This window comes from Polyodon spathula, chromosome 44, assembly GCF_017654505.1.
Source record: "Polyodon spathula isolate WHYD16114869_AA chromosome 44, ASM1765450v1, whole genome shotgun sequence".
Taxonomy (NCBI): Eukaryota; Metazoa; Chordata; class Actinopteri; order Acipenseriformes; family Polyodontidae; genus Polyodon; species Polyodon spathula.
The window spans coordinates 2,419,441-2,480,388 of record NC_054577.1 but is presented as its reverse complement, the minus strand read 5'-3'; the positions used below and the strand labels follow the sequence as shown (position 1 = coordinate 2,480,388).

Below are 60,948 nucleotides of genomic sequence, written 5' to 3'. Positions count from 1 at the left end.
ACGGATGAATCTTGTAACAGGTGTTCTCTTTCATAACGCACAATCTGCAACCCTGAAGACAGTTGACCCCTGCACCAGTGTTTTCCACGGATTACAGTTTTTGTTTTTGTCCTTTTTCTGTTCTATATCAGGTAGAACCGCCTGCGGATAGCACAATAGTTCTAAATTTATTACATTAGCTGCAAAACGCGCTGTGGCGGTGTATAGCCGAGCTCAGTGGGAGAGTGAGCACATTGCAATCAACTCTGAGCTTCTCTTAGGGGGGAGGGAGGGAGCTGTTCAGTCTCCATTGTCTCAAGCCTGCCCTGGACTAGAGGGAGTGTCCTTTCTCTTAGGTGGGTGAGGGGCATTCAGTTTGAGGATGCTGTGTGGTCCAGTAATTAAATAAACAGCCTTGAAACCAGGAGGTCCCTGGTTCACATCCCAGCTCAGTCACTGTGCGTGACCCTGAGCGAGTCACTTAACCTCCTTGTGCTGTGTCTTTTGGGTGAGACGTTGTTGTAAATGACCCTGCAGCTGACGCACAGTTCACACACCCTAGTCTCATATCTTGTAAAGCGCTTTGTGATGGTGCTCCACTATGAAAGGCGCTATATAAAAACTGTTCTTGTCTCCAAAATATGAGTGCTTAAAATAATACCTTTTACAATTGAGAATTTTTATTAAAGATCGAAAAAGTTAGACAGGAGACATGGAATATAATTTTTCAGAACGCATTTATGTCCAACAGCGCTGCAGTATTTCAATAAACAGAAAGTTGGCGAAAAAAAGCAAAACAGTTTACCATAGCTTAAAAAAAAATTAACATCTACATACTTTAATGAAAAAAATGAAATTAATTGTTACCCAGTAAAACGTACAATACGTTATAGGAAACGTGCTTTAATAATACCAAAAAATACCACACAGTTACGAATATTATCTAAAAAGAGAATTTTTTTTTTTTTTTTTTTTTTTTTCTGAGGTCGACTGGAGTGATTTTTCTTTTTTCTTTTTTTTTCATAAGCCTCCATCATCCTAAAACAATAATTAAAAAAAAAAAAAAAAAGTTAATGGATACCTAGTAACTCATTTTGCTTTACAAAGTCGAGTGAAACCTGTTGAATGATGTCACGTTAACATATTGAATTGTAGTTTTCCCCATAACTTAATGGAAATTGAAAAATGTGACATTTCGAAAATTGAAATTTTGAAAATTGAAATTTTGACGACAGCTCTGGAAATAGACCTCGCCGTTGTCTTACGTCATTTCGTTTTTTGCGGCAGTCTCCGCACACGCAGCCCAGGCATGCGTTCAACACCTGGATCCCACACAGGATCACTTCCACACCCCCGAGTCCAAGGAGGATTGAGAAGAGGACGATGTTCCACAGGACAATGTTATCGGGCTCCAAGCACAGCTTCCATATGTCCTCGTTCACCAGGTAACTCGCACTGGAGGTGGGTAGAGCCAGAGAGAGAGAGAGAAGGGGGAAGTAAGGCTTGTGCAAGGGCAGTGCATCAGAATGAAATCACACATTAGAAACTATGGAAAGCCTCAAGAAAATAATGGGATTCGAAACGTGATTTAAGATCATTGTCCCAAAGCTGGTGGTTAAGGTTTCTTCCGAGTCCTGTGCGAGCTTGCCATAGCTGCTTTAACCATTGCAAAAGCACATTTATCTATTTTGTATTTCATTGCATGCCATGTTAGGGGGCAGAATAAAAATATCGGTACATTGTTTCAATGAGCGTTAGCCGATTAATCATGTGCTATCGTCATTCAAGCCCCGTTGGAAGGAACTGAAAGAAACATTTATGCTGTATGTCCACTAGAGGGCGACCTCTGATTGAGAAAGATGGTTTAGATGCGCTTTATAAAAATGATATAGTTATTCCAGTAAACACACAAATGCATATTTATGAGCATATAGTTGCTTTTTTTTTGTTTTGTTTTTAAAGTGTTTTAAAAAAAAGTGCGTTTGCCCAGCACAGTAAGTGAATACAATGTGCACTGTATGCTTGCAGAATTAGAGTTGTCTAAAATGTGCAAAATGTTTTTGCTAAGCTCCGACATTATGAAGACATGGGAAAAGAAATTCGGATCAATCCATTCAGAGCTTATGAGAGTCGAGAACCTTCACCGAAGCAAACATCCAGACAAGGAAAACCAGTGTGCATGGGAGCCAGGATAACGAAATGTGAAAACAACTGGAAGTAAGAATGTGGGTGCTTGAAATGTTTTAAGAGGGGAAATTGTGTGTGTGTTTTTTTTTTTAAGTACAGCTCTGGCCAAAAGTTTAGCATCACCTAAAATTTTAGGATTGAGACCCAATTTATATATGATAGCGTGCATATACACGTGCAATATAAGCTGCTTGCAAGGGAGCCGGCTCTTTCGTACAGCGGAACGGACACTATGCTTCAGTGCGGGAGGTCCCGGGTTCACACCTGCCCTCCGCCTGGGTGTGGATTGCCTCCCCCTGTGTGATGCGCCTGCTTGCAAGGGAACCGGGATCTTTACAGTATAATCGTAAATCTCGAAAAACTACTCACTTCTAAATCTGTTGTAGTCATTTTTGTATTACTTTACATGTTAATTTGGATTCATATGTTGTTTTTTTCTGACTTTATGTGAACGAAAAGACACACATTTGCCCGTTTTCCCATTGGACATAGTGATATTTTGAAGTATCACTGTCCTGGTCACAAAAGCAAAGTTTGTGGGGAATAATAGCCATTTTCTATACTTTTGAGGCCTAAGCAATTAGGAAATAACACTTACTACCCAGGAACAAAAATGGTGTTACACAGTGTAATTCAACAGGTTTAATTCGACTCTATGAAGCAAAATGAGTTAATTCCACAGGGCGATGGAATTTTTTTTTTTTTTTTTTTTTTTTTTTTTTTTTTTTTTGGTCAGAGCTGTACAGAGTGTTTCGTGGTGATGGGTGGATGATCAGTCCCGTCTTACTTTCCTTTCATGTCCTGAAAGGGGTACTCCCACTTTTCACTCGCGGTGAGGCACTTGGGTCCTTTGGCAAGCCCAGCAGAAGACACACCGACGCAGTAGAGACCTCCAAGCACCCCGAACGCAGACGAGAAGACAGAATTCAGCATCTGATGAAACAAAGCAGGGCACAGCGGCGGGAGGGCGGGGTGCAGAATGAATTAAGCAGGGAATGTGCAAGTCTCTGGTTTATCAGGTCCTGATGATGTAACGATTTAGGGTTTTCAGACCTGTGATATTAATTCAAGGAGCGGAGCTGTGGCTGCTGCTGTTTTTAGTCTGCCCTTTGAATTTAGATCACAAGTCCTTGGAACAGAAGAAGGTCAATTCTCTAGGTTGTTGCGTCATGTGTTGGGCGTCTCTGATTGTATCCCGTGCAGTTTTGGGCAAGAGGATTCCAAACACAGAGCTGTCAACTCTCCCGTATTCACCGGGAGTCTCCCGCATTTTGCTTAAAACACTACTGTTAACCCCTTATGTTGACAGTGATGCGAATTCTTCTTTATTTTTTATGACACACCCTTCACGCAACGTATGCACTTACTGTCTAACTATAAATCACAAACGTATATAAAATTTAATAGTGGTTTTAATAGTAAACAGAAATGAGAATTGTGTTCTAGCATCGATGACATCACTGTCCACAGGGTGATAAGAGGTGCTGCAATTTTCACACTGAGCCGTGATTGGTTGTTTCCTCACATGAGATTTATAATTAGTGGCATGACTGATCTACACGTGATTGACATTTTGCCCACAGCATTACCTTGACCCCTGAGGGCAGCACAGACTAAGGGGAGAATTGATTCTGTCTGCAAAGCAGTTCTTTCTAGAAACCATTTTTTTTTTTGCCTTTGCCATTGAATAGATTCACAACTCCAACCCTCAGTCCAGCCAAGCTCTATAACCCCCAACCGAACTGATAATTTGCTTAATTAGACCTTTTTTTTTTAATTGTTCTCAGATTTCAAGTTTTTAGAGTTAACTAGAAATGTCCGACTCATTAAGAGCTGAAAACAATTAAGAAGGCTTAATTAAACTCATTGTTAGTTGGATTAAGGGCATAGTTAAGCAACTGACCTCACCTGGAAAACCACTCGAATAAACCATATCTGTATCTCAATATAATTTAAATACTGCTACCGTACCCGGCAACGGTTGCCACAGCAACCAGCTCCACAGCAACCCTTCCCTCCAGCTCTTACTGCTGAGGTTGCAGGACATAACATCTACAGTGGAAAGACAATAGACAAAGCAAAAATGAATAAGCAAGCAGCAGGACCTGCTTCATTTACTATTATGTTACCTTATGACATATTTCCACCTGCCCCATGAAACCGGTGGGTAAGGTGGAAACACGTTTTCCATGGAAACATCAGTGTTATTAGTGATTTGTAGAGTGTGTAGACCTTTGGACCGGGTTAATAATACATTCCAAAAACGGAATAACGATTCTTAATTATTCAGTAACCCTTTGGCAGATTCTTTCTGTATGATCAAATAGCCTTTTTTAGGGGGACCTGCCTTTGGGATCTTAACAGGATCTAAATGCACAGGAGCTGGGTTTTTTTTGTTGTTGTTGTTTCTTTCTTATATAAATGTGTGCTATCGTCTCTCCAATGAAATACAAAATCCTAGACGTTTTCTCTGGCAAATTGAATGACTGTATATGAATTCAATCTTCAACGTATACATCTCCTTTCTTACAGTTCAGCATATATATTTAAACCAGAATTGGATTTTTGATTGAAAGTAATTTCCTTAATAAAGATCTCTTCGTGTGTTATTTTGGATAGATATTTGGGTCCCCTGAAGCATACTGTGGCCAAATGTTTAACACATTTTGAAACCTGTTGAATATTGCTAGGTTAACATATTGAATTACACACCGCTTTGTAGTTTTCCCATATACTTCATGAAAAAAAAACTGACAAAAATTGAAAAATGTGACATTTTGAAATCTAACATGAAATACCAGTGTACTACTATTATGTCTTCCGGTATAGAATTTTTTTTTTTTTTGAGATATAATTTTGTAGTTTACTTGATTGCATGACGTTATATAAAATAGCTAAGTTACGTTCATATAGTTTAAAAAAAAATAAAAAAAATCATTCCTAAAATTCTAGGTAATGTAAAACATTTGGCCAAACTGCAGGGAAAATCTGAAAATTAAAAATGAAACAATACTTACAAACAAACCTCCTCCAACTAGCCCTCCCATGAGCCAGGCTTGCAGAGTGATCTTGTCGGTGTCGAGCAACCTTGCATTTGGAAACAGCAGAAGGAGGTTTGCTATAATGCAAGCAAAGGCTGCAGAGATCAACATCAGCCCAATGAGCCGGGAACACTTTCCAGTGCACATACTCAGAGACCCTTTTAGCTTCAACCCTTAAAAATCAAATGCAGGAGAAATAAGAAAAAAACTTTTTTTCTTCTCTGTGACTGACTAAACTGTGGCAAGCCGCCCCTTTCTGCTTATCAAAATATTTGCGCAGTTTCTGTGTAATTACACAGCCTTTGTGTAAATATTATGTCAGCATCCTGGTTGCATATATTATGTATAATTCCCTTATCTTTATCTTATCAGTGCCAGCGTGTTACGGTTTTGCAAGTGGTGTTGCACAATAAAGGCGTTCCCTGTTTAACGTAACGAAGCCCTAAAGCAGCTCACTGCACGGGGACAGGAGTAAGAGTTAGCATTTGGTTCAAATAAATAGTCATTCACGCTGGCGTTAGCAGTCATTAGGAAATGTTAATCTTTTCGTATGTCTCTTAACAACACTTGAGTCTAAAGGTAGAGACAGCAACCAATTTGCCAGTCAAATTTCAGACAGCCAACGGTCGACAATAATCGATGCATTGAGAACACTGTATTTATTATTCGAAAGCAAAAAATAAATAAACCTATTAAACTAACGCCAGCGGGCAGGAGAAGTGGCACGCTGCAAGGAGGAGGCAGGGAAGGAGGGGGACCAAGAAAACGGACTATAAGGGGAGTAGATGAAAGAGGGTATATGTATATGGTTTGATAATTATGTATTTGAAATACAACCACGTTTTCAATAACATAAAACCATAATTCAATGAGCAAACCTTCTTATTAAAAAGCAATAAGGCTTGGTACCTACCCTCCATAGGACGATATCCTGAGCCTTATCTGAAGAAATGTATAACAAGACTCAGAACTAGATAACAGGAAGTCTGGTCCCAGGCCAAGAGAGCAAGAGTCCGTAGAATGAATTAATTTTGCTTCATCATTTCCAATAAAACCTGTTGAATAGGGTTACGTTCGCATATCGAATTGCACGCCACTGCTTCCTAGTTTTCCACATACTGACAAAAAAATAAAGGGATAAATGTGACATTTCGAAACGTCATTTATAAATAGCGGACCTTATAAAGCGTTAATAAAGGTGCATTTTTTAGCAAAACATAAGTGGAGATTAGTTTACTTAAAGAGGTGCTGTGTAGTATATTTTTAATTTTTTATGTTCCGTTAGTGACCTCTAAGTGTATTAATATAAACATGGAAGTGCTGCTGTCTGGGACAACGAAACTTTGGTATTTTTTTTTTCCTGAAAAAGGGTGCTTGAGTGTTTCTGAGTCCAGAATGATAATCCCGAACTGCCGTTAGAGTGAAGCAGACTTGCACCGCTTAAAGAGCGGTGAGCCACTGTGATCTTCTGAGCATCTCTGCAACACAGCTCACAAGAGCTCATTTTGCTGCACATGCAGCTCATGTTTCTGCTTCGTCTGGGAGTGGAAATCGCCATAGAAATGTTAAACTTCCATTTAAATCTCATGTATCCCAGTTCAAGGCACTGTAAGAATGAATGTAATGCAGAGCTTGAAAGAGTTCCAGCTTTGCCCTAAATTACTTATTTGGACCAATTATTGCAAATGCGTTGTCTAATTAAGTCATTTAGAACACGGTTGGAACAGAGCCATGGCCCTTCCAGGACTGGTGTAGGCAGAAGGAAGCTGTTTTTCTCTGAATGCAGTGTGACCTGTGCAGAAGGGGTCAACGCTTGTGCCCTGCAGATATCCTGTCTGCACACACCCCCCTAAACACAGGGGATTGCACAAGGCTGTCCTGTTTATTTGTTGCAAAGCCTTTGGATTGAAAACATGAGCTGGCTGGTAGGGCATATGATCAGTTCTTTAGGGGTTATTATCCATCCATCCATTATCAATACGTGCTTTATCCTTTTAGATAGTCCATCGCAGGGCACCACACACACTGTCGGCAATTCAGAGTGACCAGTCAACCTGAACAGCATGTCTTTGGACTGAGGGAGGAAACCGGAGTACCCGGAGAAAACACGGCGAACATGCAAACTCGACACAGCCAGATTCGAACCCAGGACCCTGGCGCTGTGAGGCATCAGTGCCAACCACTATGCCACCGCATCTTGCAACTTTAAAAAGCTGAAAATAATATGAGACCACGTGTGTGTGTGTGTGTGTGCAATGAGAAGGCGTGGCTGCAGTTCTGTGTTTGTACAGCAGAGGGCAGAGAACGCTCACATTCTCTTTATGCAAGTGCGTCATTACAAAACAATAGCCTGCTCTATGTGGCCTGTTGGGCCTAAAATCTTTTTAAATGTGTGTGTATGTGTGTGTGTGTGTAATATTATATATATATATATATATATATATATATATATATATTATATATATATATATATATATATATCATGCCAATAGTTCAGTACTGTTTACAAATAAATTAACACAACATGAATGACCCACAATTTGTGGTTTTAGAATAAATAAAATTATCTAATGTAGAAGAGTAAAGCACAGGAGCTGGATTCCAGGATGCCTGCAGGGTTACCTAGCAAGAAATACCAGATCGTTAGTAACTGTGGAGTAAATGACTAAGTGACCATGTGGTTCTGTGCTCAGAGCGGGACAGTTCAGGCTTTTCAAACCCAAAATATGATCAAATTATAAATGACATCACAGGCACGTTAATTCAGTCCAATAGAAATAAGAGAGTGTGGTTACCATGACATCAGAGGCCTAGAAGTACCTCCAGTGTTTTCAAACACGCTCACCTTTGACAAAGGTGTGTTAAACATAATAAAACTTTGCAAAGTTGACATATATTTGTGTAACCACACACATATATATAAGATATATATATATGTGTGTGTGTATATATATATATATATATATATATATATATATATATATATATATATTATATATATATATATATATTTTTGTAACGTTTTTGTGTTTAAAAGTGTGCAGGTAGAAACTTGTATCACATTAGAAATGCTTTGTTTATTATTTTAAGAAAAATGAAAAATACAAAACCATGAATATGCATTTTTTAACACAGAGAGTTAAAAAAGAAAACGGTTATTAAGTTATATTCCATACTTCATGCACCTGTACGTGGAGTTCGTTACAGAGCCTGTATCATTACTACTGCTGAGAACACAAGGCGGATATATTTTAGTTTTGCACACAGTAGTGATTCAAGTACATCGTAGGACGCCATAAACTTACATTGTTAAAAACTACAATTACATTTTCATCGGTCAAACACATTTCGAAATTCTTGAAACATTTTCATAGACTGTTGTTACCCTTGTAAAATTTTACCACGGTCGTTTTTGGTGTGGTGAGCTTTTATAAGGGTAAAGATGCCATCAACAGTTTCACTGCAATCAGCCTTTAACTGTGGCAGATTATTATTATTTTTTTAATATGTGATTTATAATCCAAGGCAGTGGACTGTCCGACGCACCCCTCCCCCCCCTCCCGTTCACACCCACACCTTGCCATTGCCCTTGCTGCCCCCCCCCTGCCTGCAGCAGAAGCCCAGCCCGTGGTGTTGCGTGGCGGGCAGGTTCTTGTAGACCGCCCGACTGTAGGGGATGAAACACAGCCCCAGCTGCAGGTGGCGTGCCATGCGACAGTAAGCAGCCAGAGCCAGCACCAGCAGAGGGGTGACCAGCAGGAACCCCACCACCACAAGGGCCGTGCAGCCGCTGTCGTTCAGCAGCTCCAAACAGTAAGGGGCAGCGCCCGCCGGCTGGACCTGGGCAGGGGGGGAGGGAGAGGGAGAGGGAGATGTGGGCTGTGTTATAGGCTTTTCGGACAGCATAGGTCTATTCTTTCAACTGGAATATCTGTTCCCATATATACAGTAAATGCAGTAAAGATTTAGGGTTAGGGGTCAGGGGTTAGGGTTCATACTCAAATAATAGCTGTCACTGAGCAATCTTTTGCATTGATTCAGCAATTTGTAACAGCGGGGATGGGAATAAGACTCCTGTTGCATAGTAGTTTGACGTAAAGGACGACCGTGTTTAGAGCAAACTCTGTTTTAGAATTGACCCACCCCCCTCAGTGTCTGCGTGTGTGTGTGTGTGTGTGTGTGTGTCTCTGTTGGAATGTGAAGAGGTGATGGGAGACACAGCCCAGACAGACTGTGGAATGTCAGGCGCCCTTTAAACAGTCCCAGCGGACATCAATCTGCACACCATCCCTGTGTACGGAGTGGTACCAGCTTACAGGGGGAGGTGACCCAGCGTCCTCTCCGTTAGACCGGTGTGTGTCTGACTAGCTAGCAGGATGAGGCCGTGGCCAGCAGGCTTGAATGAAGGAGGAAACCTGAACCCTGAAAATCTTTACATAGTTTCTTTCTTTCTTTGATGCACAGCTCAATGGTGCAGGGAACCGCCCATCATAGTATTTTTTTGTGAAAGCGATCGTGGGACATAAAATGTGTTTTTAACTGAAATACCTCTTATAAAAGTTTCCCAAAGCATGGTGAAGCATAGGGAAGCATTGTAAAGCACAGAGAGGTCTGGTAAAGCATAGGGAAGCATTGTAAAGCACAGAGAGGTCTGGTAAAGCATAGGGAAGCATTGTAAAGCACAGAGAGGTCTGGTAAAGCATAGGGAAGCATTGTAAAGCACAGAGAGGTCTGGTAAAGCATAGGGAAGCATTGTAAAGCACAGAGAGGTCTGGTAAAGCACAGGGAAGCATTGTAAAGCACAGAGAGGTCTGGTAAAGCATAGGGAAGCATTGTAAAGCACAGAGAGGTCTGGTAAAGCATAGGGAAGCATTGTAAAGCACAGAGAGGTCTAGGAAAGCATAGGGAAGCATTGTAAAGCATATATATATATCAAACCATTGTAAACTAGTGACTGACCTTAGCTTTGTCAGAGATACCTGGGGCTAATCAAGCTCACAGTAAAACCTGGAATGGATGAAAGTGTATAAGGAGTCTTATTTCCAGCCCTTTGGATGAAAATTTGCTTCCAATGGGCTTTTAAAACACTCCGGGCGGAGCTTAACTGCCATTGCTTGGCACTCGGTTGTAAAGGTGAGGGAAGGACAGCCTTGTTTAAAAATCGCCACGTCGAAGGACGGATTTATTTAACTCCACAAAGTGGATTCCGAGTTTGAGTCAGTCCAGCCCTGCTGCCCTACAAGCAAAATACAAACCCAGAAAAAAGAAAAAAAAACAAAACAAAACCAATCAAGGCAAAAAAGGGGGTTCACCCCCTTTGGAATGTGTCCGGGTGAGCGCCTTATCTCTCTGTCACGCTGTGAGGGGGTGTCAGTGACAGACAGCCTCCCAGCAGAGGAGACACTGCAGCTGCAAAAACACTTACTGGTAAAGGTCGTTGGGGTTCGCTTGCTTCTTAATCCTGAGATTAAGGGTGGAGGAAGATTTAAATTCACAGAGAGTTGGGCCAGAGAGAGCTAATCTTTGTAAAGTTAACTTAGAAACATCATCCTTTTTTTTTTTTTTTTTTTTTTTAAAGCCTTTAATGTTGTGCCAGCCTCGATGGATTGAGCCGTTTTCCCAGGAGAATACACGCATCGCTGGGTAACGTTTAACCCAGATCACAGCAATTTCAGATGACTGCTTCATGTAACCCAGGCATTCGGAGTTTACTGAAATATCGTGAGCGTCTACTTCGCTCTCTTTTAAGAAAACAGTTTCAATGGATGGAAGTAAGACTCCCGTTGCACAGTGCTTTTAACCAGTCCAGGTTTTATTACCAGACTGATTGGCCCCAGTGTATAGGCAACAAGTGTGTGGCTGGGGATTAAGCTCATAGTAAAACCAGGAATGGATCAAACTGCTCCCCAACGGGAGTCTTATTTCCATCGCTGGAGTTGCTTCCCCCCACAGAGGATCATAGTAATGATTAGATTTGTCAATCCTGCTGCGCACCAACTACAAGGAACCACACACAAAGGGCTTGAAAGCACTGGTTAAACACACCATTAAGGCGAGGGATAACGTAGGTGATTGCAGGTGATACTATGTGGCTATTAAAGCTCTCTCTTCTCTCTATGAGGTCCGACTGGAAGTGACTCTGCAGCAGCAGCAGTTGATTTGGCCCCCAGTGTCTGCGAAATGACTCGTTTATAATGTTAGCGGATGTTTAAGAAGAATGCAGCCCTACCTTGGAGTGGCAGAGGAAGCCGAATGTCACCATGATGCTGGCGGGCGCGAGCACGGCTCCGAATACCAGGCCAGCCAGGCTGGCGTTGATGGCGGCGATGAGCAGGTTCTGAGCGGTGATGAGCACGGAGCAGGCCCAGCAGTCCAGTGAGCCTCGCAGCTCCAGGGGGGGCTCCGGCCCCTCGGCCGCGCTGTAGGGAGGGGGGACCACCACCGCCGGGGAGGGCTGCATTACCACGGCGACGGGCTGGGGACCTGAATCCCCCGCTGCCTCTACCCCCAGTTCCTCAGCACACTCCAGCATCTCTGGAGGGAGGGGAATGGAAGCAGGGTCAGAAAAACAGGCTTCCAGTTTTTAAAATGTGATAATGAAGCAGAGTTCACCCCCCCTAGTCTCTGTAAGCCGCTCTGGATAAAAGCATCTGCTAAATGACTAGTTAATAATAATAACGAAAATCTTGTAGTACACCTCTAGTTTAAACAGTGAAACGTTTAGAATGGTTCCTAAGCTTTTAGCATTTTTGACAAAGAGACCTGTGTCAGAAATAGAGGTCAGCTATTCTCAGTACCTGCACAATATTATTATTCATTAGTTTAGCAGACTCCTTTATCCAAGGTAGCTTACAGAGACGAGGGTGTGTGAACTGTGCTTCAGCTGCAGAGTCGCTTACAACAGCGTCTCGCCCCAAAGACGCAGCGCAAGGAGGTTCAGTGACTCACTCAGGGTCACACACAGTGGCTGAGCTGGGATTTGAACCCGGGACCGCCTGGTTAGAAGCCCTGTTCTTTAAACACACAGCCTCCTATTCTCCAGTAAATAAATAATGTGCTAAATATATATATATATATATATATATATATATATTCTATATAGACATATATATATATATATATATATATATATATAAATTTTGGATGGAAAACCTACCTTCCTATGGTTTTGATTGAAGCAGCTATTTGTAGCCAACTAGTCTTCGAAGTTAAGGGATGAGCAAAAAGTACCTCTTTAGTTTTTAGCCAGGGTGTAATACACAAAAAACAAAACAAACTCAATTCCTTTTTCTTAAATAATTTGAATTATGTTCAGAGATACTTTGTAGGAAAAATACAGAGCCGCTCCTGGCGTTTCCTTTCTCTCTCTGAAGTTGGAACACAGTTTCCCCCTCTCTCTCTCTCTCTCTCTCTCTCTCTCTCTCTCTCGGTGTGAGTCCGTCCTTCCCACCTCCCTTGTGCTTTGCCTTGTTACAAAAAAAGTGAGAGAGGAGGGGGTGTGGGGTGGTAGCAGGGGGGCAAGCCTAAGAGCTCTCTGATAAACCAGGCAGAGAGGGAGGAGGGGGAGGAGAGAGAGAGAGATATGAGGGGGGTGGGAGGGACTGAGTCAGGGAGATTTGACATCTATTCTCCCCCTTCTCTGATAGCATGTAACATTTACTTAAATTATTTTGGTAGCTCTGTGTACTTTATAGAACTATGAGAACTATACTGGTACACTGATGAAGGCAATAGAGCCCAAATGCTGCACTGCTTGACTCAGTTTAGTTTCAATAACACTGATGAAGGCACTAGAGCCCAAACGCTGCTCTGCTTGACTCAGTTTAGTTTCAATAACGCTGATGAAGGCACTAGAGCCCAAACGCTGGTCTGCTTGACTCAGTTTAGTTTTAGTAACGCTGATGAAGGCACTAGAGCCCAAACGCTGCTCTGCTTGACTCAGTTTAGTTTCAATAACACTGATGAAGGCACTAGAGCCCAAACGCTGCTCTGCTTGACTCAGTTTAGTTTCAATAACTCTGATGAAGGCACTAGAGCCCAAACGCTGCTCTGCTTGACTCAGTTTAGTTTCAATCAAACACTGATGAAGGCACTAGAGCCCAAACGCTGCTCTGCTTGACTCAGTTTAGTTTCAATAACACTGATGAAGGCACTAGAGCCCAAACGCTGCTCTGCTTGACTCAGTTTAGTTTCAATAACACTGATGAAGGCACTAGAGCCCAAACGCTGCTCTGCTTGACTCAGTTTAGTTTCAATAACACTGATGAAGGCACTAGAGCCCAAACACTGCTCTGCTTGACTCGGTTTAGTGTGAGTCGAGGACAGGGGGGTTGGGGGGGGGGGGGGGGGGGGGGGGGGGAGGGAGGGAGGCTCCCTCCGTCCCCCCGGTCCCTCCTTCCTTCCTCTATCCTACAACTATTGTAAGAGCTCCTGTTCTGAGATTCCAGAGCTCCTGTTCTGTTTTTCTTTCGATAGCTGACGGCTGCCAGTCCCTTTTCAAATGAATGAGTCACGTTGACGGGGGGGGGGGGGGGGGGGGGGGGGTATCCTGTTTTTTTTTTCCCATTAAGAGTCAGCTTTCTGATTTCTTAGAATCACACCCCCCAGGACATTCTGTTCATGAACGTCGTGTAGCTTTTTGTAAATCAGGGGTTCTTATCTTAAACCTTCCCCTCTTTTAGAAAGAGTATTTCAGGGATGGGAGCCAGACTCCTATTGCATAGCAGTTTCATCCATTCCCGGTTTAACTGCGAGCTTGATTAGCCACAGTGCACAGGTAACAAGCTCAGGTGTGTCTTGTTGAACTCCTAGTAAAACCTGGAGTGGATCACACTGCTATGCAACGGGAGTCTTGTTTCCATTTACGTGTGTAATTGAAATGTTTTGGTCGGAGCGTCCTTGCTACAGCGTTAGTCCAGGAAATTCAAAAATACACCGGGCTTGTCAGAGGAAGGGGGGGGGGGGGGAATTACAATGCTTCTGGAAGCCCTGAGTTTGTTTTCATGGTTTTGCTCCACATTACAGAGATAAGCACAGATCATGGGGCTGGAGGGACACTTTTTTTCCACTCGAGCGCCTTGTGTTTTTTTCCAGATGGCTCTGCGGCGCCGAAGACAAGCCAACACCTTTTGTTATATTCCGGTTTGAGCGCTGGAAGTAAGGAAATGCCTACAAGCAGTAATAACACAAAACAAAAACAAAAAAAAAAAACTCCACACATCGCTACCGTTTACTAATAACTTTCAACAGGACTGCCCTGTGTATAATCATTTATAGTTTTCATTAAAAACGTCTTTGATATCAGCAGCTAAAACAATCTTTAAATAATGAACTCATTTACTATGCAACCTACCTGTTTAGAAACTATTGTGCCGATTTCAAAGTAGATTTTATATATATATATATATATAGATATATAGGATTTCAAAACTTGAAAGCTGGAAGTAAATGATAGTGAAGGTTTTTACAAATGTTGTTGCTCTGGAATAAATATGAGTCGCGTAAATGAGGCAGAGAGACACATATTGTGCAAGTTTGAGAGATCTAGGAGCCCCACTGCCTGAAATGCACGGGTGGGGGATACCAAATTAGCCAGCTGACAATATCTTATGGCTGTATTATTTGGCATAATAAGACCTGAGCTTGTTACCTAGACACACCAGGGATAATCAAGCTGGTAGCAAAACTGGTCTGCTTTGCAATATTGACCGTCCTGTTTTTGTTTTAGTTTTTATTCCCAGGGCCTTCCAGGTGTTTGTAGCTCCACACTGGGACTGGTGTGCAGCCTCGGCAGCGACAGCATTCCCAGCTCCGACTGCGGGCTTTTGAGGAGATCCGCTACCCAGCAGGTCACTGCAGGGGTTCATTTCCATTTAGAAATACCAGAAGAAACTTCATACCTTCAATAACAGAAGTTTGGACTCTTCTTCACTGGATGTATCAAGCTGAGCTTTGGGGCTTTGAATTACTCCACTATCCAGCAAAGTACTAAAAGAAACTTTCACAGGGACAATTATTAAAAGTATGAAGTTTCTATTAGTTTTTATAAACGCAGTACGATTAAGTGTGAATTCTGGATTTATAACAGTCGACAAACAGGCAGCAGTCTGAAGTTTATCAAAAGGTTTTATTAATAATAATATTAATAATAATAATAATAATAATAATAATCATCATCACACAAAATTCACAAAGTATTTAAGACGGTCCTGGCTCAGTTTTTTTTTTTTTTTCTTTCTCCTGTGTGTGAATTTTTTTTTTTTATAAACAGTGCAGTTGAAAAATCCTCCAAAAACTAACAAGCATCGGGTCAGAAAAAGAGGACAAAAAACATTAAACCAGAATAAACAAATGAAAAGTAAACAAACAAACACCCCTGACCACACCCCCTCTTAGTGAGCTCTCCAAACAATATCACTGTTGTCTTTATTTTTAGCAATGTTTACATTTTCAGTAAAAAAATCCCTTAAAAATTTAGAAATAAATCACAATTTCTCTTGTATTTAAAACAAATTTACAAGAACAGTGTTCAACTGAACAGTCTCCCTCACCCCTCCCCAGCACTAACCAATAGACAGTGAAATAAAACTCATATATATATATATCATATTTATACATAGAGAAAAAAGCACCATGAAACAGAATATTACAGAGTATTATTACTATTAATAATAATCATCCTCATAATAATAATAATAATAAAACATTTAAAACAGCAGAGAATGCTAAAAAGGGAGAACCATTGAAATTAAATAAATAGAAGGAAATTCTCAAAACACAAAAATATCAAAAAAATAAATCAAACAATCTTGAGGTAAAATTATAACACCAAAAAACCACACAATGTAGGTATGGAGCATTGTTACAATTCAAGATGTATTTACGAAAAAGAAATAATATTCATCATAATAATAACAATAATATGCAGACAATGCAATTTTACAACACATATACAAGAATTTCTAAGACAAAAATATTTCTTGCTATAACCCGTATATTAAGCATTCCAAACCATTTTTTTAAATAATTTTAGTTTCGTATTTTTAATGCTTTAAAAAATGTTTTTGATGATTTTGTTTTTAAACGTTATTTATTTAATGTAAGACATCAGAAGGCCAATGTGGTATATATTTATTTATTATTTTATTATTATTATTATTTTTTTTTTTTTGCCAGGCTTTAAATCTAAAATTTTCAGTTTTTTTTATTTTTTAATTTTTATTTTTTTTACAAAAACAACAAAAAAATAAATAAATAAATCGAAAATCAAAAATCCTGAATTTATATTTTTTCTTGGGAGGGGGAAAAAAAAAAAAAAAGTCAGCTTCTTTCCTCCCCCCCCCTCCTCTCAGGATGTCCAATCAGCACTCAGTAGGCGGGGCTAACAAGAGTAAACAGAATGTTGATTGGCTGACGTAGCACCATTAACGAAGTTGAGTAAACTGGTTGATTGGCTAATGTGTAAAAAACAAAAACCAAGCAAATAAATAACAAAAAGAAAAATACAAATTTAAATATATAAATAGAACAAAGGCTTGCTGTCAGGAGCTCTGTGTTTTGGTTATGGCTTTAGACACCGGAGAGACTTTTCAGGTCACGTTTGGTGCTGTTGCCTGAAAAAAGAAAAAATAGGGTTAGAGATCAAAAATGGATGTTTGCACAGTTTCATTGTGTCAGTTATAATTAGCTGCAATCACAATGTAATTGTAATTGATCCTGGGCACATCTGTGTAATTGCTGTATAATTGTTCAATTCCAGTCGCCTCCCCTTTCCAGGCTGAGTCGCTCACAGCGCCATGTTGTGTTTTACACTGAGAGAACGTTCTCGGATTTTCAATCACTCTCAGTGACTCTCCCCCCGTTTTGTTTGAGAAACGTTCTCTAGTATGTACCCGTTAATACCTTATTATCAATGCAATTACTGCTGCGTCACTGGAACTGAACGCACTGGAACTGCAGGCTGAAATAAGGACGCAAGCTGAGGGTTATAACTGGTTTGAAAGTGCCTGGTCTCACCAGAGTGAAGCTGTCGTAGGTCTGCATGAGCTCCTCAGTCCTGTACTGCTCCAGCACGACCACGTTGTGCAGCGTGGCGCTCCTCCGGCGGGCGCAGTCCTCACAGTGCACCACGTAGGTCTTGCGGCTGCCACTGTCACTCGTCACGAACAGCAGATTGTACACCTCCACCTGCACACGCAGGGACAGGACCGGAGTGCTTTAGTCCCTCGAACCACATCATACTACAGTTCGTACTGTGCGATATGATATTACGTAGTGTACTCTGTGGTATAGTACACACCACAGGCTAGCACTGTACAAAAGCATGCTTGTACAGCATGGAGAAAAGTTTTGCATCACCCTCTGTATAGAATGAACTCATTTGGCTTCATAAAGTGGAATGATCAGCCTGCTGAATAATGCTGCGTTAACGTACTGAATTGCACACCACTCTGTAGTGTTCCCATTTACTTCGCGAAAACAATGATGACATTTCGAAATCTAACGTGAAACACTACTGCACTGCTGTTATAGCTTCTGGTACAGCCTCTTAAGCAATTTTTCATTTTGTAGTTTCTTTGATTACATGACATTAAATAAAACCAGATCCTAAAACTCTAGTTGTTAAAAAAAAGAAAGAATGTTAAGCCGGACGCTGACGCGGCGCGCTCTGTGTGAAAGGACCTCTTCGCTGGCTCGGGGGTCTGGTGGTTAGAGAAAGGGGGTCTTGATCCCAGGAGGTTCAAATCCCAGCTCAGCCACTGACTCCCTGTGTGTGCGTGTGTGACCCTGAGCGAGTCACTGAACCTCCTTGTGCTCCGTCCTTCGGATGAGATGTAAAGCAAACGAGGTCCTATTGGAAGAGACTCTGCAGCAGCAGCAGCAGCGGTTGTTGGTGATGCAGAGTTCACCCCCCTAGTCTCTGTGAGTCGCTCTGGATAAAAGCATCTGCTAAATGACTCATTAATAAATAATAATAAATGAATAATAATAATATTAATATTTACATCACACTCGTTGCAGTAGTAAGCAGGCTCATCCTTCACACGGCTCTGATATGAGATCTTCTTTCCTTCCTGGACCAGCTGGGCCCTCAGGATCTGCGAGTGCTTGATGGACTGCAGCATGCAGTGCCTGGGGGGGGAAGGGAGAGTCATTGACTGACGGGCTGCGAGTGGTAGAATAGATCCAGCGTGCCCTAGCCTTAAACAAACATTAAGCAGGCTGATGAACAAGAAGACGAGTTTTCTGTGTGTGCGCGCATCTGTGTCAGTGTGTGTGCGCGCGTGGGAGTGTGTGTGTGCTTGTCAGTGTGTGTGTCAGCGTGCGCGCGCGTGGGACTGTGTCAGCGCGCGCGTGGGACTGTGTCATTGCGCGCGCGCGTGGGACTGTGTGCGCGCGCGCGTGGGACTGTGTCAGCGCGCGCGCGTGGGACTGTGTCAGCGCGCGCGCGTGGGACTGTGTCAGCGCGCGCGCGTGGGACTGTGTCAGTGTGACTGCGTCGGCACGTACTTGATCATCTTGTAAACGTCGGGGTCGGACACCTTGACCGTGCGGGCGATGTTCCAGGACACGTGGATCATGGGCACGATGGACTTCACCTTCTTCACCTCGTTCCACTCATAGCGCTCCAGAGCCAGCTGGTACTGGTACGCTGCGGATCAGAGTTCGACTGTAAACAACAGGGCTGTGCAAACCCAATCTAGTGCTGCACACACCGATCGTTCCACTGCTGGGAAGGGTCTCTCCACAGAAATCAGGTGCTGGCAAATCGGGCAAGGGTCGCTGCTGCTGGTCTTGTGTGCAGCCCCTGTACCTCTGGCTGGTTTACGCACACCTATTCAAATACAGGCGTCCCGGAAGCTGGTCTCTTAAAAGTTCAGAAGTACCTGCTCACCACATTTCAATACACTCTACAGAGCTTGAAATAAGACTCCCGCTGCACAGCAGTGTGATCCATTCCTGGTTTCACCAGGAGTTTAATAATAAGACACACCTGAGCTTGTTGCCTAGACAAGCTGGTAGCAGTAAAACCTGGAGTGGGTGAATCTGCTATGCAACAGGAGTCAACCTGGGTGCTGTGAGATACAGTCTGGCTGCTCACGATCTCAGCACAGCTCCTGTGTGACACCTGCTGCCCAGGCGCTGGTAATGCAGTTTTTTTGCACTCACAGGTGAGGGGCCCCACGTTCCAGGCGATGTTGTTGCACCAGCCCACAGCCTGCACCCAGTGCACTGTGCCAGCGTTGATCCACACCAGGTCCCCCGGCCGCTGGATGAACCTGTACACAGGTATGTTAGCCCTGTACAGGTCCTCCAGCACGGGCCACCAGGACCCTGTCAGGTAGTCCACTCCGTGACTGAGGAGAGAAAAAAAAAAAAAAACAACACATGCAAGTTAGCTTAATATACAAACCACGAGCCCCAACACAAAGGGGAAACAGCCACCGGACTCGAGGAGGGTGGAAAGAAGACTCCCGCTGCAGAGCAGTTTGATCCATTCCTGGTTTCGCTATGAGTTTAGCAAGACACACCTGAGGCTATTAACTAGACACACACACACACACACCGGGGCTAATCAAGCTGGTAGACAGACACACACAAAACCAGTAATTCTGCACACCCATCCCTTTTCATATCGCATGCTGGGATCGAAGTTTTAATAAAAGCATTCGTATTAAAATCTGAGTAATTGTGTTATCGAGAGAATCGCTTGACAACTTTGCTTCTCTTCACTAAAGCAGACCAAGGGTATTGTAAAAGCCTGCGCTCACCTCTCACAGAAATCGCTGATCGCTTCCCAGTAGCTGTCGTGAACCGCAAACCACTCGCAGTCCCCGGGGCCAATGTTGATGTTCACGGAGCAGAAGTTGTTGTTCTCCTGGTGGCCTGGGGGGGGGGGGGGGGGGGGGGGGGGGGGTAGAAGAGACGCGCAAGTCAGAAACGTTTATCCGGCAGATCGACTTGCATCTGAGCAGAGAGAGCTGCTGGATGCAAAAGCAAACCCGCAACTAAATCTTTGGTGAGCGGTGAGGGGGTGGAACGGGCTAGCCAGTGTCACCCAGTCATGCTGTTGACGTAGAATCACTGGGATGCTTCAACTTTTGAGATCAATCCCCAAAGTTATGAGATTAGTCAGCTACTAGGAAGCAAAAGGAGCATACAGTATCACCTAGAACTTTAGGACTGAGACACTGAAAAACTAAAACTACATGAACAGAATTTTGATATTTTATTTAACACCATTTAATCAAAGAAACTACAAAATGATATTGCAAAAGTCTACCAGAAGCCATAATAGCAGCATAGTAGTATTTCATGTTAGATTTCAAAATGTCCCATTCTTCAATTGTTTGTCAGTTTTTCATGAAGTCTATGGGAAAACTACAAAGCAGTGTGCGAGTCAATATGTTAACAAGCGAACATTATTCAGCAGCTTTCACTGGACTCTATGAAGCTGAGGGAGTTCATTCTATATAGAGGGGGTGCAATTCAATATGTTAACAAGGGAACATTATTCAGCAGCTTTCACTGGACTCTATGAAGCTGAGGGAGTTCATTCTATATAGAGGGGGTGCAATTCAATATGTTAACAAGGGAACATTATTCAGCAGCTTTCACTGGACTCTATGAAGCTGAGGGAGTTCATTCTATATAGAGGGGGTGCAATTCAATATGTTAACAAGGGAACATTATTCAGCAGCTTTCACTGGACTCTATGAAGCTGAGGGAGTTCATTCTATATAGGGGGGGTGCAATTCAATATGTTAACAAGGGAACATTATTCAGCAGCTTTCACTGGACTCTATGAAGCTGAGGGAGTTCATTCTATATAGAGGGGGTGCAATTCAATATGTTAACAAGGGAACATTATTCAGCAGCTTTCACTGGACTCTATGAAGCTGAGGGAGTTCATTCTATATAGAGGGGGTGCAATTCAATATGTTAACAAGGGAACATTATTCAGCAGCTTTCACTGGACTCTATGAAGCTGAGGGAGTTTATTCTATATAGAGGGGGTGATGCAAAACCTTTGGCCAGAGCTGTAGATGGACTGAATGGTCTCCTCCTGTTTGTAAACTTCATTCTGTTCCTGAATGCAATACAAACAGAACAGGTTCTGAAAACTTTAGACAACTTGACACATTTACATTTCAGGTCATTATATAGATTTCAGTATTTAATAGAACGATAACAATGGACAACGCTATATCAAAATCTACGCCTCATAATATCTTAAACGTTTAGCAAAAAAAATAAAATAGCATTGAAATCTGATGCAGCTACCCCCCCCCCCCCCCCCCCGTTCGTCTTTTGTTGTTGGGTGATTCTTTTGGGTCAGGAAGTGTCTCTGCGGTAAAACATTTAGGACGCAAAAAACCCCACTAAGAAACCAAGTCCTTCACAGGACGCATTTTTGTAAATCCTGCGTTTTTTGGGTCCTGTTACCTGGGGTGCGGCTGCCCGGGACCTTCATGTAGAGCTGCACTGTGTTCATGCCCAGGATGGTGTGCCCCACGTGGCTCAGCATGTTCCCACTGGACGAGACGCGCATGAAAGCGGGCAGCTTGAACAGCTCCTGCAGCTGAGCCTTCCACCTGAGACGGGGGGAGGGAACGAGTCAGGAGCAATTCCAGTGACACACATGCATGCAGCCACAAGCCACGAGCTACTGTATTCACATCACATGCAATCACAAGGCTGCTTCAAAACGATCAGACAGCAGCCTCTTAAACTGACAGAAAGTGACACTGTGGATCCGAGTCAGGTGGGGGAGATATTCCAGTCTGAGGGGCAGCAGAAGCAGTTTTAAAAACTGCCGGTAAACAAAACAAGCTGCAGTACCACTGTTTGCACAGCAGGCGGCAGCATATCCCCACGTTTACTCCGAGAGCTGCACTTGGCGTTTCAACGTGACTTGAAAGAACCAGAGAGATCTCGCAGCCACACAGAGCCCGAAGCGGTGACACCGAGGTGTCCGTCCGAAGTGATTTCAAACAAACACGTTTTTAATTACGCCACTAACAACGTGATTAGAAATAAGAAAAGTCTATTACTGTACACTTAGCATTTAGTTTTGCTACTTTTTATAAATTGGATTAGTCTGTCTTTATGGTTGTCTCACCAACTGTATGGAGCAGCTGTGGTCTAGCAATAGTCACTGAACCTCCTTGAGCTCCGTCCTTCAGATGTAAAACAAACGAGGTCCTATTGGAAGAGACTCTGCAGCAGCAGCTGTTAATGATGCAGAGTTCACCCCCCTAGTCTCTGTAAGTCGCTTTGCATAAAAGCATCTGCTAAATGACTCATTCATAATAATAATAATATTTCTATGAGGCTGCTCTGCTTTTCAATATAGTGACTAAGTGTTTGCCATTATTTTTTTTTCCAGTTTGTAAAGATCAGGTATAACAGACTGCTGACGTGGAGTGTTACCCAAAAGCCAGGAGACTTACCGCTTGGCGTCTGACAGGTCAATGTTTGTCCCGAATTTGATAATCTTTCCCACTGGTTTCTGATCCGCAGCACTGAAAGAAAAACATCACAAGAAAATCCAGACGTTAAGATTGTTACTCCCCTATAATTAATCTGCAGAAAACCACAGAGTAGAATCACAGTTAATTCAGTGCTCTGTGGTATAATATATACTACCGTCTAGTACACTGTACAAAATGTAATCGCCCTATAGAACGAATGAATGCTGCTTCGCAAAGTCGAATGAAACCAGCTCAATAAAGTTAACATACTGAATCGCACAGAAAATGTGACGTTTCAAAATCTAAACATGACATACTACCGTGCGACTATTCTGACTTCCGGTATGCGACCGCATAGCGTTAAATAACAGATCTGAATTATATTCACGTCGTTTATTTGATTGATTTATTGATTTATTTTTAATTAAATGCCTCAATCCTAAAATTCTAGGTGATGCAAAACTTTTGGCCACAGCTGTAGGATAGTTATTGCAGTCTCTGTGCATAAATACAGCCCTGCAGTGTACTCTAAAGCAGCTGTTGACTGCACTGCACTGTTGACAGCTGCCTGACTGCACTGCGTGAGCTCTCTCAAATCAGAATTGAGGACAGTATCGGGATGTTTTTTTTACCTGTTGCTGGGGGGCTCAGAGGCGACAGGGGTCTCTTCTTCATCCTCCTCTTCATCACTTCCCTTCTCCTCCTGAAATCGAAGCAGCAGGTTAGTTGAGAACTCAAGGCACCGACTAGCGACGCGAACGGCGTGCCATCAAACCATAGCGATCAGCCACAGTCTTTCTTTGATTTGACGCACAACAGAAGACCAGAATTATGTTCTTTTATAGTTTGTTTATTATCACGTTTCAATCTTAAAATTGCAGACGATGCTAAACTTAGCAGCGGGGAAGCGAGGGTGCAGGCAGTACCCGGCCGGGCTCACCTGCAGGCTCTCCTGGAAGGAGGAGGCTTGGTACTGGGCGTACTTGGCAATGGTGGTGTGAGAACGGCTGCTCTCGCACGGCCAGGTCTGCCTGCCTCCAGTCGGCTCCCAGTTCTCGTCGGAAGGCTGCTGGACCTGCGTCCGCACCTCCACAGAGAGATCGCCGTTCGCCTCCACCAGGGACTTGGTGGAGAAGAGGCCCAGGTCTGGAGAGAGAAGGGGGAGAGGGGAAAGAGAGGGAGAGAAATAAATGAACATGTCACCAGTGTTGGACTATTCCTATTCACAAACCATAAAGGACGTATTTTGAAAGCATCAGCTCCGTTCTTTAATCAACTGCTAGAATAAAAATACATAAATAATAATAATGATAATCCCTTACATTTTTACAAAAACGAAAAACACTTGGGAAAGAGACAGCTTAAAAATGTGTAAACTTTAGCAGCGAGGTTCTAGTTTCGTTCCAAACCACTTTCATCGAAACGTAGGAGCTGATTAACGACTGGAGTGAATGCTTTGAAAAGGGGGGCCCTTGCGAAGTGGACACACCGTCTGTGTGTAATGGGGGGGGGGGGGGGGGGTACTCACTGAGGCGCAGGGATCCAGCCAGCCCCCTAATGACAGTGATGGGGTTTTTGGGGTCCGTGCAGAACTGCTGGAGCACTGGGGAGAATCCGTCCCGCTTGCTCTCCAGCTGAAACGAGAAACAGACACGAAGATCAAGCTCAGCACAGCAGCTAAGTGTCACTCCCACTGCAGCCACTAGAGGGCAACGCAAGCTTAAAAACAAAAGTCCTGCATCAGCCTGTAGAATTAACAAACTTTGCTTCATAAAATCGAATGAAAGTCGAACGAAACCTGCTGGAATAACGTTACGTTAACATACAGAGTTACACAACGCTCGCTAGTTTTCCATATATACTTAACGAAAAACTGACCAATGGACTTTTGCGATAGCATTTTGTAGTTTTTGACTGATTACATGATGAGAAATACAAGATCTAAAACAAAGTTTTTATTTCCAGGCGATGAAAAACTTTTGGCAGCACAGCGACCAAGAGAAACCCCAATGCTGCCCCCTTTCTGGAGCCGATGGGCTTGCCCCGGGACACTCACGTAGATACTGGGGGTGGGAGGGTTCAGTCTCTCCTGGGGGCTGCCCGAATTTCCCATCACAGGCTTCACAGAAAACGCAGGCAAGAGATAAGACTCTCGAAACCTCCCTTTGATTTTCGCATTCCTGGAAATTAGAAACAAAAACAGGAGAGGCGTTAGTTTGGGGGGGGTGGGATCGTTCCTCCGGCGTTTCGAATCTTCTCAGCGTTTCCAAACCCTGCTCTAAACTGAATCAATCAGACCCCCTCCCGGACCCTGAAATAGTTCATCACTTCATTTTACCAGTTAGACAAACCTGGAGGGGAATAACAACCCTCCTGGACCCTCTGTGATAGACCGGACACCCCTCCATGGATAGCTCCTTATATATAGAAGACACCAACCTATAAACTACATCTACAGTGTGGAGCAGAGAGACAGCTCTGCTGAAACGTCCCTAGAGCTCTATAGCAATGCCACGAACGAGGACAGCTAAATAACCCAGTCCATCACTGTTAAACCAGGCTCCTGATTATCACTTCAATATTGGCGAATGCCACGCCTAAGACACCCTGGTGCCGTGACTGGGCAGCCCAGCTTTCAGGAGCCCACTTATTTCTCTGGGGTGATCATTTAGTTAAAGATGCCCTGGGGCGGCACAAGCTGGCCATTCCAAAGCGTTTAGCTGAACCAGTGAAACCTCCGCCCAGACCTACATCACGGTCTCATTTGACCCCGGAGTGGAGGGACGGTCAGCCCCGGTCTGTTTGTCGAGTCCACTTACCTGCAGGCTCGGACGACCTCGCTGGCCGTGTTGCTGATGGTGATCTGGGACAGCGGGACGCTCTTCTTCTCCTCCACCTCGGAGGCGATGAACCTCTCCCGCTCGCCGCTCTCCACTTTGATCAGGCGGATCTTCAGCTCCTTGGGGGGCTCGTCCGAGAGGCCCTTGAGCTTCAGGAAGTCCGCAGGACCCAGGGCCCCCCCGCCGCCCCCCCACCTCCCTGCTCCCGCCGGGAGAGGCCACTTCCCCGCCGCCCGCCACCTTCATCCTGGGCTCGGCGCCGACTCCAGCGCAGTCGCCCTTCCCCTTCTCCCTGGCTTGACTGCCCTTTCTCTGCATGTCCAGATTGCCCAGCACTCGCCTGCTCTTCTCCTTGTGCGACTTGCCTTCCTTGTCTTTGTGTCGCCTGCTTGAGCTGCTGCTGCTGCCAGTTCCGCTCCGAACAGAAGAAGATGAAGATGATGAAGAGGTGTTGGATGTCGGTGAAGAATCCCTCTTCCTGTGCCTCTTGTGCTCTCTACGGTCTTTCCTCTCCCTCCTCTCGCTTTTGCAGCCCTTCTCTGCCCTCTCCGTCTTCCTGTGATCCTTCCCGGGCTTGACCCGGCAGCTCCCGGCGGGAATGGCGTGCCGGGTCAGAAGGACCTCACAGCTCCGGCTCAGCTCGGACATGGACGCCTCAGACAGGATCGCCGGCTGCTGCTTCGCCTCCTCCTTCACTTTGGAAGTCCTGGCTGCCTTCTCCAGACCCCTAACCCCGGCTTTCCCATCCTCCTCCTCCTCCTCCTCCTGGCGGGTTTGGGTCGTGGTTCCCCCCCTGCCCCACGGCTCCTCGTCTTCCCGGGCCGGCTTGTCCGACGAGAACCGCAGCGGTGCAGGAGGGGGGGCGTACTTGAAGGAAGAACCCCGATTTCCAGCACCGCCAGGGGGGGGCCTTCCAAAAGGCCCTCCCCTGTAGGAATACTTCTGGCTCTCCAGGACCGAGGCGAGGGATTTGAACATGTTCCCCACGCCTGTCTGCTGCTGCTGCCGAGGAGGAGCTTGCAGCAGCTTGGCTGGAGAGTGCAGTAGCTTGTTATCTTCATCATCTTCCTCCTCCTCCTCCTCCTCCTCCTCCTCAATTCCGCTCGCAGATTCCTCTCGTTTCCGCTCGGGGAAGCCGTAAAGCTTGGCCAGGTCGTTGTGAAGGTAGCTGCTGCTGTTGTAAACGTGACTCTCCTTGACCAGAGGAGCCGGGGGGAAGGAGGGAGTTGGTTGCCGCTGGCTGCCTGGGCTCAGCTTTAAAGAAGGGCTCCTCGCCCCCTCTTCAGAGACTGAGGACACCCTGCTGCATGAAGTCGATAACCTGGCAGGCGACGCCAGCGAGCCCTGCCTGCTCAAGGCCGGGGGGGTCTTGTTCACCAGTCTGAAATCCACGTTAGAGGGTTTGGGTCTCTCCAGCAAGGGAGGAGGCTGCCGGTTGTCCTTGAGGCCCGGCAGGGACCGGGGCATGGGCAGAGGGGAGATGGGGGAGTAGCGATCGCCGTCAGCGCTGCCGTTGTACAACTCGTCCTCCTTCTGGATCGACTCGTCCAGCATCTTCATGATATTTGCCAGGCCGTCTGGGAGAATGGGCTCCTCGAACTGGTCCCCCGTCCCCTGGTCTCCCGTCCGGCTGGGGAAATCTTCAAAGAGCTTCTCAGGGGGTTTCCTCCCTCCTCCTCCTCCTCCTCCTTCTGTCCTGGTCGTCGGGTATTCCTGCGTTTCTGTGGGGAAGAGAGGCAGGACCCCTGAGGTGCCCGGGTCTTTGGGTAAAACGGCTGCTGTCTGCGAGGGCCTGAGCGACGATGGCAGTGGCGAGGGCGACGGTGAGGGCGATGCAGTTCTTGAGGTGTTTGGAGCCTGGGGTAGTTGATGAGGAGGACTGCCCGACCCACTACTCTGTCTCTCCCGCTTGGCGACGAAATCCAGCCTGGCCGCGGAAGCAGAGGGAGCGGAAACGATGACGGGGGCCGTGGCCTTTTCCGACTGCCAGAAAGGAGGCCCCTGCTCTTTCTCCCCGTAGCGTGGACAGGCCTTTCCGTCCTCTTCCCCCCGAGCCTCGACCGCAGGCGTGGAGAGCAGGCACTCCAGACTCGCCACCTCCTCCTCCTCATCTCCTCCGTCTCCCTCCGGCTGCTTTCCTTCCCTCTCCTCCTCCTCCTCCTCCTCCATCTCCCGTTCTCGGACCCTGCCTTCCAGCTCTGCATCCAGCTTGTCCAGCACCTCCTCAATGCTCAGCGGCTGCCTGCGAAGAGGCTTGTGTCGGTAAGGGCTGGGCGAGGGGGCGGCCCGGGGAGGGGGCTGCACGGAGGCAGGAGGAGGAGGAGAAGGAGACAGAGGCGGCTTGTGGCTGGTCTCGGCTGTCGTGTTTTTCACCTTCTCAAACTGCGGCGTCTGCACGCTACAGGGGGAGGAGGAGGAGCAAGAGGAGGATGTTGGTGTAGTTGTAGCATTGGCAGTCTGGGGCAGCTCACAGCGATTGTAAAAGTACTCCCGTTTCTCTAACGGAGGCTGGACCTCTCTTCCGTCCTGATCTCCCAGCAGCTGGTTTCCTCCCCTCAGCCCCGGAGACATCAGGACCGGAGTCGGCAGAGGCTCCTTCCAGCCTGCCGTGGATCTCAGGACGCCAGGAGTCGGAGAGCCAGTGGGGGGCGCCGTGACTTGGACCGCGCTGCTGCCGCTGTAGGGGTTACTCCGGCAGATGTCCGTGGCAGCGGGGGTGGTCCCTGGCATCGCGGGACGGCCTGCGTGAGGGGGCCCATGCCCTAACAGGGGGGCTCCCCTCTCCAAAGGTCGCCTGTGACCCTGAGTTTCTAGACCCTGATTTCCAGGGTACCGGCTTGACGCCTGGAGAAGAAAGACAGGGGGGAAAAAAGTTATTTAAAAGGCGTTCATGAGGGGTGGGAATAAGGCTCGCGTTGCATAGCAGTTTGATCCAGTCCTGGTTTTACTGCGAGTTTAATAAAAACACACCTGAGCTTGTTACTTGTTATCAAGTTTACTGAAACTGCTGCGCAACGGGAGTCGTCTTGCGATCCTTGTAACGCAGGTACGAATTACAGGACTAGACGTGTAACAGGAGATCAGATCGACTCGAAAGGTAAAACAAAAGTAAACTCACCACACTGGAGGCGTGGCTGTTCCTTTGCTGCTGCTTTCTCCAGCTCTCACTTGTCGAGGGGGAAGAGGGGGCGGCGCCCAGGCCGTGAGGTATTCCGCTGAGGGAGGAGCTGCCGCGGGCTGGTGTCGGTGGTGGAGGCAGCAGAGTTTGTTGGCTGTGATGAGGAGGGGGGTGGTGGTGGTGGTGAGAGTTGTAAGGCACACAGGTAATGTTTGCTGGTGAGACATTGGGCAGGTTGAGCCTGGCCTGCTGAGGAGAGGGGAGAGAATAAGGACTATAAAGGTTACTGGAATGCAAGTGGCGTAAAACACTACCGTACTGCTATTGTGGCTCGGGCAGACTTCTGCATTATCATTCTGTAGCTTCTTTGATGATGCGAGTTAAAAAGACTCTATATTATGTTCATTCTAGGTGATACAAAACGTTTGGACCTATCATATTACCGAGATCATATATTGCCTGTGATGGCTGGCTGTCAAGAGCAGGGCTCCCTGTAAGCACGCGTGCGTGGGTTCAACTTAAAATAAAAAAGAAACAAATAATAAAAATACAAAAAATGTACACACTGGTCCTTACCTGCTGGCTGCTACTGGTCTCTCTGGGATCGTTCCTGGGGTCCCCCGCACCTCTCGCCTGGCCTCCATGGTTGTAGCTGGGGTGCTGCCGGCTCTCCCCTGCTGGCTGCTGGAGGGGGGGGTAGCGGCTGCCCTGCATTACCAGGGGGCCTGGGGCTGGAGTCTGGGGCTGGGGTTTGGGCAGATTGCTGTATTGCTGATTGCTGTAGCCGCTGTACTGGATGTGGTTGCTGTTGAAGTGAGAGGGGAGGGGTGGGCAGGAGGAGGAGGGGGGGATGGGAGACGGAGGGGCGGTCTTGTAAGGGTAAGCACCCAGGACTGGGTTCTGTTGCTCCTGGTGAAGAAATAAAGAAAAACCAATAACAATATTAATTAAAATTAAAATAATAACACAATATTGTGTATTCAGTAAATCTGATGAGGGTCTGCGAAGCCAGACCCTGTAGTGACCGATGAAGACCTCACCTGATAGTCGTTCTTCCTCTCGGGGGGCCAGGGCGACCCCCCCTTGTGCAGGGGGTTCCACAGCCCCCCCGGCTTGGGCAGCTGGTAGTGCGCCCCCGGGTGGTGGAGGGGGTGTGTCGGGGGCAGGTTTGGCATGGGGGGGCGCGGCATTCCGGAACGATTACTCTGCGGGAGGGAGAAGGGAAGAAAAAGGGTTAAAGGTTTTGGGTCATATTCTATTTATTAAATAAAAAAATAAAAATAAAGTTACATGAAAATGATTCTGTGCTCAATTGTCATCTTGGGCTTCCTACTACAATTCCTGTGTATTAGTGCAGCTGCAGTGTTTGGGATCCCTGCAGGCTGGCGATCCATAGGGGGTGAAATCCTGGAAGACCTTAAGAAGCACTACTGGGAAAGGAGGAGAGTGTGTTTCCCCTCTGCTTGGTCTCACCTGGTCTGGGCTGATGCTCCTCCTTCTCTTCACCGGACTGGGGATCTCCTCACTGGGAGGGGTGGAAGGTACCACATGGTGAACGTGAGGGGTGTGCTGGATCACCGAATGGTCCACGTGTGCTGCTGGCCGCTTCAGTTGGCAGCCGTTTTTCCCTGGGTAATTTCTTGCTTGCTGCGAACAAAAACACAAAATCATTGTCAAGATCAAAATGACTGGCTTTTTTTTTTTTTTTTTTTTTTTTTTAAAACCCCAAATTAGATAGCAGCTTAATCCACTGAAGAATTTATCCCCAGCTAATGCCTTCATTATAAAACTAGAGTCAAGCAGAGCAGCGTTTGGGCTCTAGTGCCTTCATCAGTGTTACTGAAACTAAACTGAGTCAAGCAGAGCAGCGTTTGGGCTCTAGTGCCTTCATCAGCGTTATTGAAACTAAACTGAGTCAAGCAGAGCAGCGTTTGGGCTCTAGTGCCTTCATCAGTGTTACTGAAACGAAACTGAGTCAAGCAGAGCAGCGTTTGGGCTCTAGTGCCTTCATCAGTGTTATTGCAGTAATGGCTGTGCTTGTCAGAGTTTGATTCCTGGATGATTGATTACCTGCTGCAGAAGATCCCACACTTCATGCAGAGGAGGCAGAATGCGAGGCCGGTGCTGGTTTGGACTCAGGTACTGGAGAGAAAAAATACAATAAAACAGAGCCCTTTATTCATCAAGCAATCTGCAACAAACTTGCAATTCTCCTTGCGTCTCTGTGTGTACTACTAAGTAAATACACTTGGATCATTTTTAAAAAAATATTTATATATTCCCTCCCCTACAGCTTTTAAAAAAAAAAAAGATATTGCAAAATGTATTTTCTTGGATCCCTGCTACTGATTCTTAAAGACGGAATTACTTTGACTTTTTTCAACCCTGTTTAGTGAAAGTTTCACAGCGCCTGGCTGCCCCTCACCCTCTGCAGCTGATTGGCCCGCGCGGCGAGGTGGGTGTGGCCCGGGCCGTAGCCGTGGCAACGCGCCCCATTCTGGTAGCACCTCAGAGCCTCCTCCAGCTCCTGCTCAGACTCGTAGATCTGACCCAACTGCTCCCACAGACGGGCCTGATGACGGTCCCTCTGCAGAGACTGGACCAGCCCGTGAATCAGCTCAATCCGGTCAGAGAGCAGGGGCCGGGGGGGAGCGGGGCTGAGAGAGAGAGAGAGGAGGGGGGAGAGAGAGAGAGAGAGAGAGAGAGAGAGAGAGAGAGAGAGAGGAGGGGGGAAGAGACAGAGAGAACATTAAAATCGTTGGGAAAGCCCTATTAACCCTTCCATGCATGAAATATTGAAAATAGCAGAGACACAATAAACATTTTTCATTAAATATTTTTTCAATTTATTTATATTTCTTTTATATGAGATTCACATGTGGTCATCATTGCTAGTTTTCCCATTAGTCCCCATTCAGCAGACGCTTTTATCCAGAGCGACTTCCAGAGACTAGGAGGGTGAACTCTCTTCCAATAGGACCTCGTTTGTTTTACATCTGAAGGATGGAGCACGAGGAGGGTCAGTGACTCGCTCACGGTCTCACACAGGGAGTCAGTGGCTGAGCCTGGATTTGAACCTGGAACCTCCTGGTAATAAAGCCCCTTTCTTTAATCACTGGAGCACATAGAAAGACTAGAAGAGAGTTTATTTATCCATCCCTTTACGAACACTGCTTTACTCACCCCGGCGGAAAGTAGAGCTTGCTGGGGTGGGCGGGGCTGGTCATGTGACCTGCCGGCATGTGAGAGGGAAGCTGTGATTGCCCGATGCTGGATGGGCCCCTGCACGAGCAAGAAGAGGGGAAAAAAGAATTAAAAGATTTATCGAATTTCTATTTGCAGCGCAAAAAAAATAAAATAAAAAACACGCGCACTATCCAGAATGCTCCACAGTGAGAAAGGAGGAGGGTGCTGCAGAATGCTACCTGGAGGGGGGTATCCAAGCTCGGCTGCCTGGGGGTCCCCATGGCCCCCCCCGGCCTTCCAGAGGGAAAGTGATGCTGCTGCTGCTGCTGCGCCCTCCAAACTGATCCACTGTGTGATGCATCCAGCCTGAGAGAGGAGAGAGAGAGGTAGAGAGAGGGGAGGCAGACAGGGGAGGGGGGAGGAGAGAGAGAGAGAGAGGGGAGGGGGGGAGAGAGAGAGAGAGAGAGAGAGGAGAGGGGAGGCAGACAGGGGAGAGAGAGAGAGGCAGACAGGGGAGGGGGAGAGAGAGAGGAGAATTATAATGGGGCATGAGCACAACCCTATTTTCAAATCCATTTTAGCATTACTAACTTATTATCTGAGGGTCAGTATAACATACAGAGCTCTAGGCTGCGCTGTAATCAGGATGCATTTGACCATCGCTTCCCTCGGCACGAATACGCTTGCTATAGCACTGCGCAGCAGTGTGGGTTTAGTTCAGCATTTGGATGACTTTAGAAACACTAAAAAGAAGCTACAATTCAATGAGAAACGTACGTTTTTAAATTCAGCACAAACAGTTTGAGGAAGTTCTCTCCCATTATACAAGTTTGCAGCAGTATCCTTGCAGTTCTGCCATGTGTTTCCTGTGATTATACAATATATTTACCAGAGCTTACCCTGGTTTGCCATATTTATTAATATGCTTTACCAGACCTCTCTGTGCTTTACAATGCTTACCTATGCTTTACCAGACCTCTCTGTGCTTTACAATGCTTACCTATGCTTTACCAGACCTCTCTGTGCTTTACAATGCTTCCCTATGCTTTAACTGTGCTGGATTACACTTTGCTATGCTTTTACTATGGGAGATTTTACGCTGGTCTACTTACCACGTTAGCTGAGTTTGCAAGGCTCTCCACTGCAGTCTGTTCCTGGTCCCTCTCCCAGTTTAGAGAAATGAAGTCCTTCTTATCCGTGTGCGTGCGTCTATACACACGAATCTGTCTCTGCAAAGCGTCCGCTCAGAGGTACTCTGTGTGTCTTCACAGCTCCATAGAAACACACTGGACGAGAGAGGGAGAGACGAGTTCAATGTCGATCCACTGAACTGCAACGTTCCGCGATCCTTCTCCTCCCTCGTTGTACTTTGTATTTATTTCAATAATAGCTCTATAACAAAAACACAAAAATAAAATCTAACATATCCTAACAAAATATGCATAAAAAATAAATAACACAGGGTACATCTATTTCTTACCTTATTTAATTTAACAACTGAAAACAATTCAAACTGCCGTTCATAGAGATGCCCTGGGGATCACAACCAAAAAAAAACTAAAGTTGATCCATGCATATTTCACAATAAAGTACTATGTAATATATAAAAATGATTTTACGAGAGAGACACCTTTTTAACAAACTACAATATAAAAACAATTCTCAGTAGACTGTCTGTAATAATTGTTAACTGAACTACAGTACTGTGAGTAAGCATATTCCCTGACAGCAAGCAGCGATGTCTCTGATGCCTGGCTGCAGTTTTTAAAGAGTCCTTGTGATGACGAACCTGCCCCCTTCCTACATGAAGGGTGGTCATGTGGTAGCAGATTCCCCCCCCCCCCCAAGCTCCAGTCTTTGATGCTATCCACAAAGCAGAGACAGGCTGTGCTCTCAAAAGCACAGATCCACATACTCTCTTTAAAGCATGATGTTGCAGGAGCTGGCTTACAAAAGGACCTGAATGCCATACTGGTGAGAGATTCGGCGAAGACGCATTTAGAAACTCAGAGAAAGGGACAACAGAAAGGACTATTTGTGGCCAGCAATGCTGGTGAAGTGGCTGTTTCTGTAAAAGCAGCGAGAGCTCACATTTAAAACATGCTTGTAGAGGCGGGGGAGAGGACAGAACAAAGCCTTCTAAATATAAAAAAAGATATATATTTAGAAAAAAAAACATTCTGTCCATTCATTCTCCGCAGGCTTGCAGATTGAACTCTGTCTTCCTCGCCTTCCAGTTTTAAAATAGAAGAGAGGGGGTTTTATTTTTGACCCCACTGAATCATTTTAAAAAGTCAGCGCCCCGACCTGATAATTCACAAGCTGAATATTTATGAAACTCGAAAGAGGCTATATTTTATTCTGGTTGATTAAAAACGACTTTTCAGTTGTTTTAGGGAGAGAGTTTATTAGTTTGTCATTTTTCTGAACACTTTATTAACAAAAAAGTTTAAAGAACAGAGGTCAGTGTGTTTTATAATGAAATAATGCCAATGTTATTATGTCATTCTCAGCAAAAAAAAAAAACCTTCGAAACTAATTCCCAGGCTCACCTCTGGGTGGCAGTGTAGTTCACCGACTTCTGTACAAACTTTACCTTCGTTAGGTATGATCTCCGACAGCTTCTTTTTAATTAATCGTTTTAAATTTTATTATTGCTTGTTATTAGTGGCGTTTACCCTTAATTGACCTCGAAAAATATTTCAAAACAGTCCACTGACATCACAATCCTGGCATATAAGCATTCTCTCACCTTCAGCTCTGCATGAAAAGTCTCGTCTAGGTCCGGGTCATGGATTCAGCGCCCCCGCCCCCCCCCCCGTGCGTGTCTCCTGGATTTCATTTCAACCGATCTCTCAACTGAACTAATAACTAGCTTCATTAGACCTTTGTACTTGTTTTCAGCTCTTAAAAACAGCAGCAGAGTTCAAGTTAGCCCTAACGTTATAAATAACTTGAACTCTGCAACCGTTTAAGAGCGGAGAACAATGACAAAGGTCGAATCAAGCAAGATACTCAGTTCAACGAAGGGTCAGCGATTGAGAGCTCTGTTGGAAACCAGCAGACACAGGGGGTCCCCAGGACCACAGTTGAGAAAGCCAGCTTTAGAGGGCTTTGCACAAAACACCAAGTTTAACACTTAAGGAAGTATTTCCCGGAACTATTGACTAAAATTAGCTGCTTTGTGCAAAACCCTTAACTCAGGCAACGCTTAAACTAAGTGGAGACTGAAGTGAAGGGGTTTTGTGCAGTTGACCTAGTGAACTTCAATACTCTCTCACATTGACCCTAGTCTGCCATCGCACTGAGCAGCTGATTCACGGAACGCTGTTTTCACAGAGTGTGTGAACACAAGTACCCACACCACACTGTTTCTATCGAGCTGTGTGTGTGACACTACTACAGTTTACACTTTCAAACCTGAACCTTGATTTACAGCACATCAAACAACCCATCATAAAATAACCCTTTCAATCACCCGTGGTTTGCTCTCACAATTTAAAGAGCAGGTTCTTCTGTACTTTGGCCGAAATGTAAAATAATCTACACACAACATTTATTAATTTAGAGTACAGAGCAATGCCAGGTCATTTCTGATACAGACATTTCAGAGGGCTGGGTCTCATCAATATCAGGGTCTAGCGCTGTATATTATAAAGACATTTCAGAGGGCTGGATCTCATCAATATCAGGGTCTAGTGCTGTATATTATAAAGACATTTCAGAGGGCTGGATTGCATCATTATCAGGGTCTAGCGCTGTATATTATAAAGACATTTCAGAGGGCTGGATCTCATCAATATCAGGGTCTAGCACTGTATATTATAAAGACATTTCAGAGGGCTGGATCTCATCATATATCAGGGTCTAGCTGGCTGTATATTATAAAGACATTTCAGAGGGCTGGATCTCATCAATATCAGGGTCTAGTGCTGTATATTATAAAGACATTTCAGAGGGCTGGATCTCATCAATATCAGGGTCTAGCGCTGTATATTATAAAGACTTTTCAGAGGGCTGGATCTCATCAATATCAGGGTCTAGTGCTGTATATTATAAAGACATTTCAGAGGGCTGGATCTCATCAATATCAGGGTCTAGTGCTGTATATTATAAAGACATTTCAGAGGGCTGGATCTCATCAATATCAGGGTCTAGTGCTGTATATTATAAAGACATTTCAGAGGGCTGGATCTCATCAATATCAGGGTCTAGTGCTGTATATTATAAAGACATTTCAGAGGGCTGGATCTCATCAATATCAGGGTCTAGTGCTGTATATTATAAAGACATTTCAGAGGGCTGTATCTCATCAATATCAGGGTCTAGTGCTGTATATTATAAAGACATTTCAGAGGGCTGGATCTCATCAATATCAGGGTCTAGTGCTGTATATTATAAAGACATTTCAGAGGGCTGGATCTCATCAATATCAGGGTCTAGCGCTGTATATTATAAAGACATTTCAGAGGGCTGGATCTCATCAATATCAGGGTCTAGTGCTGTATATTATAAAGACATTTCAGAGGGCTGGATCTCATCAATATCAGGGTCTAGTGCTGTATATTATAAAGACATTTCAGAGGGCTGGATCTCATCAATATCAGGGTCTAGTGCTGTATATTATAAAGACATTTCAGAGGGCTGGATCATCAATATCAATATCAGGGTCTAGTGTTGTATATTATAAAGACATTTCAGAGGGCTGGATCTCATCAATATCAGGGTCTAGCGCTGTATATTATAAAGACATTTCAGAGGGCTGGATCTCATCAATATCAGGGTCTAGCGCTGTATATTATAAAGACATTTCAGAGGGCTGGATCTCATCAATATCAGGGTCTAGTGCTGTATATTATAAAGACATTTCAGAGGGCTGGATCTCATCAATATCAGGGTCTAGCGCTGTATATTATAAAGACATTTCAGAGAGCTGGATCTCATCAGTATCAGGGTCTAGCGCTGTATATTATAAAGACATTTCAGAGGGCTGGATCACATCAATATCAGGGTCTAGTGCTGTAAATTATATATATATATACAGACAGATCACATTCAACTGCATTACTCCATTACACAGTCAACAGTGCTAAATTTAGAAATGCTTAAAATAACAAGCTAATGAACTCAATGACAAACATTTCCACTACAAGCTACTTTCAATGCTTTCGAAAGACTCCCAAGTAGAAACATTACTCACCCCGTCCTTCTCTGTTTACACAGCTGAGCTGAGCGCACCCCTGCGTTACTCACACACGGCGGTCACCTGCCGTCCGGCAGAACTGTGCACCACAATCTCACACTCTCCCCTGCACAAACCATCTGGGAAATAAGACTCCCACTGCTCAGCACGCCAGCTTTCACTACAAGTTTAATGAGACACACGCTGGGACCGACCAAGCTGCTATATAAAGCTGTTAAATTCTGTGACACACACAGACAGGCAGACAGACACACAGACAAACAAGACTGACAGAGACAGACAGATTGACACAGAGCCAGACAGACAGACGGACACACAGACAAGACTGACACAGAGACAGACAGACTGACACACAGACAAAGACACACAGACAGACTGACACACAAACAGACAGACAGACACACTGAGATAGACAATGACACAGAGACAGACAGACACACTCAGACAGGGCTGGGTTCAAGGGAAGTTGAATTCTGGTAACAGGAGATTTCACTTTGTCTAACAGGGAAATAACCATGAAAGCACAGAACGTGATCAAAATACCGCTTTCCCAAAATATTAACCCCTGTGTGGTTCACAGGCCAGCGTCTGACTCATCGCTTGCGGGGGAGGGGACGGGGGGTGCGGCGTGTCGTGGGAGGGGCTTGACATTTTGAGAAATTCTCCCGTGTGATGTCACTCTCAGAATGACTCGGCTCGCTGGGCTGTGATGCTCTCTGTAAATAAACAGGAAGCGACAGCCGCAAGGGGAATCCACGACCGCACGACAAAATAAAAGAATAAACATATACTTAACCCTGATTTTCTCCTATTGAAACTCAAACCACAGCCCTGCTGCACCGTCCTGGGGTTCAGGACTCCCCTCAATGAAGTCTGTTATTATTATTAATATTGCAATGATCAGGAGCCAGGAGTTTGAGCAGGGTTACAAACTCACACTAGCCCTGCTGCTGCTGCACCCAGTCCTGGGGCTCAGAGCTCCCCTCAATGAAGTCTAGTATTATTATTATTAATATTGCAATGATCAGGAGCCAGGAGTTTGAGCAGGGTTACAAACTCACACTAGCCCTGCTGCTGCTGCTGCACCCAGTCCTGGGGTTCAGAGCTCCCCTCAATGAAGTCTATTATTATTAATATTGCAATGATCAGGAGCCAGGAGTTTGAGCAGGGTTACAAACCCACACTAGCCCTGCTGCAGCTGCACCCAGTCCTGGGGTTCAGAGCTCCCCTTGAGAGCGAGGAGGTTGTGAGGGGACGTGTGTGAAGTGCCTCTTATCAGATGTTAAAGAACTCCTGCTCTCCCGGGTGCCTGCGCTGAGCCTCTCCGTAAACGGGCTGCTCATCCTTCATCCGTACGAGGAGAGGCAGAGCAGCAGGAACAGCGTGGGGCTTCGTGACATCCTGAAACACACACGCAGAGAACAGAACAGAAAGAACAAACACACACAGAACAGAAACACACACACACACAGAACAGAAAGAACAAACACACACACAGAACAGAAAGAACAAACACACACACACACAGAACAGAAAGAACAAACACACACACAGAACAGAAACACACACACACACACACAGAGAACAGAAACACAAACACACACAGAGAACAGAAACACACACACACACACACACAGAGATCAGAAACGCACAGGCGTGTACATACACACAAAGACCTACAGAGAAACACACAAACACATAGAGAGGCACACACAGAAACGTGCGCACACACAACCCACAGAGTTTCCGCCAATTCTCATAGCAAACGTTATCCCTGTGCCACACAAGCGAGACAGATTTCCGAAAGCAGAGTCTCACGGCTCCAGACAAGGTCTTTATGTCTATACAACTATTTAAAAGCATTAACAAACCATCTGCATCCAGCATGCATGGCTGTTTCCATAGCGGTTTGATCTATTCCTGTTTTCAGAGTCTAATCAGACACACCTCAGCCTGATTTCTGTTGCTAGCTGTTGTCTAAATTTGCTATTTCAGGTTTCTCACTGCATCTTATTCGTGTGATTCTGTATGACACACGCATCCACAGTGTCTAGAATTCACATCCTAGCCTTGTATTTAATGCAATGCCTTTATTTAATGTATCTGCATTGTGTTATATGCTGTTTGTATTGAGTGTGCTCTGCCCTGTATTTCACTGTATTTAATGTATCTGCATTGTGTTATATGCTGTTTGTATTGAATGCGCTCTGCCCTGTATTTCACTGTATTTAATGTATCTGCATTGTGTTATATGCTGTTTGTATTGAATGTGCTCTGCCCTGTATTTCACTGTATTTAATGTATCTGCATTGTGTTATATGCTGTTTGTATTGAATGCGCTCTGCCCTGTATTTCACTGTATTTAATGTATCTGCATTGTGTTATATGCTGTTTGTATTGAATGCGCTCTGCCCTGTATTTCACTGTATTTAATGTATTATGCATTGATCCTCACTATCTTGTAAAGCGCTTTGTGATGGTGGGCCACTATGAAAGGCGCTATAGAAAATAAAGATTGATTGACTGTTACCTATCCTGGCTAGGCATTGCTGTGTGTGTCTCTTGTCTATCTTTTCCCCTGTTTCAGTTCATCAAAGTCCAGCTGTGACTTGTGAGCAGAAGAGACAGGAAGACGTCAGGAGACACAGGAAGTGGGCCTCCCTCGCTCTGCGTGTGCGTACAGGAACGACTTCCTTCCTGCACGCAGGTTCCTGTGGAACAGTCTCTCCACCACTGGAGGGAAGCTGTGGAAAATGACGAACATTTTTTGGTGGCTTACAATTTTATAAATATTATTTTAAATGAAAAAAAAAAAAAAAAAAAAAAAAAAGGTCTACCAGAAGCCATAATAGCAGCACAGTAGAATTTCATGTTAGATTCCAGAAATGTCACAATTGTGTCAGGTTGTGGAAGAGACTACAAAGCGGAGTTCAACTCAATATGGAAACATTATTCAGCAGCTTTCGTTCGACTTTATGAACCAAAGCTAGTTCATTCTATAGGGAGATGCTAAACTTTTGGCCATAACTAGAATGGACCCTCCCTGCCAACCCCAACCCCAACCCAGAAACGCTGCTTCTAATTCAACACCACTTCCCTTAACTGGGAGTCTCTCTTTCAACGGTTTCCCCAGTAATACCTGCCTGTTGATGGAACGAGACAGCTGGGGAGTTTCTGAGTAATCGAAATGGCTGCCTAAGCTTTGGAGTGTGGTGTGGGAAAAGGTCTGATCAAGTTTGTTGGGATTGTAAAAGATTTCGGTTTTGTTTTTCAGAGTGTGTTTCTCCGAGTGTGCATCTGTGTCTGTCTCTGGGTGTGTGTGTGTGCGCAAAGCCTCGCCATGCAGACGCCTTAATAAAATAATAAAAAATGAGTTTAAAACAGTCTGTTTCAGCGCCAAAATAACATTACAAGCTTGGTTTCCCCTGGCGACTAGTTGCCACGGCAGCCTCACACACCATTCCAAGCTGGAGCGTTCTGATAACAAAAAGAGGCCTCGCTCAGCATAAAATTTAAAACTAGAAGGCACTGACCTACATACTCAAAGTCACGCCAAGAAACACTGCCTACTGCTTCCTGGAAGAATGAGAACAAATAAACCAAACAACAAAACAGCACAACAAGCCCAATCCTCAGAACAAACACGTTGCCGTAGAAACCAGGCCGCCAGTTTTTGTGTTTGTTCTTTTGTTTTACTTCCTCCAATGATGACGAAGCAAAACCAGTCAGTGGCATTTTAACAGTTTAACCAGACAGTGTGGTTTCAAAGCTCAGGACCGGCACTAATCTTGTGAAATACTGAAAGAAACAAAATATATTCAGTTCTCACTAGAAGTCTTTCTCAGTGTCTTCAGTGTAAATTCGATGACTAACGTTCCCACTAGAAGTCTCTCAGTTCAAGATTAGTGCTAACTGGAGGGTCTCAAAACAACCAGACACTGAAGTGTTAATCTCCCACCGTGCTGGCTGCCCGTTTACAAGGGTAGTCACTTCAATCCAGCTTCACTGACATGCAAGATTATAAGATTGTGCAAAACCAGTCTAAGTTAACCCACGAAGTGCCGCTGCCCTCATTTAGACGAGCGGCTTTGTAATATTTTGGAGCATTCTGAACTGGCATCATTGACCTGTCGTGTTAATTCTCTCTCTAACTATACTGTTATGAGAACTGACCCTGATTTTGTGAGCAAAAGTCGCCGCTAAATGTTTCTAAAAACGATCCATTTCTTGGTGGATTTTTTTCCCCCCGCAGTGATAAAGCGGCTCAGTTTTCGAGGCGCGAACCTTCACAGCCGGCATGAAATTTCACAGGAACGCGTCTCGCGACTGTCCTCAAAATAGCAGTTTGTAGCCAAAACGAAGAATTTCAAATTAACCGTGAAGAAATGTCGATTCAGAATGTATCAAAGTTACATAATTACAGATAGTGCTTTTTTTTTTTGTAATAAAGAAAAATTTATTTGGTACTTAATGGGTTAACTAGCACTGAAGCGGTGTTGAACGAATCAAACAGAAAGTGTTAGGAGAACTCGTCTACCCTGAACACCGGTTTCAGTTTCCTCTCTCAGCCCTCCTGCGAGCTGAATTCAGAGAAATCTCACACGGCCGTGTGTTTTCCAACACTCATGGGTTAGATCACATGGGAGTAAAAACAGCTAAAAAAATCCCCAACAACTACTGACTGGGTGTTCTTTCACAAGCCTTGAACTTTGGAAAGACTGAGAGTAAGAGCTGATTCAAGGAAAGCAGAGGTAACGGCTTTCCACTGTTCCTTTCGCAGCCAAAATGACACACAGCCAGACATGGGTTTTGAGTCACTTCAAAAAGCCATCTAAACTGCGTCACACCACCACTCAGAACGATGACTTGCACCAATGATAACAACTTGTACAAATGCTGGATTTGTCCCCCCCCCCCCCCGGCCGACATCATGTGATGTGTTTTTTAAAAAAAAGTCAACACTTATTTCACCATGGCCTGATGGCACATGGGGAGAAGAGCGATCCACACAAACCCGAGCAGCTGTTTCTGCCCTCGCTTCACTGTGAACGACGAATCAGCGACCCTCCACCTGATCGTCAGAGCCTGATTCCTGCCAGACAGCTCCGTCCGGACAATCGAATAACCTGTTTGTGCAGCTTTACTATAAGAGGATGACAAACAGAGTGTGTGAAGCATTCTTTCAATGCTTCCCCTTTCCTGACAGCGTTATTCAAACACCCTCACAAGCCATGCTGCTGGCCTCACTCTGAAATAGCAAAGAACCCGCCTTTATCTGGCAAGCAGCCCGCACAGCAATGCACACCGAACACGGATCAAAATATACGACCCAGAGGAAACCGATCAGCCCAGCAGAGCTCGGCCCGCTCCGAGCAGCTGACAGAGCTCAGAACTTCGTCAAGTCAGGCCTCAAAAGGATCCCAGCGCTTCTGCCTCGACAAAGGGACTAGGTATCCCGTTCCACCCCCTTCACCGCTCTCTGTGTGAAGCAGTGTCTTCCCTCTGTCCTAAGTCTGTGTAAATATAGGATCACAGTTCATAGATGCATCTCAAAAAGATTCAGTACTGCTAACTATTTGGAACGCTAACTATTCCTGAAAACGCTTCTGAAAACATCTCTTCAGAAGAGACCGGGAACTCTTGGCGGTTTCCAGTCCCACAGCAGCGTCATTTCTGAAAGCTGTGAGTGTTTCGAGCTCAAAGGAGAGGTGATTTCAGTAAAAGTGACTCTGGGGTGATTCAGAGTGAAAGTAGCGGGGCGACCGGCTCTTCTGAAATGCCGCTGTGACAGCAGTGTCACCAGTGTCTCTCTGCTGCCTCACGCTCACGAAAGAATAACAAGTGACTGTGAAGAGGAAACTGAACCGTACTCGCACACAGCGAGACTGAACTGCTCCCTCCCTCCATCACCCCCCTAAGAGAAAGGGGGTTCCTTCCAGTCCAGGGCAGGCTTGATGCACAGAGACTGAACTGCTCCCTCCCTCCCTCACCCCCCTGAGAGAAAGGGGGCTCCCTCCAGTCCAGGGCAGGCTTGAGGCACGGAGACTGAACTGCTCCCTCCCTCACGCCCCTGAGAGAAAGGGGGCTCCCTCTAGTCCAGGGCAGGCTTGAGGCACGGAGACTGAACTGCTCCCTCCCTCCCTCACTCACCCCCCTAAGAGAAAGGGGGCTCCCTCCAGACCAGGGCAGGATTGAAGCTCACAAGTTAAACCTGCTCTCTTCCCCACATAAACCAGATGGTGTAACTGCTATACAATCCTCCCCAAACATGACCCTGGAAGTATTTGAACCCGGGATAGAATCGATTCATACTGTTAAAATGCCAGAGCCCACCCATATCCTAGGATTGAACGACACTCCGACGGCAGCTAAACTGGAACAAAAGAATACAGTTCAACTGGAACAAAAGGGATAATAGGGCACACTGGGTAAGAGTTTAACAAGAGAGCTGCCAGGTTTAAACACCACTGCCTTTGTAACATTTCGTTACTTTTACAAAAAAATGTTGCAAATCTGAAATGGTGTAAAAGGTTATTATTTTTTTTTCTTCCTGTTTGTAAAAAGCCAGAGTAAGAGCGAGCGAGAACTGAAACGGACCCGCTAGTTACCAAGCGGCAAGAAAAATCCACACGCGTCTGACTGGCAAAAGAGAATGTGATCACATGACCCTTTACAGAGCCGTTATTAATCGGAACACCCCCCAGGGGAACAGTTTTCGGCTTAGGGAACACCCTTGTGATGAAACGGATCTTCCCTATAGTAAACGCTCCGCCTAAAGGTACAGGAACGTCGTTTAAAATCCATTGCTCGCCGATTCAGAACGAACACAGTGATGTTTTGTAACCTGATAACTCATCATCACCCTCCTCACCCTCAAACGGCTTATTCCATCTTTTCAAAACAGACTTGTCATTGCTAAAGTAATTATAGATAGTTAGATAGAGATAAACACCACACTACATATAGATAAACACCACACACAAATATATAATTTATATATACATACATACATATATATACACACACACAAATTGCATGCTTCATAAAAATGTAAATATTCATTCAGTCGTATACAAAATTCAAAAGACTAAAAGTTAGTCGTCTATTTATTTTATTTTTTTTTATCATTTCAAAAGGATAATGAAACCAGCTGTAAAGTTCATTCAACGTGATCTATGAAAAATACAAATAAAAACTCGATTCCTGTAAAAACGATCGATTACAACACTCCACCCGACAACAGAGCCGATCGCTTCAATAGAGATCCACCTACACCCGCACTCACCCTTTAAACACACTCTGAATACGGTCCAGGTGCTTCAGGGGGTTTCCGCAGGACTATGATACAAAAACATTTTAAAAAAAAAAACTTCCCTTCCCCAATCCCCCCCCCCCCCCGCTCATAATCTGGAACTGAACTTTACGCAACTCGCCTTTTACTGCATTGTGAGCCCCGGTCTGCTTGCACAGACACTTCACGAGTAACAAAGAAGCCGTGTCGAATTGCCCCCCCCCCCCCCCCCCCCCCCTCCCCCCCCAGCTCCGCACACACACACACGTCCTTTTGATGCACCGAAACCCAACTTCTACTACTAAGAACGATTAACCTGAAACTAATAACACACACACACACAACTCATATCTTAAAAACGAATACAGCAGCGCCCCCTTCCAAGAAAAACACTGCCGGACGAGAAAGTGTTAAATATCCACGTTTCTAAGGCTACAACCAGGACCAATTAAAATCACACACACACACACACACGAATAAATAGTGCGAGGGTTACCTTTAAATGCTCCTGCTAGGACGGCAAAGTGTCTCTCCAAATTACAACAGATCACAGCTCCACGTTTGCAGTCATGCTTTCCGGCTCTGGTAACCCTAGCACCAAAACACTGGCGAGCCACGGGGGTACTTCTGAAATCAAAACACATTAAATAAATAAATGAATAAATAATCTCCAAAAATCTCCAATGGCTTTATCCTCCGGACCAGCGGGAGTGCAGCACGCTAAATACAGTTACTGTACCCTTCCAATAATAATATTAATAATAATTACAAAAAAAAAAAATCAAATAAATGGTGTTTTTTTAATCTCCCCAAAAACAGCAACAAACATGTTGAAATGGTGCTTTTTCCTGTTATAATTTGGTTAAATAATAATACTAATACTATAATAATAATAATAATAATAATAATAATAATAATAGAAAAACAGTCAATTACAGTCTCTCCTCGTGTTCAGATAATTCTGTTTGGTTGCTGTTCTGCACGGCTTCTCTCTCTCCCTCTCTCTCTCTCTCTCTCTCTCTCTCTCTCATTCAAAAAATAAATGTGGCTTTCCCCTGTTTGGCAGAAGTGCGCTTGTGCTTGATGACAAGCTTACTAGAGCCCAATAAAAACGCAAACCCTCGTTTCTTCTTCTGGTGATTCATCAACACCGTGTGGGTTTTTTTTTTTTTTTTTTTTTTAAAAAAGGACACGCTGTTCGATCTACTAATGCTATTACATCACTCCTCTAGCCCCCCCCCAGGTTGATTAATGCTTAGCTCAGAGGGGCACCGAAGACACACCCCCCCCCCAGACGGAATTCCCTGACAACGCACAGATTAGTATTATTTTTATTTATTTCATTTTTTTTAAGGTGGAACTCGAGAAATCCAAAAAGTTGTATAGTGCTCCTCAAATCCTTTTTTCTGCGCGTTTGGGGAGAATGTATAATTACAGTGAACACAACGCAGGCAAATTACACAGAAACACGGGGGGGGGTGTTTAACCCTCTGATACTCAGAGCTGAACATTTTATTCACAATGACCGACGACAAAGAAAATTGTTCAAATTCTTCCATGTTTGGCTGAGCAATAGGCAAACAGCTATACACTGCTTTATCTATAACACCACCTTCAGAAAGCCCTCCCTGTCTTTCAGTTCCAGTACTGGAATTGTAACGCACACTTATCAATTTTTACTTTATAGTGGAGCACCATCACGAAGCGCTTTACAAAAGATGCACTAACAACAGGAAAATCCACAATGCTTCAAATACAGAGAACTGCATCATACAGGTGCTGCTGTCAGAACATTCCGGAGCGTTCCAGCCCTCCCCGCCAATCACGCCGCAGCACCTTCTGTAAATTCCACCCCATTGATGAAAACGTGGCTGGGAGACGGGAGTCTGCTTGCAATAGTGTGTGTGTGTTTTCTGGGCTTGCCTACTTTACAAACAAGACTACCTCGGTAAAGGAGCACTAGAGAGGGAAACAATTCTAATGAGAAGCACCCCCAGGCTCTGTGTGTGTGTGTGTGTGCGTGTGTGTGTCTCTCTCTCGATCTCTGTGTCTGTCTGTCTCTGTGTGTGTGTGTGTGTGTGTGTGTGTGTGTGTGTCCGAATCGCCAGGGAGATGCACCCCCAGGCTCTGTGTGTGTGTGTGTGTGTGTGTGTGTGTGTGTGTGTGTGTGTGTGTGTCCGAATCTCCAGGGAGATGCACCCCCAGGCTCTGTGTGTGTGTGTGTGTGTGTGTGTGTGTGTGTGTGTGTGTGTGTCCAAATCTCAAGGGAGATGCACCCCCAGGCTCTGTGTGTGTGTGTCTCCCGATCTCTGTGTGTGTGTGTGTGTGTGTCCGAATCTCCAGGGAGATGCACCCCCAGGCTCTGTGTGTGTGTGTGTGTGTGTGCGTGTGTGTGAAATCTCCAGGGAGATGCACCCCCTGTGTGTGTGTGTGTGTGCGTGTGTGTGAATCTCCAGGGACATGCACCCCCAGGCTCTGTGTGTGTGAGCCCGGCACTCTGCCCTGTGTTTGAACGCGGGAGGGATGATAATGTGTGCGGGGCTCCTGTACAAACAGCCCTGCTCCGATAACAGCTCCACTGACACAGCCAGCTTTCAGCACCCAGAGGGCATTACTTAGGAAAGATTTATGACCAGTGCAGAGCGGTCTGCGGCTTGCAGGCAGGTGCAGGACCAAGATACTTCAGAGGTTTGTTTTTTTTGTTTATTTGACTTTTGGTTTGTATTAGTGATGCTGACTATATCAGAGACCTCAATGAAAATGCATGACAAAGCAACGTATTAATATAAAACTCATAATCTATCTAAATATATCTATTCAAATCCATGTGTGTACAGAGAAACGTGTTAATCAAATGTGGCCCAAACACTGTGTATGTGTCTGTGTGTGTGTGTCTTGGGAGTAGTGTCTGTGTGCTTCAGTGTGTGTGTCAGTGTCTCTGTTTGGGTAGTGTGTGTGTGTGTGTCTCTCTGTGGTATCTGTGTGTGTGTCTCACATTGGACACATGTGTGTCACTGTTTGTGTGTGTCATGTGTCCACCACACAGACATTGGGTGTGTGTGTGTGTGTGTCTCTGTCAGTTCTGTGAGTGGTGTGTGTGTTGTGTCTGTGTGTGTGTAAGTGTGTCTGTGTGTGTGTGTGTGTGTCAGTGCCTGTCTGTGTCAGGTCAGTGTGTGTGTTGTACGTGGACCTCTGTGTGTGTGCCTGTGTGTCAGGCAGTGTGTCAGTGTGCACTGTCTGTGTGTGCGTCTCTGTGTCAGTGCCTGTCTGTGTGGGTCAGTGTGTCTGTGTGTGCGTCTCTGTGTCAGTGCCTGTCTGTGTGGGTCAGTGTCTCGTCATGGCCCCTCTGTGAGATTCTCATTTATGCTGTGACACAGTGAATGGGAGAGGAGGGAGAGGGAGGGGAGTGGGGAGACACAGGAGCACAGTGTTCTGTTCTAATGACACATCACCGTGTGACTGTGCAGCAGATGTGAGGGGGCTGCCAGACCCCAGTCAATACTCACACCCCCCTGCTACCTCCTGCCAGGGGCATGAGACACATTCACTGCCTCCTTGAGGTCTCTGAAGAGCTTCTCACAATAAAAGCATTGCAAAGTGTAATAAAGCACAGACAGCAATTTAAAGCATAGGGAAGCATTGTAAAACACAGAGAGGTCTGGCAAAGCATAGGGAAGCATTGTAAAGCACAGAGAGGTCTGGTAAAGCATAGGGAAGCATTGTAAAGCACAGAGAGGTCAGGTAAAGCATAGGGAAGCATTGTAAAGCACAGAGAGGTCAGGTAAAGCATAGGGAAGCATTGTAAAGCACAGAGAGGTCTGGTAAAGCATAGGGAAGCATTGTAAAGCACAGAGAGGTCAGGTAAAGCATAGGGAAGCATTGTAAAGCACAGAGAGGTCTGGTAAAGCATAGGGAAGCATTGTAAAGCACAGAGAGGTGTGGTAAAGCATAGGGAAGCATTGTAAAGCACACAGAGGTCTGGTAAAGCATAGGGAAGCATTGTAAAGCACAGAGAGGTCTCAAAGTGAATTATAAAAATGTCAAACTATGGTAAATGCCAAGTATAACCACAGGAAAAGCATGAGGGGGGGGTGACTATAAAAATACCACAGTAAACTTATCAGGGTCAAATAAGCACAACTACATGTGCATGCAACAGAAAGAGTCCCTGATAGTCCTACACTGCGTTCAGCTCCGATTCCTTCACTGCCTGCCAGCCTGTCGATTCATGCATGCTGTTCGGATCTCCAGCACGCGTGTTTATCCGTGTTTCCATGCGCTCGGGCGTTACCTGTGCCCGAGACCGCATGTGTATAATTTGCCCCTGTGTGCAATTGCGAGATCTAAAATGCCACTTTGCAGGCGATTGCACAATTATAATAACTGTGCTTGTAAACGCAAGTCTACACGCACACGCAACTGAGGTCAGAGAACAGCCTCCTGATCATATCACAGCTTGACTTCACCACAGAGGAGAGGGGGAGAGAGAGACACAGAGACAGAGAAAGAGGGAGAGAGACTCTCTATGGTAACACAGTAGTACTGCAATGGATAAGCGGTGCATTATATATTACCTAAAAAATGAATATCCTAACTCTACCATCCCACTGTGCTGCCACTGCGCCTTCGTGGAATACAGAACCATCGCCACTGTAGTGCCCCTGTCTGTCTGCATTGCCATTGTAGTACCCTTATCTGTCTGTCTGTCTGCACTGCCATTGTAGTAGGGGAATAGACAGTCTTGACAGACAGATCTGCGGTTCTGCACTGATGAGAATACGACAGACTGTAGTACAGACGGACTTAACTGGTGCCTGTCGAGTGGAATAGACAGACATTGTGTAGACAGACTGTACGTATCCTGTAGTCCAAAGTCTGACAGCTTCGTGCCATTGTCACTCATGGATCTGACTGACAGACAGTACCCTTTCTGTCTGTCTGTCTGTCTGCACTGCCATTGTAGTACCCTTATCTGTCTGTCTGTCTGTCTGCATTGCCATTGTAGTGCCCTTATCTGTCTGTCTGTCTGTCTGCACTGCCATTGTAGTACCCTTATCTGTCTGTCTGTCTGTCTGCATTGCCATTGGAGGTAATTTGGGAATGGACTGGAGTGAATGGGTTAAAAAAAACATTTAGACGTGAACAAGAACTGCTTCTCACACTCACAAAAAAAACCTGAGTCACTAACTGAAGCTGTTCCAACAAGCCCTCAACACACACACACACACGATACAGTGAGAGCGAGAGAGAGGGGGAAGACAAAGGAAGGGAGAGAGAGGCTGGGAGGGACAGAGAGATCAAATAAAGGATATTTAACACAGTTAAGAGTAACTTCTCATGACAATGAAGTTAGAGAACATTATAAACAACAGGTTGAGGGCAGTTAAAAATGCCTCACGAAACTACAAAGCAGCAGGTCCTCAAACGGAGGACAGCGGCCGTGACATGAGCCTCTGCATCTTAAGGAAAGCGTGTTTTGAAACAGGGTCTCGCCAGCGTGGCTTTAAACAATTTGGCAAAAAACCCTAGAAGTCTGGCCATGCCAAGAAAGCCAGTTGGTAAAAATGCAAAAAAGCGAGACACACCAAGACGGGAAATCAGCGTGCATGTTTAACTGAGTCAGACCAGACCATCTTGTCTGTTCAGAGAGACGGGGCTCTGCTCTGGGAAGCCGAGACACCGATACTTCTGTCTGAGCATGCAAGGGTGTGGGTGCGAAAGGAGGCCAGAGTCACACTGGCTGGCAGCGAACTCTTACTGCCAGCGTGACGCTCGCACACACACAAATACACACATAGGAGGGGCAGAGAGAAAGAGAGAGGCAGGTGAGTGGTAACGCCAACCCACACACTGATACCAGCTTACAGCTGGCAGGCAGAGCACAGATTAAGCAACAGTGTGTGTGTGTGTGTGTGTGTGTGTGTGTGCGCGCGTTTGTGGTTTCAACTAGTGCCTTCATAAGCTTTACTGAGTGCATAACCAGTAGATACTGAGTCAAGCAGACCAGCGTTTGGGCTCTAGTGCCTTCATCAGCGTTACTGAAACTAAACTGAGTCAAGCAGAGCAGCGTTTGGGCTCCAGTGCCTTCATCAGCGTTATATGATGAACGTTTGTTAATTATAAAACTAGACCCAAATAAGCGAGTAACTCAACGCAAGTTCTCAAAGTGGGTTTTGTTACTCACTTTGTAACATTACCAGGATTTTGCTCTCCTTGCAAAAAATAAATAAATAATTAAAGCATGGGGGTAAGGCTTTGAAAACACGACCCAGTAGGGTGGTTCTGACCTGTCAGTCAGAGAGACGACAGGAGTCACAGTATTACCATCCCGGCCAGCCGGAGTCTGAAACAGACCCGACAGAAAACACGATCAGTACCGAAGACTTTGTGAATTCAAAATGCCACACACTGGCAGTTTGAATTCGCGGGGGTGAGCTGCAGTTCAAACCCTAGCAACGCACGCTGAAGCACAGAAAACACGCTGCGAGAAACTCTTTGGCAGGGATCACTGCCCTGCTGCTGCGATAGGGAGCTGTTCTCACGCCTCTCGAACTCTCTCACCCTCCCCTCTCCCACTCCAAGGGAATGACAAACTGGAGCTGTGTGAACTCGCACCGCAGCGCTGATAAGAGGCTGGAGGGCAGATTCCTGTGTCTGATATCGTGAATAACAAAAGTCCAAAGGTCTCTCTCCCAGTGCACTCTGCCTGTGCTTGCTGGCTCTTATTGCAGGGAGGGGAATAAGACTCCTGTGGCACAGCGGATTCAGCCAGTCCAGGTTTTATTACCAGCTTGATTAGCCCCTGCGCGTCTAGATAAAAGCTCAGGTGTGTCTTATTAAAAAAACTCACAGTAAACCCTGGACTGAATCCAAGTGCTATGCAACATTCTGTTTTTAATAAAGAGGGAAGTCTTGTCTGTATGTCTGGCTGGCTGGCTAGCCATACCCACACTGGGCTAGAAGAAGCCAGTCTGATAAGTTAATAGTAAATGTCAAACCGTGGGTGAATTGACTTGAGCAAACAATGCAACCGCAAATATCACAGCTCATAACACCTCACCACAGATCACATCTGTGTACCCAAGAGACACGCACACGCGATCAGACCAGCCTGACAACTGCAAATACACTGGAACCTCCCTCCCTCCCTCCCTCTCCCTTCTCGTTTTTTTCTAACCACAGCTCAAAAAGACACTCCAATTCACTACAGCCTAAATGTAACTGAAATAGAGTTTGGTACAAAAATAGAATTGCATGTCGAAGCTGTCAAACACACACAAACTCGCCGAATCAGCTCCTAGAGTCAGCACTGCTGGGAGGATTTGAAGATTCAGAAAACTATTGGTTCAGCCCTCCAGAGTCATCAACGACCCCCGGGGTATAACAGGAGACCCTCCCACCAGGGCCACGCCCAACCCGATCGGACAGGGGAGACACACACGGGTCCTAATATAGCGGCCGGGCAGCTTATAGCTAAATATATAGAACTGTTGTCTGAATGCTCTTTAGCTGATTCAACGTTAAACTTTGAACATGTCAAAATATTCAAAGCGCAACGCCTCTCAGACCAGACTGATGATCTGAATCAGCTCCTGAGAGCAGTCACACCCCCCCCCCCCACCCCCACCCCCCCAACACAGTTACACAAAAATCCTGTTTTTAATGTCCCACACTTTATGGGTGTGTAAGGAGGGTTTCTGTTTTTACATCTTAGGCCTACATTGTGATTCATTCAGTTGTGAAAAGGTCAAAATGCATTTGATTGCATTCCCTGATGTTTGCAAAAACCACTTACGGTTTCAGCTTTTAAGCATGTTACAGGGATGGGAATCAGACTCCCGCTGCACAGCACTTTGATCCAGTCCTGGTTTCACTGGGAGTTTAATAATAAGACACACCTGAGCTTGTTACCTAGACACACTGGGGGCTGATCAAGCTGGGAGCAAAACCTGGACTGGGTGACACCTGATAAGCAAACGTTTGCCCGGTCCTGACCAGGCTTCTGCTGTGCCCTGCTTTACCACGCTGGGTTTAGTCTCCCTAAATACAAACGGCAGGCTGGCTCTTTGTCTTACCAAACGCTCCCCTCAGTGTAACACAGGCCATCGCTCTTGTAGTGCAGATGCTTAAGGGAGGGTATCAACACTGCTTGCATTGCCTGTCTTTCTGTCACACGCGTTTAAGAGCGAAGCAGGTGTAACTGTGAGAGAGCCAGCCCTCCTCCCCCTTTCTCTGTCCTTGTTTGCCTGTGTCAATTTAAAGGGCCGTACGCAGTCTCCTTTAATGTGCAGTTAAAGGGATTTGGGCTGGCCGCGGTCCAAGGCGTGTAACATAATCCCTCAGCAGCTGGGCCCTGGTGAATGGCTGGATGGCTGGGAAGGGGGAGGGGCCAAAGCTAAGCACAGGGCTAATGGGATGGTTCTGAGGGAGGGGGAGGAGCCAGGGCTGATGGGAGAGTTCAGAGAGGGCCAGAGAGCAGACCTGCTGCTACAGTTTCACACAAGCAGTTTTCAAATGTCAAAAAATAACAAAATAAAAATAGTCACAGTTCATGCTGTGATCTCTCTTTGCTCTTGCCAGAGCATAACACTGAAATACCACCCCCACTCACCTCTGACCAAATACCCTGACCCCTACACAATGACACACACACCTTTTTCTACAAATGATTGTAAATACAATGTCGTTATTATAAATGTTTCAACTATTAAAACCACAGCACAATGTAACACTGCACAGAGAGGTCTGGTAAAGCATAGGGAAGCATTGTAAAGCAGAGAGGTCTGGTAAAGCACAGGGAAGCATTGTAAAGCACAGAGAGGTCTGGTAAAGCATAGGGAAGCATTGTAAAGCACAGAGAGGTCTGGTAAAGCATAGGGAAGCATTGTAAAGTAATGGTAAATGTATCGTATAACCGGGGGAAAAGCATGGTGAAACTGCAGTAACAGTGCACATGTCCCATTGTAAACTCCCTCTCCCTCAGTCTGACTTGCATGGCATATTTTGCCCTGAAGCGAGAGTAAACATTCCACTCCCTGCGATAAATCTCAATACAGGAAGAACTGGATGCTGTCAGGGTGTCACTGTTAACCCAATAGGGAGTCTTTTCAGCTTGTATGGAGAATCCTAAATTGCCAGACTGAGCAATTATTAATTATTATTATTATTATTAATAATAAACATGCCCCTTTTCATTTTGCGCTTACAGTAGTTCTGAGTGGTTCTGGGTCCTAGTGCTCCAATATGAAGTCAGTATCATTTTTCTCTGAATCTACACTGACCTCTACACAGCTCTGCACACCATTCCTACAGCATGCAACCAACCTGCCTAGACCAGGCGCGTCCCTACCGATTCAGACAGGCCACTTTGCAACCCCTACCCCCCTCTCTCCCTCGGCGCTTTCAAAAAGAACTCGTTATTGAAGAGATGGTACGTCTCCAACCCTTTTAAAATTGGTAGATGGGCTAGCAGGTCAGAGACAACGCGGAACGGAAGGCATCCACAAACACACAACCTCAACAAAGTCATTCTTATCCGTTTAGCAACTTCTGTTTTTTCACCCCACACACACACAAAGTGTACAGCTCTAGCCAAAAGTTTTGCATCCCCCTATAGAATGAACTCATCTGGTTTCATGAAGTCAAATGAAAGCTGCTGACTAATGTTAAGTTCACATACTGAATTACACGCCGCTTTGTAGTTTTCCCCATAAATCAAAAACTAACCAAAAATTTAAAAATGTGACATTTCGAAATCCAACATCAAATAAAAACGACTGTACTACTATTATGGATTCCGGATTTTTTTTTGCTCTATAAATTTTGCACATTCTTTCATTACATGGTGTCAAATTAACGATCAAAAATGATGTTCATATAGTTCTTTAGTGTTTGTTTGTTTAAAATTGTTTTATGTCTCAATCCTAAGATTCTAGGTGATGCAAAACTTTTGGCCAGAGCTGTATGCTGCAATAGTGAAAAATGTCTGCAATATTAATAAACAAACAAACAAACAAACAAAATCTGTGCTAAACCACAAGCAAACGCATCTCAGTGTTTTGCGCTGACTCTCTCCTAGTTTATGACGTCACAGAACCTCCCGATGCATTTTGCTTGTCAAATTCACTGCAGGCCAAAAATACATTTCCTTAATTAAAAAGTCGCTCCTGCTTCATTTACACTCACTTCTAAACAGAGACAGCAGGTGCACACGTTCAAATCTGAACTGAAAACGTGATTTTCCGAGCCGTACTGGCAGTTCAGACTGGTACGAACAACCCTCCATTGTCCATTTCTAACCCCGAGGTGGTAGTTATCTGGAGCGGCAAAGCAGGGTGTAAACAAAGCGGGCCGCTCGCTGCCCGATTACTGGGACACGGAGAGCAAAGAAGAACGAGATCAGCTCTATCTGAGCGTAAAAAAATGCCCCTTTTCTGTTTGTATCGATAAACACCGAGTGAAAACGGGACACAACCGGCCAAGAGCACTGCCTGGCTAGGAGGATTAAAAAAAACACAAAACAGCTGCCGAGTGGCGGAGCCAGACCAACTGCAATTGAAGCGCTCCCTCTCCCTCTCTCTACCCCCCTCGACCTCTCACACACTGACAAAAAAAAAGACTTGCTGTCGTGCAAGTTACCTTCTTTGTTTACACACGCTCAAAAAAAAAAAAAAAGAAACCATACAGATTTCGTCACCGGATAGGGTTTTTCAGTACCGATCCGCTGCTAAGCAAAACACAACACCGATAAGTTTAGCGAGGCAGTGCAAAAAGTTGTAGGGGGGTTAGGGGCTACTTTTTAAATTATGAAATACTTTGAAAACCTGATTTAGCATCACCCGAGTCAGAAGTACAAGACAGCTTTCGTTTCGCTATCCCCTTCTTACTCTAACCCCGCCGGACTGAATTCACAACCTCTGCAAATACTGGGGTTTAAATACGTGGAGATACAGAACATAAAACAGGAGAAGAGTCTCCAAAGAAACCGTAAAAAAAAAGGTAGCTTTTTTTTTTTTTTTTTTTTTGCAAGAGAAAAATCTGTAACCAATCACCTCACGGTCAGAGAACAAGAGAGCCATTTTCTGTCTTTCAAAGTTTACCAGCAAAGGATTAAACCACAGACCGAAAGCAAGCTGGTGGAAAAAAGTGCTGCCGGGCTAGAATTTGTATTTAAAAAAAAAAATAAATTTTTTTAAAAAAAGCAGCAAAAAATTTGAAATACTAAAACGACAGAAAAGCATGCATTTGTGCAGCTGCTGTAAAATGCCTTACAAGAAGCCAGAAGATAAAGTTGAATTTATTTTTTTTTAACAAAACGAAACCCCAGCACACACAATGCAAAAATCAATAAATTAATTAAATTAACAAGCTCTGCATATAAGCTTCTGCAATATATATATATATTTTTAAAAAAAGCACACAGCTTTGCAAAAGCAAGCTTTCGCTTTTCTAAGAGAACAAAGAATAATGCACACTATAAAATGCTTAAAACATGATTGGGTTTTTTTTTGTTTCCTGGGGGGGAGGGTGTAATTATTATAATTATTGTTTTTTTAATAGAAGTGGCATTTTATTTTCAACATACCTGCATTAAAAAAAAAAAAAAAAAAGATCTTTGTTTTCCAAGTCTTGAATTTCAGCACCAACAACCTATGCTTTCGTGTTTTCCTCGCTCCCTCTGTTTTTTTTGGCTGGTTCATATATTGTGGTTGCAAATCCTGGTTTGATAAAATCCCCCCCAAAAACTGTCAAATTTGGTCTCCTGTCTTAGTGTGTGTGTGCGCTTTCCTCTCCTTTCTTTCTGTCTTCTCTCTCACTCTTTCTCCTTCTCACACACACACACACACACACACTCTCTCTCTCTCTCTCTCTCTCTCTCTCTCTAGTAGTCAAACAAAGAAAACAGGCACACACACACACACACACACAAGGAGCAGAAAAAAACGCCCAACCCTCACTAAAGATTGCCAGCCTTATTTTTTTCTCTCTAAACAGTACCTCCCCTAACCCCCTTACTCGCTCTCCGTAACCCCCCCTCTCTCTCACTCCCTTAGATTCCAGCCTCGTTCTGAAAATCCCCCCCCCCCCCCCCCCGTGTCTCTCACACAAAAAACAGACCAGAATGAGAACAGCCAGCATTCTCTGTTCTACACCATCGCTCAAGACCTAGTTCATAGCTGATGTTGGCTTGCCTTTTTGTTTTGTTTTTTGTGATTCCTATGAGAGAGAGAGAGAGAGAGAGAGAGAGAGAGAGAGAGAGAGAGAAAAGCCAAGACCTCAAAAGAACTCTGGCATACATATTTAAAAAAAAAAACAAAAAAAAAACCCTTGGAAGGTGAAAGAGAAGAGGCACTAGTGAACGCTGGGGCTTGGAGTTTAACTCTTTGATCTCCACTGCGGCCTGAACTCAGAACTCTGATGTAACGCTGCAGCGGCAGAATATGGCAAATCTGTGGAACTCCGCGGGAGCTGGCGGATTCCGCCAGTTCCCAGGAATTCTGTTATCCGTAGGATTTTCCTCTAGCGAGGAGTCTGTGACAACCCGGATCCCTAGCTCTGTATCCCCCCCCCCCCCCCCCCGCCTGGTGAGACACTTGCCTTCCACAGTAAACGAATCTGACTCAGGCACTGAGTTTCACTCCAAACACAGCGTTCAACGCAGAGTTTAAACAAGCACATCTATTTATACAAGCAAGTGTTATTAGCCTGCTGCAATCTTGAACACACATCTGGCCAAAACAGAGAAAAAAAAAAAAAAACAAACAGGCCAGGCTCATTTATAACGAGTGCCTATTGATCGTCCAGTTCTAAAATCAACCACTGAGCACAGAGGACTATCTGGGTAACTGGTTCACCCACAAGCCTATGCAGGCTGAACTGCTCCCTCAGCTCTACAGCAGCCTGGCAATGGGCTACCTGACTAAGGGTTTTATAATCCTATTGCGAAATCAAACAGACACTTTCTGATGCTGTTCTTTGATCAGGGACAGGGGTGGGTTTCAATCAGTGTTCCCTCTAATAAAACATGCACGCACGAGCGCGCCAGTAAAAGACTTTGTCAGCCGCCACAAGCTCATGTTTACAGCTTAGCTAGGAAGTTTGCGAGTAGCATGTGTCTGTTGTCACGGTACCGGGAGAGAACAAATAAAATAAGTAACCCATTCAGTCTGCTGCCTTATTGAAATTTTTTTTTGGAGCGGCGCTCCTGAGAGATTAACACGGCTTCGCTTTTTCTAGTTTGTCCCCAGATTTTTTGAAATCTCTTATGTAAGCAAATCCAGCTGTGGTTTGCCTTATTAAAGTCTGCTGCGCTGCGTTTAAACCTGGCGACCGGTTTCGTTTGCTTCCGGTAATCGATTGAACGCACCCAGCACAGAGAGACACAGTTCTTTAAAATGTCTTCAACGGAAAAAGACACCAGCTGCATCAAAGATAGGAAATATATTTCTGCTGAAGGTCTCTCTCTCTCTTTTGTTTGATAGTTCACAGATGGCAAAAACAGAATGTCTTTAAAAACCTTACATAATAACATTCTACAATTTACTGCTTTACAGATCAGCCTTTCAACACTGAAGAACATTTGTTGTAAAATAACTCGAGAAAATTATCCATTTATTAATTTATTATTATTATTTTTTGCTTCAAGGCAGTAGAACGCCTTGAGAGGTACGGGAAAGGGAGCAGGGAGCAGAGTGGTAGGGAGCACGGAACATGGAGGCAGGGAGGTAGGGAGCAGGGTGGCAGTGAGAATGCATCAGGGTGGCAGGGAGGAGGGAGGTAGGGTGGCAGGGAGCAGGGTTGCATGGAGGTAGGGCGCAGGGTGTATGTTGCAGAGTGGCAGGGAGCAGGGAGGCAGTGAAAGGATCAAGGCATGTTCGAGGTGAATTTCCCCGAAGCTGATCATCACAGAGAAACTCAGCTCTTATGAATTATGTATTTTTAAAATGCAACAACCCACCTGGAGCTGGGAGTCTAATTAATTGTCAATTAATGTTTAACCAGCTGCAGCTGTGTTCAATTAATGTTGAAATCGACGCCTCTCCGCTAAGCTGTGCAGCGAGAGTCACATTCCCACACCACTTACTTGCCTGCTAATCTGGGCTTTGCTTCAGCAGCAGTGCAGGCTCTCTCTGTCTCTCTCGATCACAGCTAGCCAGCCTTTCTGGTTATTATTATTATTATTATGTCATTTAGCAGACGCTTTTACCCACAAACAATTAGGAGGTGTACTATAAATCATCAACAACTGCTGCAGAGTCGCTTCCAATAGGACCTCGTTTGTTTTTTGTCTCATCTGAAGGACGAAGCACAAGGAGGTTCAGTGACTCGCTCAGGGTCTCGCACACACAGGGGGTCAGTGGCCGAGCCGGGATTTTAATCTCCTGGGATCAAGCCTTTTTTCTTAACCACTGGATCCCCAGTCTGGTTAAAAGGCTGTACTGATTACCAGGGAGTTCCTAGCAAAGTCACGCAAAAAATACATGTATTGCAAATGGGGGGGTGGAAGACCCATTTTATGCATTAGCTTCCTTTGCATGCTATCTTTTGATAGGAACAAAAACTCAACCTTTGAACCAGGGATGGGAGTAAGACTCCCGTTGCATAGCAGTTTCACCTATTCCAGGTTTTACTACAGGTTTGATTAGCCAGGTGTGTCTTATTAAATGCTTCACTATACCTCTCTGTGCTTTACAATGCTTCCCTATGCTTTACCAGACCTCTCTGTGCTTTACAATGCTTCCCTATGCTTTACCAGACCTCTCTGTGCTTTACAATGCTTCCCTATGCTTTACCAGACCTCTCTTTACCAGACCTCTCTGTGCTTTACAAATGCTTCTGTGCTTTACAATGCTTCCCTATGCTTTACCAGACCTCTCTGTGCTTTACAATGCTTCCCTATGCTTTACCAGACCAGACCTCTCTGTGCTTTACAATGCTTCCCTATGCTTTACCAGACCTCTCTGTGCTTTACAATGCTTCCCTATGCTTTACCAGACCTCTCTGTGCTTTACAATGCTTCCCTATGCTTTACCAGACCTCTCTGTGCTTTACAATGCTTCCCTATGCTTTACCAGACCTCTCTGTGCTTTACAATGCTTTTGCTTTACAATGCCTATGCTTTACCTAGACCAATGCTTCCCTCTCTGTGCTTTACAATGCTTCCCTATGCTTTATGCTTCCCCATACCTCTTTACTGTGCTTTACAATGCTTCCCTATGCTTTACCAGACCTCTCTGTGCTTTACAATGCTTCCCTATGCTTTACCAGACCTCCCTGTGCTTTACAATGCTTCCCTATGCTTTACCACACCTCTCTGTGCTTTCCCATGCTCTCTCTGTGCTGTAAAAGTCATCCACCTTAAAAACATCCAGGTTTAAAACAAACAAACTAAAAAAGCACGCCTGTGCCTTTAACCAGAGGATGGGTAATTGGGTTATATTTCAAAACAGACAGGCATTAATAAGCACACACGCGTAGCAACAAGCCCTATGAATATTCAGACATTATGTCAGCGGTGGTCGCAGTTCAAAGCCAGCCGTGGCCGGTCGATGGTACTGGCAGGGAGCCAGCCTCGCTTAAAAAAGCTAGCAGGGACCGCCCAGGTTTTTTTTTTTGCTTTCTTTCGTTTTCTGAAAGTCTGCCAAGAGGAGCCATACCACAGGAAAGCCTGAAACCCAATCAGTTTGTAAAACAGAAAGCGTTCTCCCTGCCCAGAGAGTGCGTGTCGTATTATCATCGTGAATTCAAGGTAACCCCCCCCATGCCAGTCTGACTCATTGTGTTGAATGACTCTGGGAAACGTCACTCAAAACTGCAAAGCTGCAAACTAACTAATATTAACAATGCAGGGATGGGGAATAAGACTCCTGTTGCACAGCAGTGTCACCCAGTCCAGGTTTTAATACCAGCTTCATCAGCCCCAGTGTGTCTAGGCAAAGAGCTAAGGTGCGTCTGATTATTAAACTCACAGTAAAAGCAGGATCTTCTCTGCACTGTCAAGTGCAATGATGTACTTTTTACAGCGAGGCGACCAACACTGTGCACAGTAATCTAGGTGAGGTTTAATTCAGACATTGTATAATGTTAGCATCACCTCTCTCAACATTTTGTGCACCCAATGCGAAAATGGTTCGGGCTGCAAGACAGGCATTTTCTATAGCCGCTGTGATCCCCGGATCTCACTCCTGCATCTCGTTGCCGCAGCACATTATGGGATGTTGACAGACACCACCCAGGCTATCCGGCAGTGAAGGGGTTAAGGACGTTATTTAAGACTCTCGGAAGGTCATTTCGACACTGCATCCTCTCCAGCTGCTGCCAGGGCCAGTGCCTCGTTTCCGGCCCAGGCTGGCTGGCTCAGAGCAGGCCCCCTCCTGGCTTGTGGAAGGGTCAATGAAATCTCTGTGGAGCGGGCAGCTCATTAGACAGCCCCTGTGCGCGCTGAAAGCGATATCGACACCGGGATAACAGCCAAAGGACCCGACATGCATTACTAGCAAACCTCGGGAGCATAGCTTTAATGGAGTGTCAATAATCTATTAGGCAAAGTGCAAGCTGCTGTAGCTCTCTCTGACACTCTCTCTGCTGTAGCGCTCTCCCCCTCTCTCTCTCGCCCCCCTCCTCTCTAAA

The 60,948-nt window shown here is 45.2% G+C and overlaps 3 protein-coding genes across 4 annotated transcripts; all 3 read right to left on the bottom strand.

Moving 5' to 3' along the window:
• Nucleotides 1-699: 699 nt before the first annotated feature.
• tm4sf5 (transmembrane 4 L six family member 5) lies at nt 700-5,746 on the bottom strand. The gene is made up of 5 exons (XM_041237427.1): nt 5,184-5,746; nt 4,138-4,218; nt 2,954-3,099; nt 1,245-1,434; nt 700-1,017 (listed from the first exon to the last, which is right to left on the bottom strand). Exons 1-5 carry the CDS (start codon nt 5,352-5,354, stop codon nt 1,000-1,002), a joined length of 606 nt encoding a protein of 201 aa, XP_041093361.1. The 5' UTR covers nt 5,355-5,746; the 3' UTR covers nt 700-999.
• A 2,525-nt stretch (nt 5,747-8,271) lies between these two features.
• On the bottom strand, nt 8,272-12,680 carry tmem88b (transmembrane protein 88 b). Of its 2 annotated transcripts, none has more exons than XM_041237429.1 (3): nt 12,438-12,680; nt 11,437-11,741; nt 8,272-9,047 (listed from the first exon to the last, which is right to left on the bottom strand). In XM_041237429.1, the coding sequence occupies exons 2-3, from the start codon at nt 11,737-11,739 to the stop codon at nt 8,772-8,774; spliced, it is 579 nt and encodes a 192-aa protein (XP_041093363.1). In that variant the 5' UTR covers nt 11,740-11,741; nt 12,438-12,680; the 3' UTR covers nt 8,272-8,771. The 2 variants fall into 2 exon arrangements, with proteins under 2 accessions (XP_041093363.1, XP_041093362.1); XM_041237428.1 differs by having other exon boundaries at nt 12,364-12,676.
• A 3,864-nt stretch (nt 12,681-16,544) lies between these two features.
• LOC121305716 (lysine-specific demethylase 6B-like) lies at nt 16,545-45,515 on the bottom strand. Its single transcript, XM_041237439.1, is given in 24 exon segments — nt 16,545-17,393; nt 18,212-18,338; nt 18,717-18,858; nt 19,377-19,564; nt 19,979-20,093; nt 21,654-21,802; nt 22,661-22,732; nt 23,314-23,384; nt 23,622-23,827; nt 24,210-24,315; nt 24,738-24,861; nt 25,501-25,712; nt 25,714-28,365; nt 28,640-28,888; nt 29,216-29,548; nt 29,680-29,844; nt 30,113-30,286; nt 30,710-30,781; nt 31,065-31,296; nt 31,823-31,921; nt 32,065-32,191; nt 32,938-33,217; nt 44,816-44,946; nt 45,256-45,515. Coding segments are annotated over 21 exon segments (5,868 nt in total). The 5' UTR covers nt 32,187-32,191; nt 32,938-33,217; nt 44,816-44,946; nt 45,256-45,515; the 3' UTR covers nt 16,545-17,135.
• Between the last annotated feature and the right edge of the window lie 15,433 nt (nt 45,516-60,948).

Coding starts and splice junctions, on each gene's coding strand:
- tm4sf5 (XM_041237427.1), bottom strand. CDS start 5,354: ATGTGCACTGGAAAGTGTTCCCGGCTCATTGGGCTGATGTTGATCTCT. Junction 4,219..5,183: donor TAGTTGGAGGAGGTTTGTTT/GTAAGTATTGTT, acceptor TTTCCACTGTAG/ATGTTATGTCCTGCAACCTC. Junction 3,100..4,137: donor GCTGTGGCAACCGTTGCCGG/GTACGGTAGCAG, acceptor TTGTTTCATCAG/ATGCTGAATTCTGTCTTCTC.
- tmem88b (XM_041237429.1), bottom strand. CDS start 11,739: ATGCTGGAGTGTGCTGAGGAACTGGGGGTAGAGGCAGCGGGGGATTCA. Junction 9,048..11,436: donor GCTTCCTCTGCCACTCCAAG/GTAGGGCTGCAT, acceptor CCCCCTGCCCAG/GTCCAGCCGGCGGGCGCTGC.